A 72089-nucleotide genomic window follows, 5' to 3' on the forward strand; every position below is an offset into this window, starting at 1 on the left:
AGAGGTCCTATTATTCGTTCAGATATATTTTGTAAAATGTGCTATAAGTTGTAATGTCACTAAGAAATTAAATGAATCATCATCTATGTTACTTCTGCAGCAGTCGATCCAAAAACCCCAGTTAGATATTTCAGGTTCATGACATAATGCAGGGGAGATTAAAAAAGAAAAGAAAAATACATCTGCGTTAGAATAATGTTAAATAACAGTTTTAAATTCTAAAAGCATGACATAGTGTAAAGCAAGAAAGTATTTGAGAACACTTCAATGAGTATGAGGCATACGTCATGTGAGCACTGGACTGTTTATGAGTTACCACAGGATTAGGGTCGGCTGGATTTATACCCCAGTGAAGTTTCCAATAATTCTATGTCATATTCAGGGATATATAGATAGATTGTTATCCATTTGGAAAGAAGTCCTTTCAGGCTGACGGATATGCTGAGAACACATAACATGCTGAGGATTTTCCCCTTTATTATGATGGTGGTGGCATTGTTTTCAGCTAAGCGTGCTGGGACACAGAGGGACCACTGAGGGAAGCCAAGCCCAGTGTTTATTTGTCAGAAGCCTATTTGTAATACATCCAGATTTCATAACAAAAGCAAACCATCAAAGAGCTTGTCTTCACTGTTATTTCCGAGACAGCAAAGTGTTTATAAATTGTGTCTGTGCTCATGCTGTAAGTCGGAAATTGAGCCACTTTGCTTTGATTTGATGATGACTGTTATTTTAACGTGTAACGTGTACATAATGAATCACAAATGTTGGTCTTGGAGATCAGGGTGGTCAGGCAGACACAAAGTTCTCCAATCATGACACAAATATATAGATCTACAGTATCTTCCATATATTCCCTATATATAGAATATATATATATATGAAAGTCACATAAACTTTAATATTTGAAGACATTTTCTTCAAGGTTTCTACTAGATTACATCTAGAGCTAGAAATCCCCCAGAGAGCACAGACCTCCATCCTACCATAGCAGCCCCCCATATTGCACTGTCACCTAAATGTTACAACAATATTGAGGAAAATCAGTTAATCCATAAAAGTGGTTTTATAGATCATGTGTCTATTATTACTAACATTTTTAAGTAATTGTAACATGTTTGTACAATTTAACGATTAAGTTGTTCTTTTTGGGGGGTTTTTTTTTTTATGTGGATTTTCATAAAATATTACCTATCTTATCACAACAGCATTCAAATGTGTGGCACTTGAAAAGGTTTGTTACAATGTTTCAGTGAAAATAATAAACATTTACAGCATAAAAAGGAAGTTAAATTTAATTCAAAAACTTGTAATATATATATATAGAGGCAGTGACTACATCTGTCATCTGTATTTGTCTGTTTGAAGCCTGGCATTTTAGATAAAGCTAATTGGAGATGAGAGCTCCAGAACAGGGGCCTCATTGGTTTAACACACTTCAGCTGGCGTACGATAAAACCAGGAAGTGCGTACAATTTTTTTTTTTTTTTTACAATTTACACGCTCTTCCCACGCCTTTTTCCGTTCATAAATCACAATCAACTCAAAAGTTGAAAAGGTGAACGGCAACGCCCTTAATGAATGTTCGCTGATATGAATTTCACGGTGGACCGAGGGTGAAAACCAGCAAATAAAACTCATTTCACTCAACGTGAGGTGGAGGTATTCATTGTTGAGGTGCTCTCTGTAGACCCTCACCCTCCGGTGTATCCAGTGCCAAATAAGCTATTGTGCGTCTTTACGGATTAGAGTGTGTTCCTTTTTATAACAGCAACAGGTGTTGCAGCCAATTGATTGGCAGTTATGCTCAATGATCATGTGATTTTGATTACAATTATTATTAAAAATACAAAACTGTATTTGTAGGCGTGCGAGTCAGTATAATTTTTTTCCTCCTCCATTTTTGCAAATGCATCCTTCAAATAATATGTGTTGTGAAATTTTCAATGCGTTCGATTATTTCACACAATTTCTATTCATTTCACAGAGCTGTTTTTAATTTCATCCTCCTCCTGTTGGCGTCGGCGTTTCCCGTTTCTCGTGATTTTGTGCGTACGGTGGGGTCAGAGCTGCCGTGGATTTGCGCACATTATCTCGCCAGGATTTTTTTTTTTTTTTTTTTTTTTATAAATCCCAAACTTTGCTTATATGTGGTGTACGCTTTCTTTTGTACGTACGCAGCGTTTATAAATAAGGCCCCAGGCCTGAGGGCATTTCACATGGTCCATCTCACAAATAACGAGAGATATTCAATTCAGTTTTTCTGATCCAGATTCGGTGTGTTGATCCAGATCATCCCTAAGATCTAATGACTTGTTCCTTATTTCATTTTGTATATTATCTGAAAATTTTATCGAAATCCATCCATTTTTTTTTTTTTTTTTTTTTTGAGTCAAACTGTTCACAGACAAAAAAAAAAAAAAATCCCGTAAAAAATTAAATACATAAACGCTGGCAAAAATATAACCTCCTTGGCAGAGATCATCAAAGAGTGTTAGTGTTTGTTATTGCTGGTACTTTAGTTCGTACATTTATTCAGTGAGTGTCTGTTTGTGGCGGGTACAAAAGCAAACCAATGATCCCCAGTTTTTTTTAAGTTCACTATAAAATAAATCTTTTTAATTTCAGCCAAAGCAAAGAGCAACAGCACATGTGTGGAATTACTGCATGCCGTGTTTGCAGTCCCTGCTCGACCTATGATGAATATGAACGATAGCCTAATATCTATTCATCATCCAGAATGAGCGTTTAAAACCAAATGACAACACGATGACCTCAAACCCCAGCACTTCTGTAGAACCCCAGGACGCCTTCAGTCAGACTTCCTCATCCTCGCCACAGGCCCTGTACCCAAGTTTTCTCCTTTGATATGGAAAAAAAACAGAATTCATCACCTTCTCCTCTTCCCATCATTCCAGACAGCTACAGTCATACAAATGACATTGAATGTAATCGTTTGCTATGTGAAGGTGTTCCCTTCACTTACTTTGGATTTGATTTTAATCAGGATTTAAAGGTGTGATCATCTACAGGCCACGGAATGGGCGACGTTTCACATGAATGTCTCTGGAACTGATTTATCCCAGTGTCTGGACCGGACTGTGAGGTGTGGATGGGAAACGAGAGACAACATTTAGCGGCTGCAGCTGAGAGCAGAAATATCACTCTGCCAACTGCGCTTTCTCCATCTTTTCCTCTGCTTCAATAAGAGATTTAACCTTGAGGGCAAGGCAGTGGTGAACATATGTAAGTCATTTGTAGAGAACAAATACACAATGATCAGATGACTGTCAGAACAGTCACTCTGGGCTTTATTATTGACTTGGAAGGAACGACTCTCAGGGGAACACAGTGCCAACCTTCAGACTGTCACTATAGAGAACTGGAATGACACTCGCTTTCCATCCTCATCACAACTCAAGTGCTTAAGGAAAGTTTTACACATTGGTGCATTAAAACATTTCATACCATATGAACTGGTTGATGTGCAGCAGTATGGTTTGGTGGTTAGCTCTGTTACTCCACAGAAGGAGAAGGTTCATGTTTGGACATTCTGCTTTGGTTTTCCTGAGGATATTCCATCTCTTTCCTGACTCTCGATAGACATTTAGAGTGTTGGGCAGAAGTGGCGTGCGGTGAGGTTTTTGGCAGGTAAACGCAATGTTGCCTAAAGTATTAGGCCACTTGCAGGCACATGAGTCAGTTCCCTATTCAACAGATTCGTTGGCTTTGAAAATGTTTCTGTCGTTTTTCATTGCAAATCTTTTTTGTCCCCTGAAAAATTATGATCTATGACCTGGATTTCAGCCATTTTACTGCCAAAATAAAATAACTCATGGAGGCATGGACCGCTTTCATCTACTGTGATATCTGGAATATGTTGTGTTTACACTTGTTTTCCAGATCAAACCATGCTGGAAGAAGCCTTGTTGCTTTGTGTTGATGTTTCCATTTCAACTTAGGTAGACAACTTTGAGCTTCCTAAACAAAAACCCAATACTGCTTTATCAGAGCTAGCATGAATTTTACTGGGCAACCTGAGCAACAGCCAGTGACGTGCCATGACCACTAGGGTTGGCTAGGCATGTTGCAAATCGAGACCACCAATGACAATTTCACATGTTTCTGCTGACAAGTGATAATCAAACAAAATCAACATCGTAAAACACCATTAAAGAAACATAAGCAATTATTTAATATAGCTTCCATGCTCTCTCAACAAGATATATCTCATGACACGGCAGCATATTCATTGTTTGTGTTGGAAACACAGAAACACGGAGAAAAAGACAACAACAACAACTCTGAACAGCCTCAGTGAGGCTCATCCACAAAGCCAATCCTTCCTTTTGTACCATTCACTGTGAAAAGTACAAAACATTTTCTGACCTTACCTTTGCTGAAGGTCTGGTAACTCAGGTGTTGGCCTCCCATCTTTTAAAAGCTGTCGTTTTTCCTAAAAAGACAGTTTCTTTATCGTCTCTAGCGCTGTCATCCTGACTGTAGTGTTATCCCGCCCACTAGCTAGAGAACGTAGCAGCTGCAGCAGCCACGCTGGATCAATTCACTAATGTACTGTGAACTTACGTATAGTATTTAGCATTGCACGGTTACGTCCAAAGGCAGTGTATAGAGCTGTCTTTTTATGTAAATGGTTTTTATATTGGGGAATTGACTGCGCATGCGCAAACACATAAAAACACGCTATGGGACCAGAGGCAGAGCAGTAATGTGCTTTTGGAAGAGGGTGTGGCCTCCTCCTGCCTTACAACAGAGTGAGACAAGGAAATAGCGCTGTTTAGTCATTTGGTCTATAAAACGCACAAAATGCTAGCACTTTCAAACGTATAGGTACTGTAGGCTATCGGAATTTGGAAAATATATCATTTCAAATTATGTTATAATCAAGACAAATAATCAAAATATCAATTCACCCTTGGGTAGACACTGCCTACCTTGCCTACCCTGACTGCACGTCACTGGTAACCGCCAGTCAAATCCAGAGCTGTTTCTAGCTTTGTCGGAGCCCAATGCAAGATGCTTCTCAATTACACTTGAACTCATATACAAGTATTTTACGATGGCTAGAGTCATGACAATCTACCAACACTACCGGTCAAAAGTTTTTGAACACCACACTTTTTCCAGTTTTTTACCAAAAAAATATTCAGTTTATTGTGTCATTGCACTCTGAAATGAAAGCATAGAACAAATAAGCAATTTGAGTTGAAAACGAAATGACAGAATCCATGAACAATACTGTTCACCTGATGCTAATGAGGATCTGGTACCACAGTGTGTTCCAACACTGCGTTTATGCAGACAGAGGGGGTTGGAAGTAATCAAGAAAATTTGGAACACCTGTAGTAATTAGTAGGTAAGGCTGATTCAGCTGCAGAACAGCTTTACATTGTTAACCCACTTCGTGTTCCGTGTATAATTCTGAAATGTACATTATTTTTCAGTTTTGGGCAACCAAACCTTTTTTTTTTAACCTCTGGCTGTTCAGTACGTAGCTTTGTACCATTTCAAGCTATTCATTGGACGTGCACGACTTGAATTGCAATAAATAACTGGAAAAATTAGGGTGTTCTAAAACTTTTGACCGGTAGTGCACCTTAAAATAAGCAGATCTCTATTTTTTTTTTTTGAATTTCCATAGTCTGCATATAGCCAGAAACAGCTCTGTTGGGATCACAAAGGCTTGAGCTGGTAATCACCTTTACCTTTAGACCAAGGTTAATAAATTTAGATTGTATTTTTTGCTTTTACACATGACATAGCCTAATATATAAACTCCTTAGTACTACAAACAAATTGCAATATTGTATTAATGTGTATTTAAAATTAGCAGTCATAATGTAATGTTAGATTGGTATTTGAAACAAGAGATCTGCATCCAGTTCTAATTGTTTGAAACAGTTTAAAATGGATTTTGTGAGAAGGAGTTTCAATGTCTGCTTCCACCCTCATGTCCCAATTCAATTTTACCACAAAACAGCCAATTTGATATAAATTACGATTTGATAGTAACGATTATCGCAATTTTGAATTACATATTTACCTTAACAAAAGACAAAAAGTTGAATTATACACATCTAGAAACAATATGAGTCATAGTTAAAAAAAAAAAAAAAAAACTATGCACATCACAAGTAAGTCAGTAAGTCAGACACTACATTCAGAATTACGTCAGGTATGATGACATATGCCAACATGGTTCAGAAGAATTCAATTTAAAAAAATTGATACTTGGGAGAAATATAGACTTTTTTTTTTTTTATATCATCAGAAAAATATAATAAAAAAATTTATCATAGATCTATATTTCTTCCCACCCCTAGTGTGCATTGTTATAAGCCACTTTGTTCTCAAATACATGGGTGTTCCACAGTTACTGCAGTACTCTCTGTTTCTATTACATGGGTAATCTAATGTACAGAACAAAACATAGTGAATATGCTTAAGTGTGAAAAGGTGCCATTAAATACTTTAGGATCACTCCCCATTCTGTGTGAAAGGTGTGAAGCCATTTGGGAAATCTCTAATGCCCTGTGAGTAATGGATTCATTGAAACAGACGACGTGATAGCTTTTCACGAGCGGGTCATTCCTGCAGGATCTCCAACAAAGATAAACCTTAGCAGCAGATCGATCGATCACTTGCATTTACCAGATCACCTTGTCAGAGCAGGAACTGATAATGGATCGTCTTATTTCCATTAAATGATCCAACGGAACAGATGGAGAACCCTTCATGCCTGCCAGCGTTAGAAAAAGTCGCATGGGCGCCATTCATGCTGGAGGGATGAGGGTTTAAACGGTATAATATCACATGATACTAAGATGTATGTAACCATGTTAATAATCTGCTATTTGAGATATGGTGAAATAAAGCAACACTTTATTTTCACAAACATATTTGTATGTGTATGATGGTGTTTGTAGTAAACCTGAATACTCAGTAATTAAATGTAATAATTCTCTAAATAAGACATTATTAAACTCTTATTAACATTATCAGGGCTACACAAGTGTTAGTATAAAGCTTCATTATTGTATCCATTAATGTTATTAACACTGATGATGCTTGTAAATAGGAATATTATTAAATGTTAATGAGCTTTTTAATGAGACCCTAGGTAAGTGTAATAAAAAAAGCTTCAATTCAGCATTAATACGCATATTTAGTAATGCTATTTATGCTGTAAATATCGATTAATAATCCTTGTAATAAGGACTTATTAATTGATTTAATTACCGATCAACATTAATGAGATGTTTATTGACATGAGCAATGCTAATGGATAATGATAGGTGTATTATCACAGAACCGGGACATGGTGGACTCACGTCAGCTCTCGTTTATTCACATAACAGGAAGTTCCCTGACCCCCGAAGCGGTGCATTGTGGGAAATGTAGTCTACCGCTACAATAGGAATGCATTATAAAGGCTAATAAATACTATTATTATTATTATTATTATTATTATTATTATTATTATTATTATTATGCATTTATTGATAGTTAACGATGCTGTTCTGCAGCTACTCGATCCAAAGTGGGAATTAGGGCTTATATGGATTAATAAAGTCATTATTGTCTACTTATTAATAGTTGACAATGCCGTAGGAAAAGTATCTCATTGAGATCCGAGTATAACATGTAATAAATCATTAAAAAGTCCATGTAATAAAAAAAAACTAGGTTAACATTCTTCCAAAATATTACATCTTAAATAGATAATTAATGATCATTCTATGGGATTTATACAGTAAAAACATCAGTCTCTCATTTTAAAATGCTGTTTAGTCCAATACAGAATCAGGATTTAGATTTAATTATCATTGTATCCTGGCAATGAAATAGGGAAAAAAAATAAAATAAAAATGATGTCCCTTCCATCGGGGCTTAAAGGATTTAACAACCTAGGTCACTCAGCGATTTACATCAGATGGATGAAAACACTTCATTTTATCAAACATCTGTTTAATCCAAATCATCTCCCTCTGTTGGAACTGAAGCTGTTCACATGACCCAATGAAGCAGTGGATTTCTGCTAACACTGCACAGTTACTTAAAGTGAACTGTCATCCAAAAATACCACATAAAACCAAATCGGTCTTATAAAATATCTGAGGTCCCCATGGCATTGTGCTGGGGCCTTCATAATTTATAAAACGGGTTGCTCAACTCCTTTAGGAGACTTTGTGGCCTCATGGCTTAAGGTAAGAGCTAATTGTTTCACGTGTGCGCTGAAGAAATCTGGGGTGATGTCATGAATCAAGCATGTAACCGATGGGTCAAGCCATATTCTCCCACTGAATCCCCCCGTTTCTCACTGTGCAGCATGCAGCATGTGATTTATGGCTGGACAGTGGCCTGCAGAGGTGTTGGATTCAATAAAATACAAGGAAGAACATCTGGAAGCGCAATTAGCACCAAATCCCAGTTTGGGTCACTTTGATAGTGATGGTTGATGAGTCTGGAGCTCTGTAAGAGATGCTATGTAGCATGTATGAAGCTAAGTCATTCAACTCAATATTAATGGTGCTTCTCAGGCTCCAGGTGAGCTAACAAGAGCCCTAAATGAGCCTCTTCCATCCATGTGTCCCTAATGTCTCCCAGATGTGGAGTACATCAGTGCTGTTGGCGTCCTTGGTTGGAAGCAAGAGCAACTGTTAATCTGAAAAATGAAAAGGCCTTGATAGGATAAAGTATCCACTCCAATGCAGTGTGACCAAGTCTGAGTTATCCAATTCAAGGATAATTTGGTAAGGGGAAGCATCGGCGGGGAGTGTCTGATCAAGGTACCCCTGCCTCCAGTAATAAGAGCACAGGAAGGTGTGTTGAAACACAATCCCGTCACTATTCATCCTCACCCCCTTGATGCAACAATGACTAGCATGCGGTCTGTTTTTCATTTGAGGGAATTACCTTCGGGAGGCCAGCAGACGTCTCCTGAGTTGCACCGTGTGTGTTCTTCTCATCCCTGCAGAGCTGTCTCATTAACACAAGGCTCGGTTTAGCCTCATTTCGGTCCTGCTGAAGTTTGCAGCTTGCTGCATGGAAGCAGAAAATAATGAGCCACACACCGTCCCCAGTTAGAGCACCGCGTACTCCAGTCGCAGCAGTTTCGACCGCCAGGCGCTACATAACGAGTTGACTGTGATGTTAAGGCCACTAAAGATAGAAAGACACTGGAGGGAGAGCTGGGTGTTATGTGACGTGAAAAGAGTAGCGCTAACTTTGTATAATTTATGGCTTTCATGAGAGACTTTGTGACACAGTGTGTAGGTAACCTAATGAGGTTTTTAACATGGTACGTAAGTTCTTATGGGTTTTCACTCCAAGGCATGATCTGTTTTGTCACTTAAGTTTGTAGTGGAGCAGCTATTGCTCTTTTCCTCTGTAAAACATGTTTTACAACCACTGAAGAAGAAAAAAAACACCTAATTATTTAATCATCAGTAGGGTGGCTGTACTTCCTTCAGAGCACTTATGATTTCAGGCGTCTTCTCACCGGGTTGTGGCTCATATCATTTACATTTCATTAAAGCCTGCTGTGAGACATCAATGATTCTTCGAGTAAACCGCGAGTTTTCCATGATGCAAGCTCATGGGTGGGGGAGTGGTGGACGTGTCGCCCATCAGGAGCTGTCAGAGGACAGGATCCAGACCCACGGCCAAGGGAGGCCAAGCCAGCCAGCTGTCACCTTGCTGACACTGGCTGAGACCATCCATCTGGCTGGGAGAGGCCCACCATGGGTGGAGAAAAAGCCGCCAGATCCCAGGCTGCATGCACATGTTGGAATGTGCACATACGGGGAGACGACGACATATACAGTGTGAACATGATGCATGTATCCATGTCCGAACCAGGGGTGGACTGGCCATCTGGCATATCGGCCATCATCCCGGTGGGTCGCCAACCCTAAGTGTGCCGGTCCGGTTTGCAACGTTTCTGCTTTTTTTTTTTTTACATGCGAGTGGAGGCAAACATGGTAACAGGTGGCCTAAAATGGTCCAAAAGTGGCAAAAAGGTGGAACTAAGAGTGTAAAGTGACTGAAATTGGCTAAAAAGCAGTCAGTCAAGAGTGGCCAAAAAATGGCAAATTAAGAGGAACCAGGTCGTATGTAATGGCAAAGGGTAGCTTTAATGAGCAAAATGTGGCAAACAATAGTGAAAAAGGGCAAAAATGTGGAACAAAAAGATGCAAAATGTAGGGGAAAAAGCAAACAAGTGGTATTTATTGGGCAAAAGTTAGCTTTTTTGGATGAAAAGTGGTGAATTTTTTTTAAGAAAGGACAAAAAAATTGATAAAAGTGTCAAAAATGACTTGCAAAAATAGAAAAAAATGGAAAAAAGGGGGTATTTATTGGCAAAAGGTAGCTAAAGTCGGAACAAATGGTTAAGGAAATAGGTAAAAAGGGGTTAGAAAGTTTCCCCTTTGAAGGTTTTCTGGGGGAATAATAATTCAAATGAATAGATGAAGAGCCACATGTTGAGCATCACTGACTTAATAATAGCTTCTACGTGGTGTCCTCTGATAATGTAGTGGGCTGGTCGGGACACAAAATGCCACAAAATGAATTTTTAGTCCCAGTCCACCCCTGGTTCATACTGTGCACTGCAGTGTATTCCTCAGCATCATCTGTATTGCAGTCACGTGAGTCGTTCCCTCACAGGCAGATCAGAAAAATCAAAGTGACGACTCTTATCAAACTGAACACACACACACACACACACACACACTCAAACAAACAATCACACCATTTGGCTGCAGCAGTCACAAAAACTGCATTGTTTGACTGAGAAAGCCGTTTGTTTCCCACAGCACAAATACATCATCACACTGGCCATGGTGGTTATTCAATGGGTGGCAAACTTATGATTTCCTAAACGTAGCAATGCCACATCCATCTCCCTCACCTCTTCAAAGTTTTACTGCAGTAATATTCACGCAGAGTGAAACAACATCTCTGCACTTCAGCTGAGCGTGGAACACATCGACGCTGGCACGTTTAAATAAGAAGGGTCACTGAATTTGCCAGACATATGGAGAGCATTTGGAGATATTTAGTCTCCACAGCAACCACAACAGAAGAAAGCAGAGTGTTGTACATCTTGTTTTGGGAACATTTCATGTTCATAAAAATCCTAAATAGTCGCAAATGTCCTCGTTTTTTTTTTTTTTTTTTTTTTTTAAACCTAAAGGAATAATTCATTCATGTTATGAATGAATCATCTCTTTTCAGTTGGACTTTTACAAAAGACAGAAACCTTTAATGGCTCGATCGTTCCTTTTTAAGTAAAAAAAAAATAAAAAAATGGATAACAACTGTAATAACAGCAATTCAAAAGAAAATTTTATTGTTTTTATGAGATTTTTCAGAAAGGCTGGTTACTTACTAAGAAATAAAACAAACAAACAAACAAAAGATGAGAAAATTAGATTATTACACATAGAGTCAGGATTAGATTGTATTACTCACTAAATTATCCTACAGGATGAAATACGTGCTAAACATATAGACAGTGTCACTATTGACAGGATGATCAATAAGCCCTGCAGCACTAGATGTGTCCTGCCTGCAGAATCAACACGGACTAATAATGTATCACGCTAAGGTTTAGAAACAGTCTCAGCACAGACAACATGACGAAAACATTCACCACTACGGTTGATCTGATGCTGTTTGTAAAAGGTTGGATTAAAGATCAATGCCATTCCTTTCATAATGCTATCTGCGCTTTGCTCTCAGTGTCCAAATAGATATCGGAAATCTGTGAACATGCCTCAGTGTGAGACAAACCAGCCGATTCATAATGAGCAGTTTCCACTGCATCCTATACACTTTAGTGTAACAGCAACATATAGATGATTGAATACGTAGTTGACAAAGCTCCCACTTTATCTTTGATAACCTCAAGCAGAAGCCTCAACCAATCCACTGCAGTCCAATTAGAATTCAAACAGTAAATTAATCCCAAAACCATTTTTTTCTGCTGAAAACAAATGTATTTGATGACGAAGTAGTGTTTATTTATTGTAGCAAAACTCTGCACAATTCAAAGTATTTCATTTTGGTGTGACTGCCCTCTATGGGTTGAACCCAGGCTATTGCAATGACGTTTTGCTATTGGCTGAGAATGGTGGTTTGTGACGTTTTGGCGGCTGCTTATGTCAATGTTAGCTCCGCCCCTCCAATAAAAACTAGTAGTTTGGATTGAGAAAACTGTGAATAAAGAGGTATTGTGAGTATTGGGTAACTAGTTAGCATAGCATAGGTCGTTCTTCGGAGATTTTATAGTATAGACTGGGAGTGTCCTACCAGCTCCAGGAGCCACGCCCATAATCAAGGTGGTAAACAATTTACTTGAAGTTAAGGCTTACATTACGCTGTCATTGAGTGTCGTTCGCTAAATTATGATGCCTTTGGAGCTATGTTGACGTTTTTTGGGTTAGGTGGAGGGATCTAGTGGGGTTGGGTTAGGGTTACGGTTAGGGGCTCAGCTAACGAACGACACTTAAAGCTGAGATCCGGAGTTTCTGAGAGGACGTCTCGATGCCCCGCCCTCAACTACTCCACTTCCTCCCCCTGCCTCTGCAATCTACCAGAAGCCACGCCTCTACTTTTCCACGGAACATAACAAGGTCGCATTGATACAAGTCTATGAGTCAGGTAAGAGCCAAAATCATATTTACCCGTTTGCTGTTGTGACGCGCGGCCTTGTTTCCGTGGACGGTTCCACATTCACTTTGATTGACAGTCTCAAAAACAGGAAGTTTCCATTTGTATAGGGGTCTGTAGGACGAAGGAGGGACTTATTTACATTAATGTATATGAATGACCACCAGCAGTAGACCATAGTAAAAGACTAGTAAGGTATTTCTTCGCATTTCAAAAGAATCATAAATAAACGTAGATTTCTCAGAAACTCCGGATATCAGCCTAAATGACAGCCTTCATGACACCTTATTCATGCTCATGTCATAATAATGTCAGCCTTTATGTATACAACTTTATGTAAAGTGTTACCGTCAAGGCATTCTTTTGAATTTCCAGCCAAATCCTTGGTGTTTTGTAACTGTTTAAAGAAAAGTTCCCTCTATCGGAGTCAGAACATCATTCTATCAAAAATAAACATGTACAGGTTAACATGGTGAGTTTATCACAAGTTCTTCTCCTTAACCAGGAGGTGTGAGGGTCTGAGATCAAGGATAAAGTGTTGTGATGATGACACACCTGAGTGAGTTCTCTTCCTCTGGTGGTATCGACTCCTAATCCACCAACTCAGAGTTGAAGACAGTGGATTTTGTTTGGCTTTGTTTCAATCTCCCCATCAGACAACATGGAGCAGGCGGCGAGCTGCAAGTGTTTTCCATTTTGCCACATGAGACTTTTGTCAAGTTGTGCATGTGCACATAAGTGTGGGCCACTGACAGGCCATCTGTTTGAATAAAGGACTCAGCAGAGCCTCTGGGAAAGTTTTTTTGATTTTTACACAATCACATGCACAATAATGACGGTAAAGGAAAACAAAGGGATTCCCTCCGAGATTTGTTTTCCAAACATGCCGATGTGTCACAGAAAACATTCCTCTCTGATCGTTTGAATGAGCCTTGCATGGTTTTTCTTCACACCCCTGAGAAAATTAGCAGTGACACTGATTAGAAATAATGTTTTGCCAATACAAACAAATGAAATCCCTAAAGGATGGGTTTTAAAGGTGACTGAATGAGAAATCTGATTTTAATTTAAAACTGCAGTCAATGAATTAAGGTGGCAAAGTTTGAAGCTTAATTATAAGAGTTCTGATTTTTTTTTTTCACGTTTCTGTTTTGCAAGAGGGGAATATTTTCAAAAGCTATTCATCATACTATAATTATGGAGACAGAAGTCTCTGGATGTGTTGACAGAGTGATAATAGCTGGATCATTTTATGAAATCACCATCCAGAAAGTGTTTATTTTATTACCTGAACAAATCTCAGAGGTGTTCCCATCATTGTGTAGTAGACTGCTGCTGCAGAGGACAAACCAAATACAAGACAGAACCATAGTCCTGTCAAGCAGTGGTTCCTAACCTTTCTTGTCTTGTCCCTAGAGCCTTTTTGTCACACCATGAGTACCCCCTCACTCATATGTGTTCATGATTCTCCAAAAGTTCAACAACTGAATATTCAACGCAAGTCATTTTATTTCATCTTCATAAATTGAACAATTAATATTCAGGCATTATCTTCTTATTTAACTCAAATTAAACATAAAATTATGTTGCCTTCAAGGCAATTAAAATGATAAATGTAAGAAACCATATTATAGTAAATGTTTGTATTATTAATACTAATATAATATGATTGTATTGTTATTAAAGAAAAATAATAGTTGAAAATAGCAAAAAATTAGAAGAAATAAAAATAATAAGTAATATAAATAAATAAATACAAAACAAATGATTAACCTATAATTATAAGATTAATATACATTATAACTGTTATGACATTTACCATAAAAGGAGCTTCTTTGAATATGTCCCCTTTAAAGAGGCATTTAAATTTAAAAAACAAGTCATAGCGCACTCGTACCATTTTATTGACTGACATGAAATGACTGAGAATGTTTTTTATTATCTTGAAAATATATTCTTAATTTTTCCACGTACCCCCTGCAATGTGCTCACGTTCCCCTGGTTGGGAAACACTGCTTTAAAGGACCAACAAACAGAGCTGGACAAGTTGACACCCAGTGTTGGGAACGTTACTTTAAAAAAGTAATTAGTTATAGTTACTACTTGTTCCAAAAAGTAACTGAGTTAGTAACTAAATTACTCTATAATAATAGTAACTCATTACCAAGTAAAGTAACTATTTGCATTACTGTTAAAAAAAAAGTTGCTATATGTCAAAGAATTCAATTTTTTTAGGTGCGTGTGTCGTTATGAGGTGCTTCAATAAATTTGAGTTGTTTACAACGGATGTGGACAAAGTCCTCACTCCTGGATATAATGTACACTTCTTGTCTTTGACCACAATTAATTTAAAGTAGTGTTTGTATCGCCACCTTAAAAAAGCCAACTTTTCATCGGACTGCTCCACGCTCGTGTGACGCGTGTACTGGCACGTGTGTAAAAACACTGGCTCTGATTGGCTACCATGAAACATGACTCCGCCTTAGCCAGTCATCACCGCTCACCTTGTTTATAACCCACCTCCTCACTACAGCTGCATATGAAGCCAGGGGTGCTTTTGGATAACAGTTCATTCAATAAATGCATGTAACGCACCGCATTTAACGTCCAGTAACGTTAAAGGAAAAACTGTTATTTTAAACGCCGTTATTCCAAATACTGTTTACATGACACATACTAGTAACAAAAGCAGTGTTTACAATATTTAAGCATGACTTTACCTTGTTACATATTTATAGGGTCTGAAAGTTTCTGAGAAATCTACGGTTATGTATGATTTTTTTTTAAATGCAAAAAAAATACCTAGCTAGTCTTTTACTATGGTCTACTGCCAGTGGTCATTCATATACATTAATGTATATAAGTCTGTCCTTTGTCCTATAGACCCCATACAAATGGAAACGATCGCCGACTGCGCCCAGCCAATAGGCTTCAACTTCCTGTTTTTGAGACTGTCAATCAAAGTGGCTTTTACCTGACCCATAGACCTATATCAATGCAACCAGATGCGGTTGTTATGTTCCGAGTTTGCGAGTGCAGAAAAGTAGAGGCGTGGCTTCTGGTAGATTGGTAGAGGCAGTGGGAGGAAGTGGAGCTGTTGAGGGCGGGACATCGAGACACCCACTCAGAAACTCCAGACAGCAGCTTTAAGATTGCAAACAGCGATGGATGTTATTATTGGTTGATATTAGCCATAAAATGTAATATCGGCTGATATCGGTATCGGTTTTAATGTAGTTTTAATTGTTGCCCCTTTATCTTTATTTATATTCTTGACTAGCATACAACTCTAACAACAAAGATGGCTACTTTTTTATCACAGCGGAGGACACAAGACCGTGATTGTCTGGTCCGCGGGCCTTATTCACATGATATCAGCATTCAGAATAATTACCAATCTTAGCATTAATATGGGAAAGAATATAGGGTTTGGGGCGTTTTCATGGTTCTTCCTTGAATTTTGGGAATTTTTTGGTAATATACATATTTACATCGACTTGTATGTGTTTTTGAGTCATTTTGTGCAGTTTTGTCATTTTGTGCATTGTTCTCTCATTCTGTGTATTTTTTGGTAATTTTATGTTGGGTTTTTTGGTCATTTTGTGTTTTTGTTGCAATTTTGTGTGTCTTTTGGGTTTTTTTGTGTATTTGTATTGTCATTTTGTTTATTTTTCTTTTATTCTATGTATTTTCCTGACATTTCAGGTGTTTTTTGAGTAATTTTGTGTTTTTTTTTAACCATTTTGTTTGTTTACTTTTGGGGGGCACTTTCCCTTGTCTGCCATACGTGAAATCTCCTGGCCAATGATCAAATACAGAAATTGTTGTTAGAAGTTGTTAAGTTCTTTAGTTAACCTCTGGCTCTGTTTAAAGCTTAGCAGTATGTAAATACTATTTAGATAACACAAATATGAGGCAAAGAGTCCTCATTATAGAGAAAGAAGACATGTAAATACAGTCATTTCCCACATGCAAATGTTGCCTCACTGACTGACAACTGAGTACAGGTGTACAACAAAGAAAACATTCAGGGACCAATATGTAAACATGCTCCACAACCAGCTTTAAGGTGAAGGCTCCACAAAAACATGGCTTTAACTGTTGACACCTTCATGCAAAGGTCTATAAAATGTGTTTTTGCTGAGCATGTTACATATGAACATGGCAACAGCGGTGCGTTTGACAGACACAAGCAGTCGACACTAAGCTCCTGCATTAGTGGGGTAATGACAGCATTATAGCTGCATAAACTTAGATGATCTAATCCGCCTTTCCTCTCCACACAGCAAGGTCCCCCAAAATTGTGAGTCATAATTACAGGCAACAGAAGTGATTCATGGAGGATAGTCCAATCATTTACTGGGCACTTCTTTAATCTGTCCCATTTGTAACACTTACAGGCATATAAGCAGCATATTAGGACGTGTTACTGTGCTGGTCACTGGCCACGTGGGTGCAATATTTCCCTCTGCCTTGGGCACACTTTCAATTTTACATGATGACCCAAATGTTAGCAGAAAAATAAAAGCATGATGGCTGAGGTGAGCTATAAACACCATCGCATTGGAGGAAAAGCTTTGCTTAATAACATTTAATGGCATTGACCAACAATGCTTTGCCATTGTTTCCAATGCAATGGGCACAGGATATGAATTCGAACCACACCTCGAAAGATATTCTTTAATAGGACAAATGGGAAATTATTCTGTTGTTACAGCTATGGTTTAACAATGAATCCACATCATTATGCTGGCACTGTAAGCTCACATGGCAACAGGAAACCACAGGCCAGAAAAAGCCAAGAACTTTTATTGAGTTGGTATTAATCTATTTATTCTGACTTACCTGGATCTGACTTCCCCAGTGGAGCAGAACCAGGGTTCTGTTGTAACTCTGCATAACAATAAATGAGGATCTGTATAGGGCTTGTCTCTAAAGCCAGAGGATATTGTTCGATTTCACATCATCCCTCCAGGAGGCAATTTAAACAACCCAGCATGCTAATCAACCTTGTGTAAAAGACAGATCTGGAGGGCGGCCCATTTCTCTATGAGAGCCAAAAGGAAAGGATGTAAACAATCTTCAGGGGGAAAAAAAGCAAATGGGTTTAGATCAGAGGGAATATTGGACTCCAGGGTAATGTAACTTCAAGATGTGGCAAAGAAAACAACCGATGCTTACATTATGAGGAGTGATTGGGCCATCTGAACAACAGTTGGCATTTCAACTCTGGAAAATACTCCTCTGCTTTTACATTTATATTGAAACAATCAACAGATTTGCTTGTGTAATTATATTGCTGGTATTAGAGCTCCATTGAAAGAGCCTGGACAGTTCTTTTTTTTTCTGCTGCACGTTTACTTTAACGTCTGGAGATGCTGTGACCCACTCACTAGACAAATAATTCAATGTTGCAAAACAGAGTGTTTTATCTGCTCATGACCTGAATGTGCAGGTCAGCTGATAGCAGATCACAGACATGGCTGTGACTCAGAGGTTAAACTACTCAACAGCAAATCTCCCACAGAACCAAGCATGCATTCAGACGCTTCTCTGTAGTGTGGGAACTTCAGCTTATTTGTGTACAAGATAAGGAGTGACAAATAAATACATTTAAAAAAAAATATTTTTCTTGTCTTTTGGTAACTTGTCTTTATCGTCATACAAAATAACAAAACTCTTATGATGTAAAATACATTTCTGCATGAATACACACAATTTCTCACATTTAACTGATGTTTATTTTGATTTGTAAAATTAAAAATCCTTTAAAATCAAATAATAATAAAACAAAAATCCATTGTAAAACAGTTATTTCAAATCACTGCCAGTATATCTTCAAATGGCTATAGCTGTAAAGGCTGATAAACACTGCCCCCTATTGAAATTGACATGTCATTACAGCTTCTAGTTTAAATGTAGTGGTTTTACAATCTACACCAGCCTAATAAGTTTTCTTATCCGCAAACTTACCTTTTATTATTTAATCAAAGTATTAATCTTCTATCATTCCAAATAAACAGTCACACTGATGTGAAAACTAATTTAATTTTCCATTGCGAATGGACTACATTACTAATGTTTTTGTTTTCTAAATAATACCACACAAAGATTAGAAACTGGCAATGAACTCATCAGTGCCAGTAGATTTACTATAAAAGTGTAATATGAAAAAATATCAGAAAAGCAAAAATCAACTTGTAATTTGTGCAAAAATGTTAGAAGAATTAAACTAAAAATCTGACAACATACAAACCATTAAGCTCAATCAAATAACATTTTGAACAAAATAAGGACACACTGTTATTGTTGTTGCCTAATAATAACAGGATTAGTGTAAGAACCTCATATGCTGGTGTAGATTTCTATCATCTTGTGTAGTGAAGTTAAATATTTCTTTGACATTATGTGAACCTTTTTTTTCACTCTCCACTGAAGCTCCTTGTGTCATTCAGTTTTTGTGTTTTTCTAATTCCAGAGTAAACATTTGTCTTCCGAGTGACATCAATTCACAGTTTTTCCCTCTGACTTTACATTGATCTGCCCCTGGCGCCTTGTTTAAAACATCCTATGTTTCTTATCTTTCTTTCTTTTTTCCTCTTTTCAAAGGTTCAGGTGTTACAGGGGCCTATTCAACCTCTTCATTTTGCTTTTCTCCTTCTTTATTTTCACATAAGCCCTCTTTAGGCAGCCTTTGTTCTTCTGGGCCACACTGCAGTTCCTCGTCATCTATAAAAGCTTCCTCTTTGTTTGGCCCTTGGTCTGACACACTGTTATGTCTGCTCTCCTGATCCGCCTGCACATCAAAGCACTCTGAGCACGAGTTAATATCCTCTTGTTTTGATAGCGTGGGACTCCTGGGTTGCTGGGATGTGTCTGAAAGTGAGCTTTTTCTTGTAGATTCCAGCTCCAGGTGGTTATCTGCACCGTTTGCAGCATCATGACCGAGGTTTTCCACTCTTTGCTGGGGAGTATCTTCATCTGTCAGTGTTGCAGATTCCTCTTCTGCAGGAGTTGAGTCACATTCATGTTCAGGATTAGTTGGCTCTTCCTTCAACTTTTCTGCTTTTATTTCCTCTTCTTCTTCTTCTTCAGAGTGGGATTCTCCACCTGTCTCGTCAGGAGGTTTTGGTATGACATCATCCTCTTCTTTACAGTTGCTTTCTTTAGGGCCTTCATTTCCTTCTTCAGTAGCTTCTACCTCTGGAATGCTGCTCTTTGAGTCTAAAATATCTACTTTTTCATTATCTGACGCTGTATGTGCAGCATTAAGAGGCTCTGTTGGGATATTATAGTTGGTATTTAGGGTTTGATTTATTCCTGTATCATCTCGGTCAGCCGTGCTGAGCGATTTATTGTACGATTCGTCTTCAGAAAGCTCGTCATCACTTTTTTGCTGGTCGTCATCGTTTGGCCCCTCTACTGTTATTTCTTCTTTATCGATCACTAAAAGACTGGGTAAAATAACCGACTCTCTCTCTTCATCCAAGCCAGAGTCAGATTCTCCACTTTTTCTATCTATAATGTCAACATAATCTTTTTCTGAAAGGGCAAATTCCTCTTGTTTGAATTCCTCCTCGATGGGAGTCGCGTTGGCAGAGTTTTGCGTCGATTGCGCATCAGGAGAGACGTTGTTTTCAGTATAAGACTTCACATCATTATCTTCCTCTTTCCCTGAAACAGAGAACAGGAAACAGAACAAACTTTCAATAATGCATGTAAAAAAACACATGTATATGATGAGCGAAAGAGCTTAAAGAGAATCTTGGCTTAAGTAATGCTGCGTAAAAATTTTTTTTTTTTTTACGAGAGCGCTGTTAACCTTTTCTCATTTCCTTTTCATCATCGTTGCTCACAAAGTTGTGTTCTTCATTCAGATGAGCCAAATGTCCAAGTCGCTGAGAGAAGGGAAGTGTTGACCTATTGTGAAGTAAACGTTCACGCTCTCCAAGATCACCTTTAGAATTGCTTGTCCCTGGAAAACAAAATACGCTTATTTAAATGATTAGATGCATCTTTGACCGTGAAACAGACAGTTAGCCATGTATTAATCGGTATAAATATAATGGTTAAACTACCACTGACACCACCTTTGACTACCCTGCAATTCTGGATTACACAACTAAATACACATCAAAACTCTCTTAATTTTCTTACTTTTTTGCTTAATAATCATGCTTTGTAATATTTTTTGTAACCAACAATATTTCACCAATTTAAAAATATTGGCTATTGTCAGAGTTCAAATTAACACAATTAATTGTGTTACTTTAAATAAACTGTACAGGCACTCACTTCTGATAATGTTTGGCAGCAATAAACAAACCATATAGATAAGGTTAAACTTTGAATTCATATTCACACACATTCAGTGCAGGTGTAGAACTTCATCTAAAATCAAGGAAGAGCCTACCAATCAAAAAGACAATATGTGAAGAAGTACGTATACTGTATGACCTCTTCTGTTTAGCCTTTATATACTTCCTTTAGGACAAATTTTACAGAACTGTAAGGTTGATTATCAGAGCTACGCAGATGACACACAACTATATCTATCACTCAACCCAGATGACTATGGTCCCATTGAGGTATTGTGTGACTGCTTAGAAAAAGTAAATTGCTGGATGAGTGAAAACTTCCTTCAACTAAACCATGACAAGATGGAGGCGATTGTCTTTGGTAACAAGGAAAAGAGGACTACTATCAGCAAGTATCTTGAGTCTCGATCTTTAAAAGCTAAAGACCAAGTCAAAAACCTTGGTGTTCTGATTGACTCAGATCTTACATTCAGCAGTCAGATCAAATCTATCACAAAAACAGCCTGCTACCACTTAAAGAACATCTCCAGAGTGAAAGGTTTAATGACTCAGAAAGATCAGGAGAAACTGGTTCATGCTTTTATCTCCAGCAGACTGGACTATTGTAATGGTCTTCTGACAGGAATCCCCCAAAAGATCATCAAACAGCTACAGCTGGTTCAGAATGCCGCAGCTCGGGTCTTAACCAGAACAAAGAGGTCAGAGCACATTACTCCAGTTTTAAAGTCTTTACACTGGCTCCCAGTCAGCCTCAGAATAGACTTTAAAGTTCTGCTGCTGGTGTATAAATGTGTGAATGGGTTTGGTCCAGAATACATCAGTGACATGTTAGTCAGGTATGAACCCAGCAGATCTCTCAGATCTATGGACACAGATAGTGGAGCCCAGAGCTCACAGTAAACATGGTGATGCTGCTTTTAGTTGTTATGCTGTAAAGAAGTGGAACAAATTGCCAGCAGAGCTGAAGTCAGCTTCACTGTGAACATTTTTAAATCAAAGTTAAAGGCACTTTTTTTTCTCTACTGCATATGATTGAGGGAGATTTTTGGTCATGTTGTTGATGTAATGTTTGTTGATGATTTGGATTGATTTTACTGATGATTTTAAATGTTCTTATTGATTTTAAACAGTTGAATGTTTTATCATGTAAAGCACATTGAGTTGTCTTGTGTATGAAATGCGCTATACAAATAAATTTGCCTTGCCTTGCCTAAAAGTACACTAACTATTGCATTTTAAAATAGTATGATCATGTAGTATAAAGTTACATTGTATCAGGATGAAAAAGCTGTTGTTTAATACTAATCGAACAAATAAACATCTAACACTAAGTAAAAACTGGCATTATTGTAAAAATAAAAACCATAAAAGAGCGTTCTGCACTGATAAAAAGTCAGAAACAGTGAGACACTTTTCACCCAAATATGGGGCACTGCCCACAGTTCTTTTCCCCTTGTTGTATGTGTCTTTTCATGTTTTCTTGTACAGGATGTAACTGAAACTAAATTGCCCCTCAGGGATAAATAAAGTTTTCTGAATCTGAATACTGGTTGGTAACAGGTAAATGTACAAAGAGCAGCCGGTGATAGACAAACCCTGACTCATCTGTCCTGTCATGTTCAGGGACTGGATTGTCCTGTTCAGGCTCACATATTTCGTTTTATGCTCGGATTAAAATAACTTTCACATTTTCGTGTGATCTCTAATCTGGCTACAACTCTGCATGACAATGTGTGCACTGTGCACTCACTCTAGATTTAAGTCAAAGACCTGTGGACCATTACTGTTTCGATGTTTTTAATCACTTCAGAGAAAAAAAGGCGTTTTGTGGTGTTGGTTAACATGTCACACTTTCTATATGAGCAATATTGATAAACTTTGATACTATTTCTTCTATTGTTAATAAACAGGAAAAAAAATCCTGATATCTTACACATAAACATTTAAAAATAGACATTTTGTAATAGACACGTAAAAAACATCTTCAAATTTGTTTCAATTGCATGTTTTGCTTTGAACCGTGGTTCTATTTCATCCTTAATGACCGCCAGAGGCGGTGCTTAAGCACTGGATGTTCCATCTCGCGCATGCGCAGATCGAGTAATTATATCAACAAAGTCACCTGTGACCCCTGGTTGACCCGGAGAGTCTATATCTACTGGTGTCATCAGGTGATCTGTTCCTTCTATCTTCTCACAATTGCAGATAACGATAGCAGGTAGGTTGTTTGCTATTCACAGCTAGTCGCCTGCGGCTCAGTCCCTAAGCGATGCCTCATTGCAGACATTCACATTTATGACCAGGAAGCTAGGCAGGCTAATGTCGACGACAAAACATTGACTCTTCGCCAGGTCTGGCTGGCACAATCTCCTCTATCCGAGCCATGTCACAGAACACTGCGTTCTCTTACGGTCGGCATTGCGGGCCTTGGAGCGTAGCGTGCAGGTTGGCCAAGCGAGGCAGCAGTTTGCCAGTTTACGCCAGGCTCCCCATGCCCCTCCTAGGCAGGGACATTTGGCAGGAATAGGTGCTTATCACCCATACCCACGGCCGACTGCTCGTCTGTCTGGGCAGCCCAGGGGCCTGCAGGTCACAGTGCCAGGAAATTGGCAACGCCTTGCAGTCACAAGTCCATCTGCTCAGATGTCAAGGGGTTCTGCACTAAGTCGCCGCCCCCCCAGAGCCCAAAGGGGCAAGGGGGGCGAAACCAGAACCCCAGGGGCCAGTCGTCGGACTCTTTTCCCAGGAGCAGCTCCTCTTCTGGGAAGAGCAGACCACAGACCCTTGGTTATTGTCCATGCTATCCAGAGGTTACACATTACAGTTCAGTTGTCCTTCAGACTGTCTCAGCAAGAGACTGGTTGGTGACGTTGGATCTGAAAGATGCTTACTTTCATGTTCCCATTGCCCCCATCACATACTGTTCCTTTGTTTCATGTTCATGGACAAGGTTTATCAGTTCAGGGTTCTGCCGTTTGGGCTATCCCTGGCCCCTCGAATATTTACCCGGTGTGTGGCAGCTGCTCTGTCACCATTACAGGCCAGCGGAGTTTCAATACTCCCCTATCTCGGCGACTGGCTAGTCATTACCCCGACTCGGGAGCAGGTGTTGAGGGACACCGCTGCTCTTCTCAGTCACGTGGGCAATCTAAGCCTCAAGGTAAATTATGCCAAGAGCAACCTTGTACCCAGCCAGGTTGTGAGATACTTGGGGCTTGTGCTGGATTCCTCAGTAATGCGGGCCTCCCTCTCTCCAGAGCGAGTCTCCGCCATCCTAAGCCAAACTGTTGGCCTCGGCATCCATGGTCATACCACTGGGGCTTCAAATACTGCGCCCATTTCAGGTATGGATGAACAGCCTGCATTTAGACCCCAGCCGCCACCGACACAAGGTGGTCAGGATGTCTGCCCAGTGTCTCCTTACCCTCTGACCCTGGAGGAGGGAATACTTAATGTCAGGTGTACCCATAGGGAGGGTAGCCTCCCGCCGAGAGGTTGTCGAGACGGACGTCTCTCTTATGGGTGCTGTGTGGCAGTCCACAGTCTGAAGCTGTTCTTGTGGCTCCTTTAATTGTGGACCCACTTTTGGCGTCCTGCGATGGGGCAGTTGCCAACATGATTTTAAAATGTCGAGCACCATCCATCAGGGCGCTTTACACTAACAGGTGGAGGCTATTTGTGAAGTGGTGTGACTCTCACAAAGAGGTGCTGGGGATATGTTCAGTGGTGGCAATACTGCGTTTCCTGCAGTCAATTTTTGACAAAAACAGGACTACTTCCACCCTCAGAGTGTATTTGGCTGCTATCTCGGCCAGTCATGCAAAGGTGGATGGCCAGACAGTGGGATCACACTATCTGGTCAAGCAGTTTCTGAAAGGGACTCAGAGACTCAGACCGCGTTGGGTCTATGGGTCGCCATGATGGGACAAGTTGTCCTTCAGTCCATTTCCCAGCCGCCCTTTGAGCTGCTGGGACACACTGATTTGAAGTGGCTGTCTCTCAAGGCGGCCTTTCTTCAGGCTGTGGCAACGACAAAACGTGTGGGGGAGCTGCATGCTCTGTCAGTGAGCCAGGCATGTCTACGCTGGAAGGCTGATGGCTCTGGGGTGAGTCTCAGGCCAAATCCTTCATTTTTGCCCAAGCGGTTGCCCCCTCATCATGTGAACCAGCCTATCGAGTTGGCTGCCTTCAGTCCTCCGGGCTCCTCTGGGGGGAAGGGCGAGCCCTCAACACTGTTGTGCCCCGTGCGGGCATTTTAGGCCTACATGGAGGCGACAGCTAGCCTACGAACGACAGAAAGCCTTTTCGTCTGCCGCGAGAAGATTTTGACAGGAACAGATCACACAATGACACCGGTAGATATAGACTCTCCGGGTCATCCAGGGGTCACAGGTGACTTTGTTGATATAATTACTCGACCTGCGCATGCGCGAGATGGAACATCCAGTGCTTAAGCACCGCCTCTCGCGGTCATCCAGGATTCATAGAACCGTAGTGACATACGTAACTCTCAATCTAACCCTTAGCAAAAAGTAGTTTATTCAAGTGTACTACAAGTATACTTGTATTTTATACTAAAATTGAGGCAGTATACTTAAAGTTTACTTTTTATATATTATATTTTATATACTTGACCAAAAAAGTATAGTGAAGTATACTTAGATTACACTGAAAAGTATAAAGAATAGTCTAAGACTAAGTACATTAATACTTAGACTTACACTTTTAAATACTAAACCTTACACTTATTCTTAGTTCATAAAAGTACACTCTACGTATACTTTAATAAACTAAAATGTGGACTAGAAGTATATATATAATTGAAGGGTCACCGGTTCGAATCTCACCTGGGCCATCACTGTAGGATGCTGAGCAAGTCCCCCAACCGTTCCCCGGCGCCATGGGTTAAATGCAGAGAACAAATTTCAAATATGTGTGAAAACCTATATGACAATAAATAAAAGTGAAAGTCCTGATTCTTCTTCTTGTTATATACTTGAAAGTGTACTTTTGTAAACTTAAATTTACCTTATAAAGTATACTTTAATAACCTAAAATGTTCCAATTCAGTCTGAAGAAGTATTAAATAAGTATACTTTCTAGTACGCTACAAATACATGGTCCATAGTATACTTGCTAGACTATACTCAAGCATACTTAATAAAATGAACTTCAAGTATACTACCTTTTGCTAAGGGAACATACTTCACAAAAGCGGCACACGTGCCTTATCAGGTCTATAAAACCCTCCTAACCAACAGGTTTATAATTTACAGAATTTACCTTTTATCGTGTCTCGGTCTAACTTGATTTCCTCTTCCTTGTCACTCACACAATCGTCACTTTGTTCATCCAGCTGGGACAAATGTCTCAGTCGCTGATTAGAAGGAAGTGTTGCCCTATTATGAAGTGAATTTCTCCATTCCTCATGGTCAGCTTTCTCGTTTTCAAAGCCTTGAAATATAAATGAGTTTTAAAAATTTTTTTTTAAAAAGAAGTAGAGATTAAATCGATTAAATAAATAGATTTGTCTTGTTTTATCTTGCTAATTCTTCAAGATGGTAAATAAAAATACAAAAACAACCAACATTATTCACTATTATACATTGAGTCATGTTAACTTATTCACGTTATTTATATTTTCTTCCCTCAAACATATAATGTGGTAAACTTGAATTCATTCTTTACTATGTCATTGCACATTAATTCTATTTTAAAACAAAACGAACATACAATACAATCTGACTATAGAAGACCCTATAATGTCGTACCATTTGGATTCAGAAGGGGGGGCTGTTTTTCCACATCCTCATTGTCGTATGTTGCAAAGCACGCTGGAAATGAAGTTACAAAAAAATCACTTAAAATAACATGGTGATACAGACATCTAATTAAAAATACTGTACACAAATAGTGTTGTTCGCATACACTACATTGTTGTTGATGCACACACTGATGCATATGAGAATATTATAAATATATCACTTTGGAAATTAATTATTTTGGAATGCATTGGACTAAAAATAATAATCCGTACCTTTCTGTTTGAGTTTGCAGAACACCACGGCCAACGCCGCAGCAATGGCTGCGATAACAGCAGCACAAATTACAGCAATCGTACACACAACTTGACTTGTATCTGCACAAAAAAACACACAAATTCAATATTAGCATTTGTTGAAACTAATTTGTAATATTTATACCAGTGGTTCTCAAACCTTTTTTGTGGCTCAAGTACCCCCTTTCTCTTTTTTTTGCTTAGAAAACTATTTAAAAACAACTATAGAGAATAATGATGGAATGAACAAGTGATAACACACATTTTAAATAACATCATTTTGTAAATGAGTGAGTAGAAACAGTATTTTGTGTGTATATACATATATACACACACACATATATATATATACAGTTGTTGAAGTTTGTGTGTTGTTTAAATTATTTAGGAAAAATAAAAAATAAAGAAATAAATCTACATCTTTCCGAAATTTCAGGCGACCCCATTTAAAATCCAACGACCCCAGATGGGGTCCCAACCCCACGGTTGAAAAATACTGATTTAGTGGCTCCTGAATATATATAGTTTTTATCATTTCCGGTCGTCTCACACCTGGTGTGGGACCAAGACTGACTCTTTATTTGTTAATTTTCCACTTTCTCTCTATCAAGTACCCCCTGTAGGGGGGTACACGTACCCCCATTTGAGAAACACTGACTTATACCACATCTCAAACATACAATATCAATTAATAAAATAACAATGGAGAACATTAAAGGAATGTACCTGCCTGGATGATATGAATATAAGGTTTCACACATTTAGCACACAACTAAAAAAAACAAACAAACAAAACCACAATGTAATCTCACCGTCGTAGCATTCCTTTGCAGTGAATGTAGCTGTTTGATTAGTAAGAGGGTTTTTCACAGTGCAACTGTAAACTTCCTCATTGTGTTGAAGCCCTAGAGATATTGTTAGGTTGGGACCAGGCTCTGGGATTCCGTGTGAGTTCCACTCCACGTGCGTTACAGGATGAGACTTTGTGGTCTTTGCTGAACATGTGAGTGTGGCCTGCTGTTCAGATGTATCAGAGCGACTGTCGTCATTTATCTCACAGGATATAGTGGGCATGGACACCTGTTCTGTTAATAAAACATAAAGAAAAGCAAGCAAATACATATCATTTAATCTGATGCATTCAAGTATATTTAAAAAAACATGCTATAAATAGTGGCACTGGTATGAGTTGAACTAGTCAACAGCAGTGTTTCTTCATGAAAAGACATGTACAGAGGATGATTTCATCCTGTTTGTGCTATAGTTGAAGTTACAACTCATTTTATTTACCCATTGCTACCATGTTTACGTGACCAAGCTATTCTGGGGGTGAATTGGAAGTTGAACGTCTGATCGTGTCAACAGTTACAACCACCATTAGTTGCAATTATTACGTTACACTGCTAGTTAGGACCTGCATCGCCCAAGGAAGTTAGTGTCATTAGCATCTTGGCTGGATTTCTTTCTTTTTTTTTTTTTTAAATAATAAATTAATCAGAGGTGGATTTTTTTTTTTTTTTTTGGTGTATTACAGGTTGTACTGCAGATTTAATCAGACCCATCTGGGATTTCATGAACGGACAAGATGAGGTGTTTTGTAATGGGAAAAACGTCACCTGTTCCCAGCGATAGGCACCAACTGGGAAGTTTCCTCACCTTATAAATAGCTTTACCTTTCATTTTATTTACACCTTTCTTTTACACTGAGACCAATTCATGATCATTGATGGACATTGAAAACAAAGCTCCCTTGATATTTTAAACAAAATAAACTTAAAAATAAAAATAATATATATATATATATATATATATATATATATATATATGCGATATTGTAATTTTCTATATCATCAAAATAGAAAACTTGATATATCTTCAATCTGGATAAATTGCCCAGCTCTAGTGTGCACACACAGCTGCTAACCTGTGAGCTGAGAATAAACAAAAACTTTGACCTTAGACTGTGTTTTTGTATTTTTTGCTTTCAAAAGGCTCTTTTTTTTTACTATTTATTTAGTTTTTTGATATTATTAGATTGTTGCAAGGCAATATCATATTTTAAGAAAAAGAACATCTTCAGTGTTGTATGATAATAACCTAAACATTAGCACAATGTTTTTATCTGGAAATTCTCTCATGGCTTTTATCGAGAAGAGCAGTGGCCTCTTGACTCTATGGATCAATGTCCAACAATGAACACATACTGTGAGTCACAGCTGTAAAGTAATAAACCATACAAATATCTAGTAGAATTAAGTAGAATTCAAAATGATCGAAATATAGTTTTCTCTTCATTTTATTGTAGCCCCTAACTTTATTTCTTCATCATTTCTGTCATGGTACTGATTCTTTCTTCTTTTTTTGTGCACTTTTAAACCTACCTATAACTTCTAACTTGTGTTTTGAGCGATGGAGGATTTTGCTGCGGTGTATCTCCAGTTCGTATTCTCCAGTGTCTTCATATCTCAGGTCGCCGATGCCCAGGTCAGCTGAATGCCAATCGAGAGTGACCCTGTTTTCATACGAGCCGTACACCCGCTCCTCGTGCCCATTGAACTCCACCACTTTGTCCCCATTATGTTTCCACAGAACGTGTATTCCTTCCGGTGAAACATCGATTTTGGGGTTTAAGCTGACTTTGTCCCCCAGGAGTGCATATTTTGGAGACTGTCCGGCAACTAAAACAAAAAATTAGATGAATGAATACACATGGCCCTACTGTTAAGTACTACTACTATTGAAAAGAAAGCCTAAAATCATAGTAAAGGGAAGTAAAACTTTAAGACTTAAAACAATGACAAAACTATCAATGTACTTCTAAAGACTGCTTAAGATACAATAGAAAAGAATTAAAAATAAATAAGGAATTAAAATGAACTCCACTTTAGTTATTTTGACTGGATAAAACAAATATTATGATGACCCTGAAATAGAGCAAAGTGGGTCTGAAAATGAATGAATGGATGGATAAGTATGTGAGGTGATGACTTACTGCTACTGATAATTAAATAAATTAATGGAGTGAAATGGCCTCTTTAACATTTTGTTGTTTTTTTTTAAACCCCTGGTGCTATTGGTACAGTTACCGAAGTACAAGTACGTAGCGTCTTAGGGTTAGGGATAGGTTATAACCCAATATCGCAACAATTTTTAGGGTTAGGGTTAAGGTTAGGTTTAGGGTTAGGATTAGTCTTAGTCAGGTGACCTAAACTAGCCAATGACTGACCTATAACGTGATCTAAACTGGCCAAATAGATAAGATAGAATGTTGGTTTATTGATACGGCACCGGTACGGATAGACACTGCCATTACATATATACAAAAACTGTAAAAATAAATTTAAAAACATTAGCAACAAAAAAAAGAGTGCCTTTATTTTGAAGGTCCAGCACAATTTATTCCAACTAATGTTACAAAGTAAATGTCATTATGATATATTTTTTAAAAAACCTGATAAAAAAGGATTTAATGTCATGCAAATGTAAAAAAGTTCAATGCATATGTAAAATTTGCAACTTGTTAATCATATATAAAATGTATTATTGCCAATGTCACAACGTGAATTAAGGATAATTATCATTAGCAATAGTAATTGTTATTATTGTGTATTAAAAATAAGAAGGAAAAGTTATTTGAAAAGAATATGAATTATTGGAGAAAAATAGCAGTAATCTAAAGATTTTTTTTAACCTCAGTGTAAATGCTTTTGTAAATTAAATGAACGATTTATTAAGATATATAGGCCTGTATAGAAAAACAAACAAACAGTTTTGCTTTCACTTAAGTCGAGTAATTCCACCTCAGTGGTAACGTCTGAAAGCTGCTATGTATTAAGTTTTCAAACACAAATGAGTAAAATTCTGCAAACTCACCATAAGTGAAAGTAACGATGAAACTCAGGACGTGTCCAAAGTTCATCTCTGCAAACCTGGACAGCTGCAGCGTTACGGCCTGTGTTATTATTACTTCAGTAACTCTATTATTGACTCAGCTCAAACATGAATAAACACGTCGGTCTTGTCATTCCAGGTCCGATGATTATTAGAATTAAAACAAGTCGAGACTCGATGTTACACAATAGTAAGAAACTGTTTTTAAATAAATCCGGAAGTGTGAAGATTAGAGATACGCAGGTGTGAAACACCTGAGTTCCCGGTCTTGGGACTTTCAAAATAGTATAAATGCCTATTTGAAACGGCAGAGTCACCGAATACAAAATGATTTGAAATAAATAAACACAGCTACATTTGAAATTTTGAGTATTAAAATGTATTACATGTCAATATAATTTTTGTTTTACCATATTGGCTTAGTTCAAGTTCCAAGTAGTTTTATTTTGAAATTGTACATGAATGATTGCCAATATTATTCTCGTTTGGTATTTATCAAAGAAAGGTGAAAAGCAGTAGCTGATTGTAAAAAAAAAACACAATCCTTTAAACACTGTTTTTTTTTTTAAACACACTAAACCTTAACCTTTCAACAGATTTGTAAAAAAAAAAAAAAAAAAGTGATATTTTGCTGCTTTAGCCGCTTGATGGCAGTGTTCACTACTGTAAAGCCCTGTGCAAGCGTTACTCATTTGTAATAAATCCATTTTTTAAAAGTGGGTTGGAGTAAAGTGTGATTTCCTCAGGTGCTTTAATGGATTTTGATGGTGCATACTGAATTATGAGCAGTTTTGCATCAGATATGACTAAAACTGATTGTATTTAAATTGCATAAGATTTCCCCATATTAAGCTCTGTTCATGACAAATATACTGACATTATCCCAATCATTACACAATTAGACCCATGGCCTGGCAGTTTTAGGTCAACGTGTCAAACTCAAGGCTAGGGGGGCCAAATCAGGCCCTTAAGAGCATCCAATTTGCCCCTCAGGAGAAAGTGAAATGACTGAAGAAAACTTAATCTTTGTGTAAATTACCAACTAATTCAGTTGTAGATATCTTAGCCCCTTAAAATAAATACATTCAACAAAACTCCACAATATTTGCAATATTTGCTCAGTTTTTCTTTTTTTTAATATCAGATAATGACAAACTATGGCACAATAATATTCAAATTACTCGTTTTAATTTTTCCGCCTATAATCTGTGGTCCAGAGATCAACCTGGTTCATATTTGGTCTCTGAACTAAAAATAGATTGACACACCTGTGTTACGGCATCTAAATTCTCAACCAAAAAAATAAATAAACATCACTTCATTAGAGGCTGTTTTCTTCTTCTTCTTCTTCTTCTTCTTCTTCTTCTTCTTCTTCTTCTTCTTCTTCTTCTTATCAGTGTATCTAAACCCATTAATGTGTGCATTAAAGCACGTTAGTGGATTATTATATTAGATATATTATCAACATATACACATACATATGATGGTGTACTGTATATTAATTGTATATCAATGCAGTTATTGACGACAAATAACCAAAAATCCCAGTTATGTCTCTCGGAATCACTGGATTCAAATCTTCCGATTAACTATTTGAGTTTACATGAATCACGTAACGGTCAAGCATTTCGAACTTCCGTTATCGCAACTCTCTCTCTAAATTACTCTGATCACATCAACTTTAACTTTTAAGAAGTCTTTAACTGAGAGTTGGAGAAAAGTCAAAATAACATGTTCAAGTTCATTGTTTATTGTGAAGTTCATCCACAGCTGTGGTGTTTTTAATTCTCGGTAAAACAACGAGGGAGGCCATGACTAAATCACTCTGATTTTATAATAACTCTAACATGAAATAATGAAATAAACATTGTAATGTATACAAATGCAGCTGCTCTCCACATTCGTTCTCATTAACACTAGAGTCCTGTTTGCCAGCATGCATTACAAGGCAGGTGTGAGCGTGACGCTGCTATGGTGTGACACTCCCATGGGTAAAAAACTCTCTTCTGTCAACACCTCTTGGGTGAAATCCCAGCGCATCACTGACAGAGGAGAGGAATTGGTTCTTCTTGTCTCTTCCCCCAGTGATGAAAACCTTGTTGTTGTAGGCAGCGATGCCTTAACTCACTGTTTCCCCTTAGACTGGTCTTAAGGGACCAGGAGAAGAGTAGCAGTTGAGGGTGCATGGCTCCACCTATAAAGTAATAAGAGGAAATACATTGAAATTTCATGTAATTAAGTAGATTTCACCAAAATCAAGACTCATAATAAGCACTTGAGTACATTTATAGAGTGAGACTTGACTGGTAGTGCCAACATACCAACAACATAGACGCAGTTCTTGAATGTGAGCGCATTTGTGCATTTAGTTTCAATGGAAATTGAAATAAATAAATACATCTTGTCAAAGGCCAGTTTTCCATTTGTCCTGCAACCAATAACAAAGACCCATCCATCAAAGCTTGCAGCAGTAAAGGAGCTCACGCCCTCGCAAGAGGTGTGACCTACAGCAAGATCAGCCAGATGGAATGAATGAAAATAGAAAACGACAAAGAAATAATGAAATTACAATATACTGTGTAGTAGTGGATGAAGGGATGAAACAGCTTTGCTGGGATGAATAATTTTTAAGAAAGTGACAATATGGGTTTCAGGAGTTCATGAGAATACATTTCTATTTGTGAAGAGAAAAGAGAAATGAAATGAATGACTAAAATATATTTTTTTGAAAGCTAAAAGGAAACATCGCCATGATTCATTTGAAAATCAATGTACAAGTACTGATTTTGGCCTTCAATGAAAATTGTAGTATTTATTGTGCTAATGTGAGTTACAATAATAAATATCCTGTCAACATTCTTGTAATCTCTGCCAAGGTAATATTTTCACTGGAGTTTATCCATTTGTTTGTTTGTCTCTTAGCAGGTTTACACCAAAAGTACTAAACAGATTTTAACCAAAGATAGACATTACATCATGGAAAATTCCATTATATTTTGGAGTGGATCTGGATCAATATATTGATTCTGGGCCATATTGGAAAAATCAAAACATCCCTTTCTCTCATCATTGATGAAATTTCAAAAATGTATATCAGTTTGTAATTGACTGATTTTTATGAAATTTGATGGTATTTTCAGGTTGGTTCCTCAACTACCACACTGAGTTTCATCCAGATTGGATCCATTGTGGACTTTATTGCAATTTGCAACAAAAAAAAAACAAAAAACAAAAAAACTGACTAACTGACAATATCTGTCTCTGTGTTTTAGCTTAACTTTTTACTGTTGTTTTTTCACTGTTTTAGCTTAATTTTTTATTGTGGTTTGATACTATGCACTGTTGTGGTTTTTTTATGCACTGTAAAGTGACCTTGGATGACCTGAAAGGTGCTACTTTTCAAATAAAATGTATTAATATTATTATAATTATTACTCTTGTTTATGGAATATTATGATCCAAAGCTCCATTGTCACATTGAGGAAAACACGTTGCATTACAACAAGTGGAGTTTTCACCTGCGACCAGCGGTTATGAAAAGCATTGGAGACCTCCACAGTATACCACAGTCTCTTGGCTCCACCAAATCCACCAAGTGCATACATTTTCCCAGCATGGACTGCCATCTTGTGTCTCCAGCGCCTGTTTAACAGAGGCTCGATTAAGATCCACTTATCCTGAGCTCCATTATATATCCAAACATCACGCTGCGCCTCTTTACCTCCTACAGGGAAGAGAGAAATCTGTCACAGCAGCTCCTAAGCCAAAAAAATCGTGTTGGTGGGCTATTTTGATGCACAACAAAAGACAATAAAGGAATGCGTCTATTGATTTCATCTAGTTGTTTATCTGTCGTGTCCAAACTAGGACTGAGAAAGCCCATTCAAACTTACCACCTACTGTTACATTTTGGTGAGTGTGTTTCCAGGTGTAAACAGCAAATCTACTGCTGATGTTGGTTCTGATGAGGTTTATCTTCACATTATTTTTGCTTAAAGGTATTTTCTGAACTTTTCTGATAAAAGTGTTATTTTTGAAGATATGAAATAACCACAGGAACCTTTTTAAGTAATACGTTAGAGCAGTGATATTCCATCGCCGTGTGAGAGCTCCACAGGGTGTGCTGACTAAAATCATCCAATTTCGGTCACTTTGCGATGAATGGCTCTGAGTGCCTTTAGCATTCATAGACAGAATGATGGTATCACAATAACAAACACAGTAGACAAGATTTAAATGAGAAACTAAATGTTTGTTTACCAGATATGTATAGACTTTCATTGTGATAGGAAGGTGATACAGGCAAACTCCACCCATTTCTTGAAACAGTGAGAATGAAGAGTTCATTTTAAGTGCTACTTCCAATGATCAGGAACATCTCTGATAGAAAGTGCTGCTTACGTGGCTTGGTTCGTGCAGAGACCAAACACAAACACGTTTATTCTGTAGATAGACATAACATAATACAAAATTTGAAAAACTATAGAAAAAAGAATAGAACTGGCTTTACTGTAGTGTCGTGTCAGCTTATTTGATTCCACCTTTTCACATATTACACGGGTTCCAGTATATGTAGCCAGCGATTGACCATGTTCAATCAAGTGTTCTATAGTAATAATAATGCATTGGATTTTATATAGCGCTTTATCATAGACACTCAAAGCACTTTACAGAATTAAGGCATTATTCTTTCGCTCCACACTTAGTGGTGGTGAGCTACAATTGAAACCACTGCTGCCCTGGGGCAGACTGACGGAAGCAAGGCTGCAATAGTGCGCCATCGGCCCCTCCGACCACCTCCCACACACTACATCATACTAGGCAATGTGGGTGAAGTGCCTTGCCCTGGGACACAATGACAGATACCACTGGAGCGACTGTCTCCCGCTGTGACACCTGGAATTCTCAGTGGTCTCCTATCCAACTACTAACCAGGCCCAGACCTGCTTAGCTTCCAAGATCTAACAAGATCGGCCAATGACTGGTATGGCCACCCAAGTATAACACACTCTTTACTCTTTGCATCATCCTCTGCATAATGTTTTCCAAACAATGTCCAGGAAGCTTCAGAAAGTATTTCTGATGGACTATCTGAGAGAAGTGTGTGCAGTGATAAAGTCCTGAGCCCTGCTCCTCAGGGCTGGGAGCTCTCCAGATGCAAAGACTTGCTCAGAAAGCTGGCACATGCATCCAGCACATCTCGCACCAACTAAAATTACTGGTTGATGGAACATTTTGGAAAAAAAAAAAAAATGCTTGAAATGTGTGAAAGTATAATACCTGTCGCCAAACCCTTGCAGCAAAAAAGAACAACGGAAGAAATCTGCTTACTATGCCAAAAATAAATAACAAGAAGAGCACTCAGAGAGAAAGATGTACTCCATATTCACCAGATATTGACAGTTATCTGGATCAGTGATCCTGATCATGGTACCATGATCATTCACACCTTAAAGACTTGTAAGACATTTCTATATCAATTTAAAACAATACAGTTGGTCCAAATGTATGGGCACCCCCATATTTTTGAAAAATCCCAATAGACTAAAGCGCAAAGCTAATCTGATCCAGATGATCAGTGGGATAATTAAAAAAACCAATGTGACATAACTGAGTCAAATTTCATAAAGATTCAACCAAGATACACAATTTTATTGACTTTAAACTGATCCAGAATCCCTAAATTGACCTGCATCCTCCAAAATATAATGGAACCTTCCATGGCCTAAATACTACATTTGGTTAAAATTTTGTGAACATATTATAATAATAACTTGTGAAAATATGACCTCCTTGGCAGAAGTTATACATTCCAACTTGGCATTTATGTGGAAATGTGTGTCTTCCAAAATTAATTTTGAATACTTTACTTTTATACCATAAGTTACACATTAATGATGTTTGCGCTAACCTTTAACTTCATTCAAAATTACATAGTTTTACATAGAAAAACAGATCAAGTCTCTCATGCATACTTGCTATGCCTTGTCTAAGCTGGAGGCAAGTGTGTATGGATGTAGCTATGAAAGTGTAGTGAGAATGAGAAATTAATTCAATTATTGCAACTTTATTACCAGTTAATTACTATATATAAAATGCAAAACAACCAAAGTAAACAAATGTAATTGTTTGGTTTGGTTTGTTGCCGATTTGTCTTTTGCTTCCATATTGACAGATATTCACTTTAACCAAGAGAAAAGAAGGTCAAACTTGAGTTTCTTTTCTCCCAAAAGGTCATAAGTTTACCATCAAGTCACATGATAATTTTTTCTTTAAAGGAATAATAAAAACAAGACACTGATGTTTACAAAGTGTGGTGTCCAACAGTTTCCTTGAATCTGAGTAGCAGCCTACGGCGTTTTCTGTACATTTGCTTTAGCGATGTGGACTTGACTGGCGTAGGTGTATTCTAGAAGAGAGCACATTGTTCTGCTGTCCACTCTTTTTATTTCCATACACACCTCATGACTCTCCTTAAGTCCATCACAGAACATGGACCTAGGTTTAGATAAAACGTCAGTAAATGTATAAAGCTTTAGAAAAATGATTTTACCTGAAGAATTGACAGCAGTGACAGGGTTTCCTTGGATGGACAATGTCACATTGGTCAGTGGAGAAAACTTTCATCTTCCCTTAAGTCACTGATCCCTGCTGTGTCGTCTTTGAAGCAGAGGTGGACTGTGACAAAAAATAAAGCCCTGACATTTTCTGTCCAGACCAGCCACTACATTATCAGGGACACCACATAGCCATTATTAAGTCAGTGATTGTCAATATGTGGCTCTTTATGTGTTAATTTTAATCATTATTACCCCAGAAAACCTTAAAAGGAGGAAACATTTTTTTTCAAACCTTTTAACCTATTTCCTTTGGCTATTTAGTAACTTAATTTGTCCCATTTTTGCCCCTTTTCAAAAAAGTTCCGACACTTTTTTCAGATTTTAGCTCCTTTTGCCAATTGACAAAATCTTTTTCCTTTTTGTCCATTTTTGCAAGTTCTTTTTGATACTTTTATCCAGTTTTTTTTCTTTTCTTTTTCTTTTGGCCACTTTTCATCCAAATAAGCTAACTTTCCCAATAAATACTGCTTGTTTCCGTTTTTCCCTACACTTTGCCTTTATTTTCTTTCACATTTTTGTTTGTTTGCCACATTTTGCCCATTTAAGCTAACTTTAGTCATTACGTACTACCTGGTTTCTCTTTATTTTCTATTTTTTCCGGCACTCTTGACTGCTTTTGGTCCATATTAGTCACTTTACACTCTTTTCTTGCCACATTTTTGCCACTTTTGGACCATTTTTGGCCACCTGTTACCATGTTTGCCTCTACTAACTCATTAGAGAAAAAAAACATAGCGGACTAGACCAAAGAATCACACTTCTTCTTCTGTTACTTCAGATCTGCAGTTGTTCACAACAGCCACATTAAAGCATCTGACAAAGGAAACACAAAGTATACAGTATACCTTTGTGTATTACAAATAGTAATATCAACCAGAGTTGTTGATGCATTTTTTCTTTTCTTGTCTTTGCACACTTCAGGTTTCCGAGCTACAGGGAACTTCTGTACAACATTTGTTTCAACACACTTCCTCTTTCTTTCAGTGTTAAAAACATCTTTTCTAAGTCTAGTCTCAAAGGTATAGGACAAAGGATTCCTCCTGCTTAAACTAAAGCGCTTCATTAGAAAGTAGAAACACACCATCTTCCTTTGTTACATGTCTTACACAATAATGTTCTTTTCACACCGGTTCCTCGCGAGGATAGAAAAGGATAAAATTGTGAGAAGCATTGTGACCAGAAGGCGTGCTGATTATTCCTCACCTGGTTTGTTTCATGCACGAGGGAGCTCTAAAAGATGCAGCACCAGCCTTCTATTCTTCCTGCGATGCTCAGCCACACTGCAGTAAAACCCTTTATACTTTAAAGCAGCTGTTTCCAACAAGTTATCTAAAATTATGGATCATGAACAGTAAAATGTATGCTTATATATTCTTTTGTTTGTTAGAGTGACATATTTGTTTTTTTCTTTAAAGGTCCCATGTCATGCTATTTTTCACCCATCTTCATTTCTTCTAAGAACCACAAAAACGTAGTATTTGAGGTATATTTTCCCAAACTCACCTGTCTGAGCAACTTTACACAAACAGGCTGATTTGAGTGAGTGGGCGTGTCTATAGACGGGACACTGACTTCCTCCTCCCCGTACGGTGACGTAGGGCCAGAGGAAGGAGGGCCCGCCCTCCTCCCACCCACTCCGTAGCCGAGCTCATGCTGCTTTATAAACACGAGACAGAGCGTGGGGGCGGGGCGTTCACCGGTGCATACATAGACTGTAGAAAATACATACATAGCACTGTGCGAAGGATGCTGAAATGCTCACCTTCGTGGGCGTGTCTGTTTACATGTCAATCACGGCAGAGAGCTTCCTGGAGGCGTGGCTTCTCCAGCTCAGTGCTGCATCAAATTCGTCATCAAAGTGGGAACGCGTCATCAAATTGGAGCGAGGTGTTTGGGCTCACCCTGCAGTAAGAAAGGAGCAAATCACCCTCTAAATAACAATTGAGGGAATCAATGAAAAAAACACTTTGGGCATGTGTATGAAGCCCTAATAGCACTTTAATCATGTTTAAAACACAGAAAAGTTGATTTAACATAACATGCTCCCTTTAAGGAAGTGGCACAGCACACCTGAAAGTCACTAAAATCAGCAACATGTTTAAAATACAGGACTAAGAAACCTGTGTAGATTAGATAATCCATAGTAAATTAAATATGAAAAAAATCTCTTTATGTAATGTGCTGAATATATCTCATGACTCCAGTGATGCCGTCAGGGCCCACACTCTGTGAATCATATCCTGAATACCTGCATTTATGTGTGTATCACATGCATATGATTGGAGTCTATCACTGTTTGTATAATACTGATGGAAGTTCACGTCTGAATGATGACGCACCAGTTGTTGGTGCGTTAGCAACACATTCTGTTGGCCGCAGGACTTGGACCTGTTACCATGCATCTATTTCTAATGCTTTGAAGAGTATTCAAGGTCACAGAACAAGGTCAATCAGGTCCCCACTGACTGCTTCAGCTCTGCTACTATATTGAAAATACTTCCCTGATAGTATAATGCTTCTTTTAATATTGTACATTTATATTTTTTTGGTTCTCAGAGTCCATCTCTTTGTCCTCTTGCACTACCCTGTTTTTAGAAATAAGAATTAATTTTCAAACGCTCGCCAGTTTAAAGGTTCAGTGCTGGACGATTGTTAATACATTTAAAAAAATTCCTTAGATAAATATAAACATTTAACAACATTACATTTTATGTTAATGTTCAGCCATATTGGGGAACTCTTGATTTCCTGTTTCAAACTCTTTCTTCCCATTATGGTGAAAATTAATACAAAAATATCTCTTTCCAATCTCTACTTCAGCCTTAATAATTCAACATTCTCTCTAATGTAGGATGCCCTTAAAGTAACTTAACAAAATAGGAGAATTTAGAATAAAGTGAATAAATTACAACATCCACTATTGTTTAACCAGCCTGCAAATCATATGTGCCTTCAATTCTCCTCAGTTTGTATCAACTACATCTCAGTTATCTTCTGATGCTTAACATGGGGAATAAAAAAACAAAAAAAGTTTTAACAAAAGAACGCATGAGAAAGCAGAAAACGAAGAGGGAGGACTGCTTTTGAACAAATTCAGCAGAACCAGACTCAGCAGCTTTCAGCCTCGATGGGTTTGGGACATTATATTCATGAAGCAGGGTGGAGGGCTGGTGGAGAAATGACATTAGTCCAGATATTACAAGATGGAGAGGCTGCGAATCACAGATCAAATTTAAAACCTTGAAATACATACAGAAGATAGAAGCGAAGCATTTGATTATGCGTGTGTTTCTTTTTTTTTACAAACGCATTAGCTCAATATTCAGAATTATGTTTAAAAAAAAAAAGATGATAGATGAGACTATAAAACTTGATCTTGTGTTTTAACCAAGCGTCATGTTTTTCTGCCCGTGATCTTACCACAAACCACAGCTTCCTTTTGCAGAAACATTGCAGATGCTGCAGGGAACACCACAGCCTTCCTTCCGGCAGAAGGCTCCTGAATAGGTCCGTAAAAGCTCAGGCAGATAATCTCACAGTGTTTTATTCTGCTTGGTTGACAGTTAGTATGCTCAGGGCGGTGAGTTAACTATTGAAACAAGATCAGGATGAGTGGGTCCCTGTTCTCCCTTTGGGGAGCCAGAGCGGTCCTGTGGCTGAGTCTGCTCCTGCAGAGTGGTAAGCAATTACAATAAACCCTTCAGTTTTATTGAGGTCTTATGGGCAATTATAGAGTATTAGAAGAACATTAATTATTAAACACAAAGCTTGCAAACAGTAAGTTCTATAAATAAGATGTGAAACTCTATTGTTTTTGTGTAAATTGTGAGATTATCTTATAGGTTGTGTATGATTAGAAAAAGTAAAAGGCCCTAAAAAAAGGACTAAATATGTAATGTGTCTTAATATTAAACATTGCTTGTACTTGTGGCAAATGTAAGCCATAATACAATGTGGGCCTACATGATAATTCAGTATATAAGTTCATTTAACAAAGACCAAAGATCATTTATGAATAATCATTTCCTTTTGGCACGCTTTACACTTCATTTTTCAGATGAATGGTCCAATTAAAGTACGCAGGCAATTATTTTTAAGAAAAACTTTTAAAACATAAAAAAAAGAAAAGAAAAAAAATTTGTAATAATTAGCTTTGTTTGTTTGAGTTAAAAATATTTATATTTGTTTACCCTTTGAGTAGGCTATATGTGCGCCACAGGTATGTTTCATTTTTTATTTGCACTATGCTGAGATGCTAAGGGAAAAGTTTATTATTTTTTAAATTGTAATGTTATATATTATAAAATATGTAGTTATCTGATTTCTTAATTATAAAACTGAAGCTACTGTGAAGGCGCTGTTGCACATTTGCTTAAACCTGGGTTAAAGCTTGAAATTGATGAACGACAGAGCCTCATTTACTTTTTATTTTGGGTTTGTTCTAAGCATTTTAACTCTTGAGGACAATCACAGCAATAAAGTTGCACTTTTGACAATATATCTGATGTCTGCAGTCATTTTTAAGTGCATTAAAAAAAATCAAAAATCTAATCAAAAATCAAAATTTTCTTTAAAAAATTGTAGATTTTTTTTTAGGCAAAATCGCCCAGCCCTAGTTATTGTGTATTTGATGTTGACATCACAATTACATTGATCAAAAACCAGATGTCTACACTTGTCCACGAGAGGCTTTGAATAATAATGATAAAAAAATAAATAAACAATAGAAGTAATAAGAAAATAAAGGGTAAATATGCAGTGTAGAGTAAAATAACAACAGTGAAAGAGAAGCAGTTTTCAAATTAAACACATAAATTAGCTACAAAGATAAGGTGAGAAGGTTAAGCAAGCAGTCAATTAAGAATGTTCATGTGAGCACTATTGTTTAGATGTTTGCCATTGTTTGAGTCCTTTGTTAAAGCATTTCTAGTTAGTTTGAATATGTATATATTGAAGATATATGACACGGCTTGCTTTATCCAGATTTTGATGTATATATTTGTGGTTCATGCCTCATTCAGGAGAGGCCCAAGTCCACACCGAAGTGCAGGCTGGACCACTGTATCGTGTGGTCGGATCTCCGCTCTCCATCTCCTGCAATGTGAGTGGTTTCCAAATTGAGAGTTCCGAAAAACAATTTCAATTTATCTTTAAGACAGCTTCAGGAAATGAGATCAACATCATCAGCACAGAAGATGATAGTTTTGGCTACGCTGTTTATCAAACACGCATGTTGAAGAAAGACATCGGTGTGACGCGTGTATCTCCAAACTCAGTTTTGTTTGAGATACAAAGCCTTCAGAAAGGAGATGAAGGAGAGTATCACTGCAATGTAGTGAACTCTGAATATAGATATAATGGAAAATACAGTGCTGCAACAACTGTCAAAGGTAACAGATCACTTCCTGCTCTCTGTGTATCTGTGTGTATGTACTGTAAAAGCAATGTCTAAATTCTTCCTTGTTTTCTCGCTGATGTTACAGTAATCGACAACTCCCTGAGTGTTTCCTCACCTGGCCCCACCTCAATGAGCTTTGACCAAGGCGATACTTTAACTTTGACTTGCCAGGCCTTCAGCAAAACCACCCAGCACACCCACCTTTCATTCACATGGTATCTACATAGGGATGGAGAGGATAATATACAACCTATTATATCTCTGGACAGAGATTTCACCCTGAAACCAGGTCACGGCTTTGAAGAGCGATACCAAGCAGGAATCATCAGCTTAGATAAACTGAAGGAAGCCACCTATAAGCTGAAAATTGCAGACCTCGAGGTGTCAGACCAAGGCAACATCTACTGCCAGGCTCAAGAGTGGGTCCAAGATCCTGATGACTCTTGGTACCCCATTGCACAGATGAAAGGCACAGAAATCACAGTTAAAGTTAAAGCCTCAGGTAAAAAGCAGCATTCATTACATTTATTTGTTTCCAGTCACGCTCTATTCTCTTATTTCTGAATCCATGTACCCCCTTTCGCCCGACTATAACATTTTGCTTAGAAAACAAATTAAAAACAACTATAGAGCATAATGATGGAATAAACAAGTGATAACACACATTTTAAAAAATCTCATTTTGTAAATAAGTGGAAAGAAACAGTATTTAGAGCAGTGGTTCCCATCTTTTTTTTGGATTGTGACCCCATTTATATATAAAGAATTTTTGGCGAGCCCCCAAAGACATAATTCGTTTTTTGATCATTTTTGAGCTCATATTTATTTTTTTATTTTTTTTGTTTATTCCTTGATTTTAGTTGAACTAGATTTACATTTCAAAAAAGTGAAAGTATAGAATGCAGTTGTTTAAGACTGTGTGTTAAAAAAAAGAATCAAAATAAAACATTTAAAAAATCTATTCAGAAATTTTAGACGACCCAACATGGGCTCCCGTCCCCAAGATTGAAAAACACTGACTTAGTGGCTCCTGAATAGATTTATTTTTATAGCTTTTATCATTTCCGGTCATCTCATGCCTGGGGTGGGACCAACACTAACACTTTATTTGTTCATTTTCCACTGTCTCTCTCTCAAGTGCCCCCCTGTAGTCCCATCACGTACCCCGAGCGGTACACGTACCCCCATTTAAGAAACACTGCTCTATTCAAATAAAAGCTGAACCAGATACGAGTCGACTCATTTATCTTAGCAGTTCCATTGAACGCTTTGCTGAAGTTATAACAGGATGTGTCAATCTTGGTTTCTTATATGTTTTTTTTTGAGTAGACGTGATGCCAGATGCATCGTCTATGAAGGTGCAGATCTTTACTCAGCAGACAACTCTGCAGGAGGACCAGGAGCTGCTGTTGTCCTGCAAAATAGACACACTGAAACCAGAGGGAAGGTTCTTTTCTGTGGCATGGCTTCGAGGAGGCGTCGAGCTCGCTCGCATCGGCCCCACGGGCATTTTGTCTGTGGGCTCTGAATACGGTGGACGGGAAATGAAAAGAGAGCTCAGAGTAAAACGGACTGGAAGCACAGATTACAATCTCATTTTACAGAGTGTCAGAACGGAGGACCAGGGAGAGTATAAATGTAGAGCCTGGCTTGAAGTCAGAGGCTCGGATGGATCCTTCACAAAGGAAGCTTCTGTGGACTCTGACTCTCAGCTGGTCAGCATCTCTGCCACAGGTCTGATAAATCAAAGGCATTCTTACTGAGATCATTGCACATGCTAATATTCAGAGCTTCATTGTGTATTTTAGTTGTTTGTTTTAGATGCAATGGTTTTCTTACAACTTGTGATTTATTTACCTTCACAGAAAGTGAACTCTCACTCAAAATGCACGACTTCACAAATATCACAGAAGGAGAGAGGCTGAGGCTTGACTGTAAAGTGGAAAAGATCAAAGGTCAACTCTCTGTTATTTGGCAACACAAGTCCACATCCGCAGCCCAGTTTACCAATATCACCAGTCTAAGTCAGGACGGGGTTATCCAGATATCGGAAGCGTTCACCGGTCGCAAAGTGAGAGCAATGCGCCCAGCAGTCGATAGTTTCACCCTGGAGCTGGATGAGGTCAGAACTACTGATTCAGGTCTGTACCAGTGTGTTGTGATCCAATGGAAGACCAACCACCAGACTCACAGCCAGTCACAAACCACCACTGTGACAGTCTCCCCTATAGGTAAGACATGTCTTTATCACTGTGTACAGAATCAGATTCATTTAAAGAGCTTTTTAACGGCTGCAGTTGCTATTAAAGGTGCAGTCCGCAACTCTCAGATCCCCCTCCCCTCCCTCCCCGCTGCTCTCCTGCCCTGCCTCCAAACTTTCCAAAGTCCCTCACTCAGAGGAGTAAACAAGCTAACATTAGCTCAACAGCAACATTACAGTAATACAACATGCTCTGTTAAAAGCATATTACTGCAGCGCTTCTCTCTCTCAATGTGCACACACCTCAGCAGCAGCAACAACACAGTGTCACTCACAGCAGCCCACACGGAGGCTCCTGCGCACACACAAACAACACATGCACCACAGAGTTCCAGTGTAACAATTACAAATCAAACATAATGTAAATCAAGCAGCAGTAATTACCTTTCAAGTAGAAAAGTCACCAATTCCGTCGTCTAATCCTCCAGACCATACACTAAAAAAGACGGTGCCCCAGCCCGGGAAAAGGGCGGGGCCTGTGAGCAACAGCTGTCAGACAGTCCATCAAACACAATCCTGGTTCTGATTGGTTCTTTTTGCTTGGTCGTGGTACATTCTGGCATTCTGCCAAAGGATGCAGGGGGGACTCAAAGAGCCTGTTTTTTTTTTTTTCACACAAATTACAAGTTTCATGTAAAGCTGTCCTTACATAGTGACAGCTTTAGCAAATATGACGAAAAGTCACTTATATAAGAGTTGCAAACTGCACCTTTAAGGTCTAAATTGTACTGCAGTTATCAAATGCCTAAAGTAGTTGTTTTATATATTTTTTACATTTACATAATGCAATTTTGAGCAAATTCTTAGACACCCAAAGAAACCCATTTTGGATTTTGTATGCTGAGTTCAGTTTTATCAATATTTTGTGTTCTCTGTGTATGAATAAATAAAATAAATAAACAAACAGCAAAGGCAGATAGCAATGTTTGAAATGTTAATTTTTTATTTTTTATTTTATTTTATTATCAGTGGATTTTTACACATCTCACATAACATTATTTGACTAAAAAGCTACAAGCTTTAGGGTGCATAACTTATTATAATCAGAAGAAAATGATGTCTTTTGAAAATACTAAGTCCTCCAGAAGTACATTTTTGTCAACGTTACGCCACAACAGACAAATATTTGACACATAAATAATGAAAGTTAATTTTTAATGAAGCTTCATCACTTGTCATCACTGGTGTAACATTGTACTCAAGTACAAGTACAAGTAAGTCATACATAAAGTACTCAAGTACAAGTAAAAAGTAGCTGAATTAAATAGTACTCAAAGTAAAAATTACTGGTTACTTTCACCTCCACATTTATTTTTGGTGATAAGTCTTGCCACGGTTCCCTTGCATTGAGTAAATATCTCGTATATAAACTTAACAAGAGACCACATCTTGCACAATTAGAACCTAATTTATTTTCCGCAAAGGCATCTGTATAAAATAAAAGGTTTGTCAAAATGTACAATCCTTTTAAAAACTAAAATAACATCAATAAATTCAATTCAAAATAAATTCTCAGGCTCTAAATTTATGAACTCTAAAACTGAGGAAAATAATCAGCATTCAATGCTGTTTTGGCGCTGTGCATTATACAATTAATCTGGTTGGTCGGGTATGATGTAATGCATTTCATTGTTTCTTTTTTGTAGTTTCACAATGTCCGTTGATCATTTAAAAACAATAAATATATAATTTACGAAGTAAGGGTTGAGTGTAGAAATGTAACAAATTACTTAACTTCATTTAAAACACACTTAATTTTCAAGTAAAATTGCTGATTTAGAAATGTACTTAAAAAAGTACAAGTACCCATAAAAGCAACTCAATTACAGTAACATGAGTACTTGTAATCCATTACTTTCACCTCTGCAGTCATGTCATTCTATCTTTATCTAAAATAAAAATTACACATAAGAAACAAATGCCAGCATTCATTTATAAGCAAACATTGGTTTGCCAATGTTTTTCTGAGTTAAAACGCAAATACTAAGAGTACTAAATCATCTTTTCTGCTTTTATCTTCTGCTCTGGGCTGCATTGGACGTGGGAGGAAGTGATGAAAGTGTCTTTGATAAATCGCAACAGTGCAGTGGCCATTGGAGACAATGTGGACTTGATGTGTCGGATCAAAGGGCCACGTCGTGCTCTGATAGCTGTGACCTGGAGCTTGCATTGTGACACCCCTACTCCGGGTGATATACTGACAGTGTCTTCAGATGGTGCCATCAGCTGGTTTGTGAAGCAGCACCGGTACCAGGTGAAGGTAGAAACCAGGAATAATGAGGAAGTTATTTACTACCTTCAAATTATTGGTGCCAGCGACAGAGAAGCTGGAAGCTATTGCTGTGGTTTGGATGTCCGTATTGAGAATGGAAGCAGGAACCGGATTTTGTCCAATCCTGTAGCTGTCGTGGTGCACAATCAAGGTAGTTAACACCTTTCAGAATGTGAATCAATTCATTGAAATAAGAGTAATTCTTATATTGCCCTCATCACTGTTCTCCTTTTCTTCTAGAGAGTAACCTTGTCCTATCCACCAGTTCTAAAAGAAAAGAAAACATCAACACAGATATAGAATTAAAGTGCTCGGTTACGTCACAATTCTCTGCAGTTGCCCTTTATGATGTCACCTGGCTGTTTCAAGAAGCTGAAAACAAAACCATTGTACGCTCAGATCGAAATGCCTTTGTAAAGTTTGGGGCTCAGATGGAGCCAAGAAGCAGGCAGCGAATCAGCATGAGGCGTATCAGTGGACCTAGTTTTGTCTTGACTATTCGCCAAGCTGAAATCTCTGATAGAGGATCGTACATTTGCAGAGTCGAGGAATGGCTACAAAATCCTCACGGCGATTGGTATCAGCTCTCCGTGGTGTCTAAGACCACAAAACTTACAATTACGGAGCCTGGTATGTAATATTATCTATTAAAGATTATAAAGTTCAGAATAAATAAAAATATGATTTCATTAACCCTCTGGCTGTGATCTAGACAATGACCTCCGATTGGACAAGATGAATCAGCTGCTGGTCTCCAAGGAAGCAGAGGGTGTGGAGATGAAGTGTGATATCATCTCTGGTGTAACTGGTCCTTCTTACTTATACAAAGTCACCTGGTTCTACTCTGGACAACATTCTTCTACCAGGAATGTCTCCCTGGTGAAGCTTGATTACACTGGCCTACTGAGTTACCCAGAAGATGAGAGCATCCGAAACCTAAAGGACCGTCTCCAGCTGTCAAGACCCTCTCAAACCAATTTCGTTCTTACCATTCAAATGGTCCGTGAGGAGGACAGTGGAGCTTACTGGTGCCAAGTAGAGCAATATCAGCTTGATCCTCAGGGGCACTGGAAGCAAAAGGCATCTGACATTGCTGGCCCAATTACTCTAAGAGTAAATATAACAGGTAAGACACTATTTACACAGCTTAAAAAGAAGTTATAGTTCCAGCCACAGTGTAGTCTTTATTTGGAGCAAAGCTTACTGACATTTCATATAGCTTTTGTCAAACACAAATCTGTGGCTTTGCTCTTATGCTGCGTTCACACTGGATGCGGAGCAAATTTTCGTGACGTGGGCACCGCGCGAATGCTTCTGCAGGATCAAAAAACTCTTTCCCCATATTCGCTTCATATGCGCGTCTGAAGCGAATATAAAAAAGGCTCACTTCTTTTCACCATCAACTTCCTTCTGTGTAAGCTGAAGAGCCTTCAAAATGCACGATGCCGGCGCTCCTGGATTCACCAGATTAACCAACAATGCATACAACTTGGTGAGTTTCACTGTTTTATTCAGGAGCTGTGCCAAATCCAGTACCAGTAACAAAAAACTGGCCGTCTAGAGCTCCGGGTGGTCGCACACCACCACGATTATTTTCTCCTCCATGCTAAAATGGGTGAAAAGACCGGTTTTCTCGTTGACAGCCTGACGTCATTGACAACAAGAACTCTGATTGGCTTTCGCATTTGCGCGTTATGCAAAACATTCGCTGGAGTTCAATATTTTCAACTCAAGCAAATGACGAATGTCACGGAAAAACGGGAGCGCTCATACCGCGACCAATGCTCTTGCCTCGCAAATCAAACCGCGCCGACCGGAGAAGAATTTGTATGTAATCTGGCAGCGCAAACATTTTGCTCCGCCTCCAGTGTGAACGCAGCTTTAGACATTCGATTCAACCCTCTTGAGGTCAGATGGCTTTAAAAAAAGGGAGGTCAGATGACTTTAGTTCCTCAAAAACTAAAGTCCTTCTTTCACATGCATGTCATTTCATATAACACTGTGTACTTCCGTAAAACTGCATTTGTTTTGCTGACTTGTGACTCGTTTTCATCCATTTCAACTATCCTTCACCCTCTACGCCTGATCTGAGCACATACGTGTTCTCATTTTGATATTTTTAAAGGTTCGGGTGATTGTCTTGGTTCTGTTTCTTCCTCTTTATTCCTTCCCCTAGCTCAGCAAATTTATTTTGTGGTGTTTTTCCCTCTTCTGTTTTGTGTTCACTCATTGCAAAAGCTCCTTAATCACTCTTTTGTGTTTTTCTTCCCCTGATTTCTTACTCGTCTGCCTGTATACCGAGGAATTTAATTAAAGTCTCATTGATTGGTTAGACCTGACAGACAAGGGCTTATTAAAATGTTTCTCATTTAACTGTGTCCTTTTTTTCTTACAGAAAATAATCTGTCCCTTGCTAAGACGGATAGGGTGTTTAATGTGAGCATGTTGCAAGATTTCACCGTTCCCTGTCACATCATTCAGCGATCCAGCAATTTGTCCAAGTTTCATGTCACATGGTTTTGGCAGAAGACGAACCAATCTGAGCACAGCTCAATTTTCACAGTTTATAGAAACTTTACCTTAGAAACCAAGATGGGGAAAAGTGTCAGCCTGAGATTTGGATACCCCTTACCAGGACAATATGATCTCACTATTTTGAATACTGGGCCTGAAAGTAGTGGCCTGTATTTTTGTGAGGTAGAAGAGTGGTTGCTCTCTTTGAGCAGTGGATGGAGAAAAGTGGGTGTGGAACGGTCTGGAAGATTAGTCATTAAAGTTAATACAGAAGGTGAGCTACAAGTAGCACAAGTGTATTAATTAATTAATTCATTCATGCATTATAGTTTTATTTTGTCTTACAGGAAATCCTAAAACGTTCTCTGAATCTCAGTGCCATTCTATGACCTGGATAATCATTACTGTTGCCACAACCATCATCTCGCTGTTTGTCATTTTGCTACTGGTGAAAAGGATTTGCAGGAAAACACCCTTGGGAGACAAAAAGCCAGAAAAATCTCTGTGGGAAGAACAGATCAATCTTAAAGCAAGTGACTGAACCTGAGAGAGGAGGACAAAAAGCCTCCACCTTTGCATGTGCATGCTGTGACGTTTGCAGTTTTTCTTTGCAAATTAATCTAAGCACAGACAACTATTTTTTTTTCATATCTGTATATGCAGCGTCTTTGTCTACCCTCACTATTTTACTTTGAATTTTATATTTTCACCCCCGCTTTTTGCTGTGGACGACAATGCTTTGCAGCAGATGAACTTGGCTGTTTTACACCTACAAAGCAGAGTACTCTCTTACTGACTGTTTCCATTGTATGTAGCAACATGCTAGCGGGCTTAATACTGTGACTTTGATCAGAGGAAGTCAAAGCACTTTGTGGTGAGATTTTAAACATGGAGTTCTATGTCACAAAAAAATCAGACGGGAAGGATGTGGTTTTGAAGAAGACGACTGTGTGGTCCACACTTGTGACAGACGTTTGCACTGCTGCATTTTGTGGTGTAGATGGTGTAAAATAAGTCTTATGGACAACTGAGTTGCATATAATAGACAGTTTATTCGGAGGCAGGAACGTTGCAAGTGCGGTTTTCTGGCCAGAGACAGCAGGGAGAGATGAAAGACCCCCCAATCACCCCATAAACACTTGTATTACCCTCACAGGGACTATGAAAAGGATTTATTGAGGTGAAAAAGTTACTTTTTGTTCTGCTTTAACAAAAATGTGACCTGCTGAGAGCTGCTGGCCGGATTTTTGTAAACTCTGGGCTGGTCAGGGAAGGCAAACACATATAAACCTCAGAGGTATGTCATCCAACATTTGGTACATCTTTAACATTAGCTCATCACCATGTAACGAATCACCTTGCTCTTGCAAATAGTTTGGAGAAAATCAACCTATCAGTCATTCAAAAGGGGGGTTTAAAAGTACGAGATAGTAAAGGAGACATTTGATCTAGAAAGTAAGGTCATCTTCAGTCATTATTGATATAACCCACTGGGCCCCATTCTCTGAAAACATCATAGTGCACTTAGAATCAGGGCCTTTGTTCATACACATAAGGTCATTCATATGCATTTGGAAAGAGTCAATTCTTTATTCAAAAGAGTTGCCTGAAATCTGCCAATATGTACATTTGAATGCTGAAATAATGTCCAATTAAGTCCTGCAGACTTTTATGCATTACTGTGAGATGACTTTATTGTAACACAGTGGTTCTCAAACTTAACTTTCTTTTTTGAATATGAACTGTACATTAAAATTATTCGAACATGAATGTGAAAAATATTTGTGCCGTTTTTGAATTTACCAAATCCACGTGAATGCTACTAGAACAATTTGGGACTCCACAGATAATATATAAAGCAAAAAATAAACTGCTACCTGTAAACGTACAAAAACTATTCACAGACTCTATAACTTTAGAGGGAAACTAAACCTGAAACAGTAGTATGCTCGGACTAATTTAAAAAGTACGTGTATTTCTATTTGTGGGGTGGTTTTGTGGAATGACCTTGATGAAACAATCAAACTAAGTATGAATATAATGCAGTGTAAAAAAAAATTACAAAAATATATCTTGTTTTTGTTCTGTTTTTCTTAATAGCTCGATTGGAGTATTTATTTGTATTGTCAATTTTGTTTATTTTATTGGATTTTGCAGTAGTTAGTGGTGAAGAATGGGGTATAGGGTATCCCTTGTTGAACGAATCAAATTGTTGGAAATAAAAAAAAAGAATAAATAAATGATTATTCAAAACTCATAAAAGTAACAAAATGTATACTCACATATTCAAGAACAGTCAAAATGAAATTATTTCTTTATTTATTTCTTTTTCTATTTTTCATGCCTAATGTTCAGCCATATGATATTTCAGTTTTTCTTTTTTTATTTATTTATTAAATCTGCATAACAATCTACAGTCTTTCTGTCAATGTGGGGTGCTGTGTGTAAATTATATTAGCAAATGGCTGAATTATAACAAAAAAGTGAAGAATACTGAATAGTTTTCGTACCTACTGTATATGCTACTGATTATTGTCATCAATAAAATTTCTGTCACACGGCTGGCCTAACATGATTACAGAATTTAATATTCAAATATAAACCCATTATTTTAATGTATGAATAAAAAAAACAGAAGCCATCCATCTGTTTACATGTTTCAATGTAGATATTTGCACATGGAAAGAAGTAAGACTTTCTTTCATATTTCAGGCAGAGTCGCGTTTTTCAATAAAATCATCCCTTGGGAGTAAACAAATCAAAATCAGACAGAACACCCCCGTCCCCCCCCCTTACTGGTTTCTATTTCCCCCTGCATCAGCCCTATCAATGTTTAAAGCCCCATCTGTGCTGAAGTCTGGAATAGAGGCTTTAAATTTGTAGGGAAAGAGGCATAGACATTAAATTACTCTCACACAAAGAACAGCTACAATAAAATTCACAATATACCAAGTATCTACAGTTTTCAATGAACAGACACATTATTAATCTAAAACGTGAAATTAAAATGAAAATGCAAGTTGTATTCAGCCATAAACATGATTTGCTTTCAATTTTGAATTAAAGCAGCCTTTCACAGTCTGGCTCTCTCTTAACTTTAAAGTAATTCTACTCCCCAGTGTTTCCATGGCGATGGCTGTCAGAGCAAACAAAGAAAGACTGAATCTAGGAGGCAAACCAATGCCAATGTGTATGCAGCAAAGACTAAATGATGCTGGAGGTCTGACGTATTACACAGTGGTGTCGTCGGCTGGTTTTGACACCAATGCTGTTGAGCACAATAGGCCCTATTGAGTGGAAATCGAGATTTATAAGGTCACAGATCCATAACGCGTCTCTTTCCTAAACCCATAGGTGTTCGCCTGCCTGTGGCGGGAGGATTTTGAGCTGGTTATCTTTGTGGCTCACTCCAAATCTGATCTGGCTGCCATGTCATGTTCTGTCCCTCTTGTGAAAGGATTCATAATAAACTTTCTGACAATTTTTCTGAACTAGAGCAGACATAGGCAACTGGCAGCCCGAGGGCCACATGATGCACACAGATTTACAGCAAAATGCACAAAAACACAAAAGAAATTCCAAAAATACACAAAATGACAACAAAGACAGACACTGCCATCACTTAAACACACAAAATAACAATAAAAACACAAAAAAACAACACAATACAGAATATCTCCAAAGACACACAAACTGTCAAAATGACAGAAGAATACACCAAATTGCAACAAGAACACACACAAAAAAAAGCCCAAAACACAATAAATGACTCCAAAAACTGACTAACAAAACAACAAAACCACAGACAAAGACCAAAAAAAAAGACAAAAACCTTTCCCTCCCTATATTAATGCTTCAATCAAGATCAATCATTATTTTAATACTGACATAAATGTTGATAATGTGTCCCTCAGATCAGATATAATCACATTTTTGTGGCCCCCGCTGTGATAGTGTTGCCCATCCCTGAACTAGAGGAAAGTGAGGACGATTAAAATGCATTGCTATAATATTTTAATCACACAATGTAAATCAGTATTATCACCATGGTCTGCGATGAGAGCAACAGCTTTATCTTTATGAGCAATAAACTGAAAGACGATGCTTCATTCAAAGGAACAAACAACTTCAGCAGGCCTAAGAATGATACACACTTTATTGGATTTATCAATACGCATGTCTGAAAATCATGTTGTTACTTATCTGGCTTTTCCATTTCCTTTAAGCTTCAGCACGACTAAAATCGGCCTCAACACTCTCAAACCATTTAAAGTTTCGGCGTGCAGATGATGTAAGTTGGTTGTCATTGATTCTCATCTTGAATAATTTATCAAGTGACTCAAACAGGACCAAAAGGAACTGATATCACATGTAACATTTTGTATTTTACCAAATGAAACTAAATGAATTGGCACAATAATGCAGATACAATACAAACAGAAAATGTTTGGTTCAGCTTATTTTGTGAAACCAATACTATTCTAATGTGCTGTACCAGTAAGCATTGGTACATTTATCTCTCAGGTTGTAGAAAAAAAAAAAAAAAAAAAAAGCATAGCCACAAAACAGAGCCAGCAGAAGAAAAAAATTAAATCAAATCACAATTGTAATCTATGGTAATCTTAATTATTATTATTATTATTTTTTTTTGATATGCTCTTTTTTTGTCTTGATCATTTATTTATTTATTTATTATTATTATTATTATTATTATTATTATTATTATTATTATTATTATTATTATAAGTGTAGTTTTTTTGTTGTTTGTTTTTTTGTCTTTAACTGTGTTTTTCCATTAATAAATAAATCAATAAAAATGTATTTTTAATGTTTTTCATTACATGGATGGATTGAATAATAATATATTAAATTATAGACAAAACAAAATCCTCAAATAACAACATTTTAGTCAAATATTTTTCTTGACTAACTTAAGACTGAATAGAATTTTCATCGCTTAGCTAAAACTAAATCAGAATTTGCTATGAAAATGTAACAGCTATATTTTCACAGGATCACAGTGATTAAAGTTAGCCCTAAAACACTCCCCAGAACAAGAAGTTAATGTGTCCTGGCAGAGGTAGGAAATAACACAGAGAGTGAGAGAGAAACACTCAACCTGTCATCTGCATGAATTACATAATGCCTCCGCTGAATGTGAAAGTCCTCTTTAAAGCACTACCTCCTCTTACCTTAACTCACTGAATCTTTTTTTTTTTTTTTTTTTTTTTGCTGCTTATACTCTCTTTATTCCCTTTCTACTCCCTCTCGTCTCAGGCTTGCCTTTGATATTCCTTTTTCTCCCTAGAAGAGGACACAGTCTGACAGATCTGCCTTCTGTTCTAGGGCTGAACCTGTGCACTCTCTTTCACACACACACACACACACACACACACACACACACACACACACACACACACACACACACACACACACACACACACACACACACACACACACACAAAACCCTTTCTCTTATACTGATTTGGAGTTTATCAGCACAAGGGGGTGCTATTGTTACCAACAATAGCACAAGGCATGTGTTACCACAGATAATCTCTTAATTTGTTGGTTCTTCCAGAACAAATCAAGGTACGGTATTTCCTCTGATGCAGGGAGCGTGGCGACTAAATGTTGGGAGAAAATAGATGTCTAAATGGAACGAAGAGTTAAATATTGAAAGGACTGAAGTCAACATGAAGGCTCAGAAGGTGCAAGGGTGTGCTGACACCCCAAGTGGCATGCGCTCGTCCAAAATAGCAGCTTTTGAGAAAGCTGTTGGATGCTGAGCAAGAGTGACAAGTCTTTCTGTGCAAACACACAGTAAAATACCTCATTTCTGCAGCCAAACTATACAACACACAGATGTACGGGCACACGGACTGTGTGCAATGCTGTAAACTGTAAAGAGCTGTCAGCATCTCCTTCTTGAGGACTGATTCTTGTCCCCAGAGACTGCACCGGCTGGTAGAAGGAGCTGGAGATTCCAAAAATAAAAAAAAACAGCTTAAATGGTGCAATATAAAGTAATAGCCAGTTCTTCTCTCCGTCAAGGGAGCTCTAGACAAACTCCAAGCTCTCATTTAGTTATTTCTTTCAATGCTCTTTTTGCAGACACTAATCTGTACAAATGGACGCGCTGCAACTGCTTTATATGACTTTGTGGTAATGATAATGTACCCTAAAAGCATGCTAACATGTTCTGCTCATGTGTGTGCACATAGCTATCCAGGGAGCCATCACTTCCAACATTTTCTATCCTTTGTAGTGAGCTGCACTTCTCCATACGCCACACAAGACATTATAAAACATATCATGACAAGCTACAATTTCAGCACACATAAATGAACATGTCAGGATGACCCCAGGGGCTGTTCAGTGGACCTGCTCATATTTCATGACTTCTTTTGAAATTGTTCCACTACTTGAAGGTGCATAGGGTTGTGACGACCACCACCATTGCTTTTCAGCTTGAAGATTATAAATTCAATCCCACTTGTCACACTGTGTGTGTGTGTGTTTGATTTGGAGTTTTTCATTAAGTGTTGTTCCTGCGTTTCATGGTGAAATGAGGATATGGGTCGGGGTTTAACTTGTTCACTTGTCTTTTTAGCTGTATGTCTTTGTCTCGTTTCTGACTCGTTTCTAGTTCTGTTGGGACTGTGGTTATGACCTGTCTCTAGTGTTTTTGGATTAATACTATTAGGTGATTTCTGTGGGTAATATTGATGGGTTTGTTTTTGCACCAAGGTTTTTCATTTCCTCTCTGTGGCTGTTCTGAATTTGCTAATTTCCCACTGTGTGTCTATTTTTGGATTGCTCACAGTGACTTAGTCAGTATGTTATATTCCTTGAGTGTCCACGCCCAATCCAGTCCCAGTCCTTTCCAGTTCAAGACCTTTGTGCGACCAGTGGTTGAGTGGGTTGACCAATAACCAAAGGGTTGGAGGTTTGAATCCCGCTCTATCCAAGTCATTGTTGTTGTGTTTCTTGGCAAGGCACTTTGCACACATTGCCTTGTATGAATGGGTATGAATTGCGCATAAATGAATCGATGGTGGTGGTCAGAGGGGCCGTAGGTGCAAAATGGCAGCCATACTTCTGTCAGTATGCCCCAGGGCAGCTGTGGCTACAATGTAGCTTACCAGCACCGGTATGACTGATGTGAGTGACTGGTGTGAATGAATAATAGTCCCTGTATTCGCCTCCTCAAAAAAAGGACTATATAAATCCAGGCCATTATTATTAAGACCAGTCCAGTCAGTTTATTAGCGTTCCTTTCCTTTCAGCAACATATAATCCGGTTTAGTTGAATGCCTTGCTGCCGGCATGTCGGTTCTCCATTTTTCATCAGTTCTCTGTTAGAATTGTTACAGTTCAAGGAAGGTTATTAAAGTTACAAGAAAAAAAGCCATTGTAATGCAAAAGTGTAGGAGAAATGGTGGGAGTTTACAAGTTAAACTTCAAATGTTTTGCCTTCTGTTCCCATTTTTGTTTCCATATTCAGAATAAAAACGTCAATCAAGCAAAGTTCAGTGAAATCCACTGTGTGCTAAATGTGAGTCCACAGTTCAGTTCACAAACCCTTACACTATAACCTAACCTAAGCGTGTATTGTTTTTTTCTCTGTGCTCTGGTCTCCAATAGTTTTATTTTGGTAGGAATGTGCGTGAGCCTTGGTTTGCCAGTGCATGTATGTTTTCTGAGGAATTTTCTAGGTTGTTCTCTCCCTTGCTCCTTGAACAAGCTTGGATTTTGTTGAACCTCCAGAGCCCTGTCACCCTGACCTCAATGAGCATGTATGAAACAGAGGAATGCTTCGGTGTCGTCACTTTTTTCAAACCATGCAAAGGAAAAGAAATACATAAAATAGATGTTTTTCTTGTTTTTAAATTATGGTATTTTATTTAGAATCAGCTCTCATCCAAAAGACTTTAGATGAGAGGTGACTCAATAACCCCCTATTTAAAAATAAGAAAAACATGTATTTTATTTTATTTTTTGCAATTAGTTAAAAGTTAGTTATACTTTTCATTATCTCGCTGGCAATTTTAAAAGCAGGTAGTAAATAAACAAGCGCCATCTTGAAATAGGGGAAAAAAACCCGTCCGCCTGTTTGTCCGATGACAAAAACGTCTTTGTTTCAATACATGAGTGATTTATATCCCGGTATAGCATACAACTATTAAGAAACACTACCAGAAGAGGCCAGGGGATGATATAAGTTATCAGTGCTAGGCATATGAGTGTCCATACAAAGTCCCAGCCAACACTTGGATGAACAATCCAAAACAATGGCCCAATTTCACCTTCCCCGATCTTTACAATTACTTAATAAATGAACCCTGTGAGTAACCCACACGGTAAAAATCCTGCTGTAAAATTCTCACGCCATTAATCACAGTGTATTTTATAACAGATATAAATACAACATATTGCCATCGAGAATGAAAACTAAAGCCACCAAGATGTCCCTAAAGTCCTCAATCCTCATTTTAGATCTTAACTGTTCAATTACTGGTTATGAAATATAGAACGCACACGTAGGAATGGGACTGTTATGGAGACCCATCCGTTCTATGAAGGAAAGACAGCGTTTTCTTCAGTTTTTTTCTTTTGGACAAACGGCCAAACACAAGAGGTGTATTGTCTGCGCCAATATGATATATATATACATTTTACCTAAAGTTGAGTATTGCCTTTTCATGGTGTTTGGACGCATGCTCTCATAATCAAACTCAGCCATCCTTGCTGTTGGAATGTGGATTGACTTGTGAATCTTGAAAGTTGCTACTCCCCAGCCTTATCTCTCCTCCGTTGACAGCTGTATATCAAAAACAGGGGAGTTCTTCATTTGTGGCTTTCTTTCTTTATCTTAAGGCTAAAGCCTTAGACTCCACCTGTTGGTTTCAAATTTCTCGTCAGTCTATATATGTGTTTATCAAGCTAGATTATCTCAGAGCAAGATTTGACCTTGGCTGTTCTCACAGGGCTTCGTCTCTGCCCTGTTCTTTTTGATTCTGCTTGTTTTAATAAACTTTGTATTAATATGCGAGCCAGTTTCATCGATGACCTTTTTTCCACATTGCACCTTTTTTCATCATCCACATCATCACCAAGGGGAAGTCACGACACACACAACAGCTCTTCGGCATGGTGAAACCTTCTTTGTTACAACGGGAGTCAATACGTTATTAAATGTTTTTTTTTTACCTCCAAACAAATATGGCGACTGGCGTTGCTAGGCAGAAACGTCACAACTTACCCGGATGCCCGACTTCCTGAATTACTAGCCTCGCTTGTTGCTGCTACTAGTGTTCTTTTTCTATCAGTCGTCACTCATTCAAACTTTAGTTTAAAAATGGCATTTGGAGCAAAGCTGTTGCTATAACACTAATAAGTGGCATGAGCTTCACCAGGGAGATTGCAGTCGTGCAGCATCTCGGTGGAAGTGCTTTTTTTTTTCTCCACTGAAGTTGTTAATATGAACTCTCCTGAGGGGAAAATGACTCAACATACAGCTTGAAACCATCAAGAAGTTCCAACACTGTTTGTTTACAACTTGATGTTATCTGACTAAGCTGTTGCAAAGAAGAGTTGTCTTAAATGTCAGCCTCTTGCCAAAACTACACTTACTGGTATCTCCAAGCTGGTAGACAAATATACAGTGTTTATCAGCAGACGCTATCATCACCATTAAATGGCCAATCGATCTTTCTCCACCATTTCTCCATAACTTAGGCCCAACAGAGTCCTGGATCAAATAAGTCGAATCTGGAAATGTTATGATTGGTCTTATTTTGTTTAGAACAAGATGGAGTTTGCTACCATGTTTGTTTGGTTGTTAGGTTTTTTGTTAGTTGTTGCAAAAGTTGAGTAAACATCCTTGCAGGGTCTGCTGGCTACTTCTTGTTCCGTTTGCAATTTAATGGTGCCATTATCTAATTATCCCTATTTTTACCTTACACAGCTTAAAGATATTGTATCAACTTAAACTTATTTGTGACTATTACAGATTTGATTCCTTACGTCATCGAAGATTCCATTAAATTCTGGAGGGGATCAGGATCACTATTCTGCATCAGTTTCAAATAGCAAGAATAAAACATCCTTTTCTCCCATCATTTGCGAAATTCCAAGTATTCATATCTCGGTTCGTAATGGAACAATCTTAATGAAAGTTAACACCGTCATGTTGGGTTGGTTCTTCAATTACTACACTAAGGTTTATCCAGATTGTCTTCGGGTTGCACATTTCCTCGAGATTTTTCCAAAAAAGGGAGGTGCCCATACATTTGGGGATTACAATGGCCATACCCCATAAAGGAGCTTTGACTACTTTTTTTATACTCAAGCTAAACTAGGTGTCGTAAAATTCCCTCGCAGGGTTTGAACTCACAAATTTTTGCAAAGTGGCCAAAAAACTGAAGTTCGGCTTTTTGTTTTTAAATACAACAAGGACTTCTTCAATGGACATTGGTATTGTATTTAAAGATAACCTTCAATCCAGAGTCTTTTTTTCCAGAGTTGAAATTATTTTTGTTACTTACACAAATGTATTTTTGTTTTCTCTGTAGCTGTTAACTGATTTCATAAATGCAGCACACTACAGTTTGTTTATATACAGGATAAAGGTTAAAAAAACAAAAAAAAAAAACAATGTTGTATGCATCTTCATTTTAAATGTCAAAAGAGTTTGTGGCTCCTAATGCTTTCTTTTCTGTTGGAAACGGGTCCAAATGACTCTTTGACTGATAAAAGTTGCCGACCTCAGCTTTAAAGTATGAATGATCATGGTACCATAATCAGGAACTTTGGCCACATTTACACGGAAGCTTCAATTCCTCTTTAAAGCAGAATAAAAGGTGTTTCCTCTTTAACCTGACCTTGTAAACACTTCATTCCTAATGCTAATTTGATTCCGGATTAAACTTCATTCCAAATTAGGTTGGCTGGTTTATTCCGTTTTTAATTTCGAATTAAATAATTCCTCTTTCTTGTAAACAGTTAACAAAACTTAAAGCCGCTTTAAGGTAATTCCGGTTGTTTTGCGCATGTGCGACTTGCAGCGATGACGCGTTTGATTACAACATAATCCAACATGACCGCCCGGACTAGAGCCAACATATTTATAATAATAATAAGAGCCTTAAAAGACATCTATTAAGAAGAGTGGATAGACGGAGGCATAAACATGCGGAAATTAACACGGACACATGGACTTATTAAACACACACTTGGAGATCAGCGAAAGGAGCTAGCTTCACCGGAGACAAACAAAACCCGGAGACAGACGAAAATGCGTCCCATACTGCTGCACAGGCTGTAATATCACCAAGTTTATCATTGCAACGGTTGTTAGAGCTACTATCTTTACCAGAGATCAAATATGAATTCCTGGTTATTGTTTTCTGGAGTTTTACTGGGCTTTATTTGCCGGTGATTAGTTCCTATCTCTTCCGCTCCGTGGACCAAAGTGTGTTATTGTCCTGCTGTTACTTCAAAACTACAATCAAAATAAAGGTGAAAACAGTTCTCATTTGTGGTCTTCTGTGTTATAGCCGACAATAAAAGGTTTGTTGTGTGTTTTTTCCCAAAAGACATGATACGTCATGTTCGCCCCCGTCCAATCAGAGCCTTCCCAACCCCCAGACCTAAAGCGGAATTAGCTAAAGCCTAAAAAAAACGGTTTTCCATGTAAACCTCAGTTCGGGAATTACTATTTCCATGTAAACACAAAGCAACACACTTTAGTTCAGAATGATTTAATTTGGAACAACTAATTCCGAATTAAAAAACATCATGTAACCGTGGCCACTGATCCAGTTTGCTGCCAATATCTGACAAAGAAGAAATTTGGCGCTTGTTCAAAGTTTGCGCTCTCTGAGTGCTCTTGTTTAAGTTGCATTTGCACCTTAAATGACTTCAAAACATACAAATCAGTCAAATAAACTCAGACTTGTGTTTGCATTTTCTTTGGTTAATGTTTTTCTCATTTGACCACCTATGCAATATTATCAGGAAAGTGTCGTTCCCGTAGGAGAAAGATAACTTTGTATTCACGTGCTGAAATGTTCATCACTGGCATGTGTACATCACACAATCCTTTAGATATTTATTCACGTCACTTTTCCAGTTTTAATGGTTGTCTACAATGTGACTAAATCTGCCATGCCAAGGAGTTGATGTCTTCTTTAGAAATGGTCTTCTTTTCAAGTCACCCCCCCTCAGCAGCAGTTTTCTCCTCTGTCACCCTCAATGATGCTCTGCTGAACCCATCAGTCTTTCTCTTCATGTGAGGGGCACTCCACACTGCTGTAACACTAATTCACATCACTAATTAGTTGACAAGCACTGTCGAATCCAATTGAGGGCCTGGTGCATTTCACCCATATTATATATGAAAACATAAGCACTCAAGCACAACCTTGTGAAATGTATCATCCGCTGTGATACATATGCAACGATGATTTTATACTCCCATAAAGATAAACACATCATGCAATATCAACATGAATACAGCTTTTTTTTGTACCCATTTACTGTATTTATCCTGAGTCTGCATCTTACATTATTTTTCACAAAAATATCTGACTATTTCTAATAACACAAATACATTTACACGTGCTGCATAACGTCAATAAGATTTATGTGAGACACAGGATCTCGATACCATCCCCCATTTAAATCACCCTGTGGCTACCATGGTAACCAACTCCTTGGGAGTATTGAATAAATATGTTTAAAAAAGCTTTCCATGACATATATTTATAACTCACATATTCCTCTTACACATCTTAGATTTGACCCCTTCGACGGTTTTCTTTAATATCTTTGATATTTCCTTGCAAGGACAAAAGTCAGGTCAGATGAGGTTTTTTTTATTGGGTGAAATAAACTAATGGGCTTGAAGTGCAGAGCACATTCCTTTTTGCTGGTATTTACTGAATTGTGTCAATGCAGATGTATAAATAAAGAATAAGAATAAATAAAGAAGCAGTTTATCTAATAGAATGCAAACTTTGAAAATGCCTGGGAGATGTGAACCAAAAATTATGACTTGAATTTTTTTCTCAGAACATAGATATCAATATTTTTCACTAAATAAAGTCTCACCAAAAAGATGATTCTGGCAACAAATGGCCCATTGGCAGTCTTATTAACAGCCAACTGCACAATATCAACATGTGAATACTCCAGAAGAAGTTAAAGTAAATTCACTGCTTAAAATATGAACAACACTGCTTTATTTTTGTGTCACCACTTTCCCCTTATTCCCAGTTTTTCCTAAAGGACAGGTACCTCTGCCTCTGCCAACATAATCAGTGACTTAACTCTGACCAACAGCAGATGGGACATGATGAATAAAAGTTCCACTTTCCTCCCTCACTCACAAATATATATATTTTAAGTTCTTTGGAGCATTGGAGTTGGTATGTGTAATTCATCTCGTAATAGACTGGAGTTCTGTCCTTGTTGTATTCAGAATTAGTGCATCTATTTAACGCTATAGTAGCCATAGAAGATTAATGGTTTAATGCATATCAACATTACAGTGCCATGTGAATGCTTAATAGAAGTACTGCAGTATTTTCTTGATTTTATTTTAAATTTTTTTTGCCATGACCAAAGTTTTAGAAATGAAACAGTTCACAGAAAACATTTAGAAACAAAATTATTCAAAACTGGAATTATGGAATTGATCTGTTGGCCTCGCAATGCAATCGACCAAATTTCTTTGACAAAAAGATTGGGCAGTGGTGAGCCCGCATTTCCAAGCGGTACGTTTGTGGCTGGATATGCACTCAACCCTTGGAACAAGTGGCGATTTGAGTGTCTGTCAATACTTTCCGTGGAAGACATGGAAGACATCTACATGATTCGAATTATGGCAGGAGGCATGCTGCTGATTGGCTGGCAGCTTTCTGAACTCTCGCAAAGTCTGTATTTCGTTGGCAGCTGTTTGGGGAAGGCTGCCAGTCATTTTCTGAAGGATGGAGCATGGCTCTCAACACTCAGACATTTGTGATGAATGACCTCAAGCAAGCAGGAGCTGCTTTTGGAACGTTTACTCAAAAGTGAATCCAACTTAGAGAAGTTGAACGCTCGACTTGCAATTTAAAAAAAGGCCACCTCATCGGATTACTACTGGGACTCAAGGCTATCAAAATTTGGCTCCCAAAGCCAGCCTCGGCTCCCCATGGCTGTCTCATCTATCACCTGGTGTAATGCAGAAAGATGCTCCATCTAGTTTTATACTGTCCTCCCCAATAGGGAAGTTTAAAACCTGCCTTTTTCCCTCACCTCTCCTCCTGTTGTTCTCCCACTTTTCATCTAAATACCGGGTGTCGCCCTTGTAGCGACCCACAGTTATTCCGCTCCTGTCCTCCCATGTTATATGTGATTGTTTTTTGATGTTTTCTTAAACCTGATGAAACTGAAATGAAACTGTGTTGCTCTGTAACATGTGCAATGACAAATAAAATGAATTCTGATTCAGATTCTTCTGATTCTATTGTAAAACAAAGAGATCCCTTTCCATGTGGTGACAGCATTTGATGACCAAACTGGTTTGAAACATTTTGTATCTCCAAGACACTTCATCGTCTTAACCTGGAGGAAAATGCCAATGTTAAACAGACTGACTGAGATAATTTGCTTATAAGTGAAGAGAATTCATAATATTGCATTAGGTAGTTTTACAACGTGCATGCCCTTTTAGAGTGGATAAAGTACTGTATATAAAATTAAAATGTAGATTGTTTCATCCCAGATGGGTCAATTTGGAGGATGTTAGCACCTCTAGCAACATTGCAACATGAGACAGAAATGTATAAGAGCAGTTGCTCCTTTTTTGAATTTAGCTGAAAACATCATTGATTGGGAGTCATGGAGAGCAACACAAGTGGGCAATATCAACATTAAGCTGTTTACAGCAATTAAGTTCCATTGACTGCAATTATAGCGACTTTGAAATCCCCAAACTCATTAAAAATGTTCTAAAAAGCTCTCAATTTTTCTGAATAAAATAAAAAATCTGTCCAGCCATCAGGCAAGGTTTACGAACCACAAGGCATGCAGAAGGTCTTTCCTTCTTTTCTCAACATGCTTTTGATATTTTCTATACTTAATAATCAGTTCACAACAGATACAGTCAGATCTGCTACAGGCACCAGGCGATAGCCCCATCACATGCCTGTCACACTTATTCTCGCTCATCCCAGAGAAAATGCATCACCATGAGCTCGTAAGTAAGTGAGAGCAAGAGTGTGAGAGTTTAAACCCTTGTTTATGGTCTTTTCACAGCAGAGCTCCAATTTAATAAAGCCACACACGGTGAATTTGAAGTTAAACTAAAGGTTTGTGTACGTTCGTCTTCAGAAAACATAGTGCTGGTGGTCTTTCAAAAAAGCTGCTGAGGTCTTAAATTCAGGGATATGTACAAGTCTTTCATCCTCAGCATTTTTCTGCCAAAAGCCAGCCCATCAGGCATCGTGATTGCAGTCTGCTGTAATTGGTATTTCTGTTTTTTTATTACAGAGCTGAGCCACACACTACACTGGAGCCTTTGTGATATCAGAGGACCGGAGAACATCATTTCAATCCTGAACATTTAGTGACAAATCATTCAGATCCCACATTCATGAGACCCACAGGGACTAAAAAGACTCAATCACATAGACAGGGAAATGGCTCGGTTGGATGGCAGCCACTTTCTACTACAGTAGCATCTGTAAATGATTGTAATAAAACAACAATTCTTCCCTAAAAAGATTCCTGTTTTATTGCCCATTCACCGGCAGTCAATGAGACAGCCGTATCGGGGCTTAAGGGAAGTTCATAAATGAACTTCTCCATGTCATCAGAATTGGCAGCAAGATGGTTGCCTCTTTGATGTGGTAATAGGCTGTTTGGATTTCTGTGTGTCAAGCATGTTTTAGCGCTAAGAGGCGTTCCCAACTGCAGCTACTTGAGAATCAATTAAAACCTCTCTGCTAACAGCCGAGTCCGGTTCAAACGAAGGAAAGGGAATTCTCGCACTCATTCTCTCTTTTTCTCCCACCCTCTGGCACTGGGTCCTTTTACAAACGTTAACCAGGAAAAGTGAAGATATTGAGGCCTGAGGAATAGAGAGATACTCAGATATAGAACTGTTTTGTGTTACAAATTAAACAATTTTTACATTATCTTTTTTTTTTACTGACAAAACTATGTATTCCAGGTTCCCCTCACGGCCCAGAGATTTGTTTGGTTTTTTGGAGCCACTATATTAAAAGCAGAGCTAATGGGTGTTAGCTTGTCTTCCTCCGTGTGTTATGGCTAACATCCTCTTCTGCGTGTGCCCCATCATTAACCCTAAAGAGTAAATTAACCCCAAAACCATTTTTGTAGTCAATGTATTTCAATCTGGCGTATTTTAGTGGAAAACGTAAGAGTGAGTGGCCTCTATGGGTTGAATTGAAGATTGAATTTTGCTATTGGCTGAGAACGAAATTCTGCAACATCATTGGACTATCTTGTTTCACAAACAAGTACTGCTTGCCCCACCCCTCCCATAAAAATAGCACCTGTGGGCTCTACAATCTGTGGTGAGTAGGTTGGATTAAGAGAATTGTAAATATAGAGGTATAGTGAGTATTGAGTAGCAAGTTATCAAAGCATAGATTGTTCTTTGGAGATTTTATAGTATAGACTGGGTGTGTCTTAACTGCTCCAGGAGCCCCGCCCATAAACAATAAAAAAAAAAATAATTTCCCCCTATTGGCAGGTCAGCAAACCTGGGTTTAATTACACTTTAAGTCAGTTGGGTAAGCCTTAACATCAGCTACGACTCTTTCTTTGAAGCGGTAAGAACAGAGAGAAATGTTTATTTTTAGTCATTATTGAGTCAAATAATTAGTTGGATTACATCAAAACGACTTCACGGAATTTCACAAAATTTTAACCAAAGATTTACCTTACACCATGGAAGAGTCCATTCAATTTTGTAGGGCATCCAGATCAATATACTGATTCTGGATCATTTTCCAATATCAAAAAATCCTTATCTCTGAGCCACGATGCAACAGTATAAGCTTTCTCCACGTACTCCAGTTTTCTTTAGCTGTTTTTTGACTTTGTTGTCATTTGCGCTATATAAATAAAGTTGAGTTGAGTTGAGTTTTGAAACATGTGCTTTGTCAATTTCTGTCTCGGTCTTGATTGTAGGGATTTGTTCATGGACCATTTCGTATCTGTCAAATAATCCTAGATTGGACTGCTGATCTGTCCAGGGTGTGTTGTCTGAGTATTGGTGGGCTTCATCATCCTGTAACCTTGATGAATGTGAAGTTTACAAAATTTTAGGTGATTCTGCGTAGCTGTTTCATGATTTCAGATTATTCTTTTCATTTTATTTTTTTCAGTTGCGTCTATTGTGTGTGCACCTAAAAAGCTTTTTCTTTTTAAATTTCAGCTCTCTTTCAAGTAAAACATAATTTATTTTCACTTCAAAGTATTGATAAAGGGTTCTAAAGCATGCAAAACGTCAAACTAACAAATCACTTACAACCTCTCTAACTTATTTCTAGCTTAAAGCTGCAAGGGAAAAATACAATATTGGAAAAGTTCTGATTGAGTAGAAAATTGCTTCAAATTTCCACAAGACTTCAATATGCAATATTTTGTCAGGGCATGAGGATTTTTTCAGCAGAATCAACACATACAGTACTTGTATGAGCTTGTATGCATCACCCAGGACTTTCTGCAGGTATGCAGGCGAAAGTAACATGTTGAAATTTTCCAGCAGTCGACATCAACAGAGACAACCAATGACAAAGAGCAGAGATGGAACACAGACTACTTTAGTTTATGCTTGTTGAGAAAAGCATTCAGGAATGTGACCAATAAACGTTGAATATTATGAAAAGAAACCAGGCTTCGCAGCATGACAAAGACACTTTGTACATTTTAATGCAATCTTCTCATGTGTTGTCTGTAAAGATGGAAATGTGAGTGTGTTTGTTTAGGGCAGTGTAATGCATGACTCAGCTGAGTTGGTCAGGCAGCTCAGGTTTCCTCTGCTTGGCAGGCAGCTCAGATAAGATCAAACTGACCTGACTCTTTAAAGAGGCCTTGGGCTGTACCTCTGCCAAATAGCAAACACAAGTGACTCTGAGGTCTTTATCTGCAAGCAACTCCCCATTCCCTTTTGACTGCAGTAAAAAAAAAAACATCACAATTACCATTGAAATCAGAAAACATTTCCAACATTAATAGATGGATAGAAGACAGAAGACATGCCTCAGTCATTGTTATTTCCTGTAACCTTTAGCATGGTTTAATATTTGTGCCCGGATGCCGGTGGCACGCTCCTTTGCCCTTTCTCAGATTTCACTGCCAGAGATGATGTCACTTTGTTTTGTGTGTCACAACCACTCACACCTGCTTTGAATGCAGTAGCCCCTCCCCTTCAGTCTGCCTAATGGACTGGTTGTAATGATGTATCATTGGGTTGTGGAGGACTACACCTGTCAACACATAATGACACATTTCCTAATTTGATGACAACGCTTGGTATGAGATCAAATATGTAGGCTATGCTATTTGCCAAAGTAACTATTAAAAGCATTAGTAACATTGTCACACGCTGGTTTGTCAGGTTTAGGAGTTTGAAATCTTGGCCTCGGGGGAGTTTTTATTCATAACTTGTCTTGATAGGAGGTAATTGTAGATGACTGGTTGGAGGTTTGTGCTGCTCTTTGAAGATACGGTGAAATTAGAAATGGTTGTTTGATCTCATCTTTAAAAAAAAAAAAAGTTATGCCAGCCAAAAGAAAGAATCTATTTTGGGTGAGGAAGTTCCAGTGTTCAAATCAAAATGATTAAAACTTAAATATGATTTCCGTTATCATTTCAATAAAAGGTATTGTGGACGATGTTATTTTGGCTTTAACTTCCAGGTGAATCATCAAGACTATTGGTCCACCTATTGTCAGTCATTCTGATGATATGTTTACGTAAGGCCGTCGTACGTGCTCGTGCTCGGTGCGCACTGGGTCCTTTGAAAATGGATTTTCACTTGCCGGTGGCGAGTCTGACATAGTGGGAAAAGTGCAAATCTTCTTTTGGAAGGTAAGCTTGCATGACCAATGCCGACTCCAACTTGTAAACAGAGTTGTGCACGAGGAAAACGGGACTCGTGCACGCTCTCTCGCACACGTCGGCGTTCCCTCTTGAGCAGGTAAAGCGCTGCGCATGTGCAGAGGGCGTTTCCTTTCTAAACTTCGGGAAAATTGTCCTCTATATCTTTAAGTTAGAAAATGAGCAACCTTGAAGAACAAAATGAAAATGCAATTTAGATGATTTATTATTCATTTTATTGACGAGCAGCTATATTCTAAAAATGAAAAAGCATTTCTGTTAATCCATTTTAAATTCAATTATGGTACAGATATGCTTCCATACACTCCACTCTAAAGTTTGCACTTGTGAATTTACTTCATATTCCAGCCACATTTTACCGTAAATAGTAAAAACAAGCCTGCTGACTGACTGATTTTAGGCTCGATCATGTCAGAAAAGACAAAGAAAAAATTTCAGAACAAAGTAGAGGTTGTGAGGTTTTTCTCGACCTTCTTACGGATCTTTTAATTGAACACCTTCGAGGAAAAATGACAAGAGTAATATTATTTCTCAGTGTAGTTTATTCTAAGTTATTCACAAGAAACATCTAGCAGCTGGACTTCTGTTCCTGCAAACAGCTCACATGCAAGTGAGAACCGAAAGAAAGAGTGTCTAGAGACTTGGGAGTCAACATTTGATCTTCTTGGGCTTCTTGTGGGATACAACGTACAATTGATTCATTGGTGCAAGACGTTTGGGCCAGTTATTAGTCCCACCACAGGCCAACCCCTGCAACTGTGATTTCCAATCCTTTATCTGGTATCAATTAAATGTGGGTGTGTATGTGTTGAGTCATAATGACATGCAGAAAACATGCAAAAGGTCTTCAGAGATAACAAATGACAGTATAGAGAAGAAACCTAAATAATAATAAGAAACCTAATTAATATATTTCAAGGTGCTAATTGATAAAGGTGAAGAGAAAAAGTATATTATATATTTGCTGGTCATAATAGATTCTGTCTTCAATTCACCACCTCACAACTGGCTCCACCATTTCCTTACATCCCAAAAAAAATATTCGAGCGCAAGGTTCAAAGTGAACGTACCGGTTCGCACATTCTTACACACTTTTACGTACTTTTATTTTTAAATCACAAACTTGCAATGTTGTGCCCCGTTTTGTGTGTGCAGAACATTGAATAATGATGCTTTGGGAACCACTGACGTCGCTAATGGAACTGCTGTGGGATCGTCAGCTGGGAGCCACCCTTCACTGATGTTTCACTCCTTTCATCTTGGAACACCACACGGTGGTGGAGCAGTGGCAGGGATGTCTCCTTGTCGCACTTTGCTGCTGGCATGGGGATCCTTGATTTCCCACAGTGTGTAGAACTAGTCATGGCAGGCGCACTTGTTTCCCTGAGTCAAACCTGACTGCATACTGTAATTTGTCATCTTTCCCACCTCGTTCTGCCTCCTCTGCCAGACCCTTGAGTGCTAGCCTTAGCTTGGATTCGATTGGATATATTGATGCCTTCGACCCTGTTTGGGAGCTTTCAACTGCTAACGTACAGTGTACCTTTTGTTATTTCTCTCAAAGGAAGCATCCATCACCTCTTCCTTTGGAACAGTGAGTTTCACCATGATGAAAGTCTTCTTGAGGATCAACCAGAAAACACTGTCAAGCCCAATGGTGACTGGAGTGATTTCCTGGCACTAAACAGTATGAAATTTGTATTACACACAGTACAGTTACAGTCACCACCTGTTAGCTTTGTTAGATTGTTGCTGAAATGTCAAAAAAAAAATCTGTATCCGAAGCATCATTTTTAAGAGAGAGACAAGACTTACCACCGTTCTTTTTGCATTTTTCTTCCTGTTTTACTCTTGTTATGTTATTCTAATTTTACCTAATATCTATCATTAAAATTCCTTTCACATAGCTTTTGAGACATGACTGTAAAATGCATGACAAATGTATTCATTGGATTTAGCCACTAGATATCGAGGCAATTGACACTATCCCTTATCAATTGACATTATCCTTTATCAAATATTATAAAGAAAGTATTACAGAAATTCATACCATTAAAGGTGTTTGAAAAAAGAAATTTACATTAAAACTGGTTGATACGTGCACATTGTCATAACACAATAATGTGTCGGTTATCACAGAATCAAGCATGATAACTGCTCAGAGTAATGGAAGGATAAGGATTCTGAAAGTGATAGTAACAACGTTTCAGATATAATCTCAGGTATCAAGGTTTGACCTTATGTTCCTTAAAATAGCAGCTGCAGATGCTGCTATCCAATCACCAGGGAGGAATCGAACAACACAACTGTAATGTAATATATTTTATCAAACAATCAGATTTTATATAATTATATTTAAGTGTGATCCTTTTGTAAAACACAATTAAAAAGGGAAAATGTGGGGGAAAACACGGAGATTACCTCCCTCAGCATGATACATGCTATTATCTCTCTTCATAAAACTAATGTCATTTGGCAGAAATTGTGATTTCCTCATTTCTAGCCTTGATGATTTTGTAATTCAATAATCTGCTGCTGTGTCATCTGTGTCTCTGAAAGCACTTTTTGCCCACATACTTGCTTTTCTAGCCATGAGTCACATCAGCGCTGTACTGCATGCATTGTGACTGTGTTCAACTCACACATAGAAGTGTGACGATGAGAAAGAAATTATGGTGTTTTTATGTGTGAAGTTAAATGGTAACATCAGCTTTTCTGTTGTTATCCCACTGTAAAACAAGCCTGTACCTGCAAGAGATGATGCTAAAGTCTACATGTTGTGTAATTTGGTTGGAATTCTACCAGTGTGGCTGAACTCAACATAGTGTTTTAGCCAGAGGTACAAAGAGTACTGATACAGTATATTATACTCAAGAAAAAGTATTGTTACTTGATATAGTACAAGTACAAGTAAATCAT

The 72089-nt window shown here is 38.1% G+C and overlaps 3 protein-coding genes across 5 annotated transcripts; 1 reads left to right on the forward strand and 2 right to left on the reverse strand.

Annotated features, from left to right (window-relative positions):
- Nucleotides 1-18418: 18418 nt before the first annotated feature.
- Nucleotides 18419-31211, reverse strand: LOC114455726 (uncharacterized). Of its 3 annotated transcripts, none has more exons than XM_028437105.1 (9): nucleotides 30946-31207; nucleotides 29454-29750; nucleotides 27885-28157; nucleotides 27052-27153; nucleotides 26786-26848; nucleotides 26298-26468; nucleotides 25862-25882; nucleotides 20519-20671; nucleotides 18419-20370 (listed from the first exon to the last, which is right to left on the reverse strand). In XM_028437105.1, the coding sequence occupies exons 1-9, from the start codon at nucleotides 30989-30991 to the stop codon at nucleotides 19325-19327; spliced, it is 2172 nt and encodes a 723-aa protein (XP_028292906.1). In that variant the 5' UTR covers nucleotides 30992-31207; the 3' UTR covers nucleotides 18419-19324. The 3 variants fall into 3 exon arrangements, with proteins under 3 accessions (XP_028292906.1, XP_028292907.1, XP_028292908.1); XM_028437107.1 differs by having other exon boundaries at nucleotides 20200-20370; nucleotides 20553-20671; nucleotides 30946-31211; XM_028437106.1 differs by lacking the exon at nucleotides 25862-25882 and having other exon boundaries at nucleotides 30946-31206.
- A 1693-nt stretch (nucleotides 31212-32904) lies between these two features.
- Nucleotides 32905-37590, reverse strand: LOC114455130 (kelch-like protein 6). The gene is given in 13 exon segments (XM_028436172.1): nucleotides 32905-33009; nucleotides 33011-33100; nucleotides 33102-33157; nucleotides 33285-33450; nucleotides 34464-34687; nucleotides 35224-35248; nucleotides 35250-35287; nucleotides 35290-35383; nucleotides 35980-36069; nucleotides 36072-36112; nucleotides 36115-36162; nucleotides 37289-37461; nucleotides 37517-37590. Coding segments are annotated over 13 exon segments (1224 nt in total).
- A 3519-nt stretch (nucleotides 37591-41109) lies between these two features.
- LOC114454737 (immunoglobulin superfamily member 3-like) lies at nucleotides 41110-51806 on the forward strand. The gene is made up of 10 exons (XM_028435439.1): nucleotides 41110-41261; nucleotides 42605-42973; nucleotides 43067-43483; nucleotides 44311-44715; nucleotides 44847-45212; nucleotides 47293-47664; nucleotides 47754-48143; nucleotides 48226-48639; nucleotides 49909-50301; nucleotides 50375-51806. The coding sequence occupies exons 1-10, from the start codon at nucleotides 41192-41194 to the stop codon at nucleotides 50566-50568; spliced, it is 3390 nt and encodes a 1129-aa protein (XP_028291240.1). The 5' UTR covers nucleotides 41110-41191; the 3' UTR covers nucleotides 50569-51806.
- Nucleotides 51807-72089: the final 20283 nt, after the last annotated feature.

The sequence above is a fragment of the Gouania willdenowi genome, chromosome 21 (assembly GCF_900634775.1).
Source record: "Gouania willdenowi chromosome 21, fGouWil2.1, whole genome shotgun sequence".
Classification (NCBI taxonomy): Eukaryota; Metazoa; Chordata; class Actinopteri; order Blenniiformes; family Gobiesocidae; genus Gouania; species Gouania willdenowi.

Bases quoted from the DNA above. Each gene is read 5' to 3' on its own strand.
- LOC114455726 (XM_028437105.1), bottom strand. From the start codon at position 30,991: ATGAACTTTGGACACGTCCTGAGTTTCATCGTTACTTTCACTTATG. The intron at 29,751-30,945 runs GTGAGTTTGCAG...TTTTTGTTTTAG, and splicing joins CATCGTTACTTTCACTTATG to TTGCCGGACAGTCTCCAAAA. The intron at 27,154-27,884 runs GTGAGATTACAT...TTTTTTGTGCAG, and splicing joins TGCAAAGGAATGCTACGACG to ATACAAGTCAAGTTGTGTGT.
- LOC114454737 (XM_028435439.1), top strand. From the start codon at position 41,192: ATGAGTGGGTCCCTGTTCTCCCTTTGGGGAGCCAGAGCGGTCCTGTGG. The intron at 41,262-42,604 runs GTAAGCAATTAC...TGCCTCATTCAG, and splicing joins GAGTCTGCTCCTGCAGAGTG to GAGAGGCCCAAGTCCACACC. The intron at 45,213-47,292 runs GTAAGACATGTC...CGTGGGAGGAAG, and splicing joins TGTGACAGTCTCCCCTATAG to TGATGAAAGTGTCTTTGATA.